Source organism: Calidris pugnax, unplaced genomic scaffold (assembly GCF_001431845.1).
Source record: "Calidris pugnax isolate Ruff unplaced genomic scaffold, ASM143184v1 scaffold73, whole genome shotgun sequence".
NCBI classification, from domain to species: Eukaryota; Metazoa; Chordata; class Aves; order Charadriiformes; family Scolopacidae; genus Calidris; species Calidris pugnax.
Genome location: NW_015090806.1, coordinates 1,131,899 through 1,184,952, shown reverse-complemented (window position 1 = coordinate 1,184,952; position 53,054 = coordinate 1,131,899). Strand labels below are relative to the sequence as shown.

At 40.7% G+C, this 53,054-nt stretch overlaps 4 protein-coding genes across 4 annotated transcripts in view; 1 reads left to right on the top strand and 3 right to left on the bottom strand.

Moving 5' to 3' along the window:
• Positions 1–3,679, top strand: part of GLYATL3 (glycine-N-acyltransferase like 3) — a 26,127-nt gene extending 22,448 nt beyond the window's left edge. Inside the window, exon 5 of the mRNA XM_014938300.1 lies at positions 3,253–3,679. Within this exon, the coding sequence (XP_014793786.1) occupies positions 3,253–3,679 (427 nt within the window). The remainder of the gene's footprint in view (positions 1–3,252) is intronic.
• Positions 3,680–9,293: 5,614 nt separating this feature from the next.
• On the bottom strand, positions 9,294–19,397 carry LOC106885811 (cytochrome P450 2K1-like). Its single transcript, XM_014938309.1, has 9 exons — positions 18,409–19,397; positions 17,310–17,472; positions 16,612–16,761; positions 16,159–16,319; positions 15,141–15,314; positions 14,394–14,535; positions 13,539–13,723; positions 13,204–13,345; positions 9,294–10,570 (listed from the first exon to the last, which is right to left on the bottom strand). The coding sequence occupies exons 1-9, from the start codon at positions 18,592–18,594 to the stop codon at positions 10,383–10,385; spliced, it is 1,491 nt and encodes a 496-aa protein (XP_014793795.1). The 5' UTR covers positions 18,595–19,397; the 3' UTR covers positions 9,294–10,382.
• Positions 19,398–19,682: 285 nt separating this feature from the next.
• Positions 19,683–29,296, bottom strand: LOC106885810 (cytochrome P450 2K1-like). The gene is made up of 9 exons (XM_014938307.1): positions 28,930–29,296; positions 27,382–27,544; positions 25,988–26,137; positions 24,767–24,927; positions 23,933–24,106; positions 22,223–22,364; positions 21,866–22,050; positions 21,492–21,633; positions 19,683–21,312 (listed from the first exon to the last, which is right to left on the bottom strand). The coding sequence occupies exons 1-9, from the start codon at positions 29,113–29,115 to the stop codon at positions 21,125–21,127; spliced, it is 1,491 nt and encodes a 496-aa protein (XP_014793793.1). The 5' UTR covers positions 29,116–29,296; the 3' UTR covers positions 19,683–21,124.
• A 4,767-nt stretch (positions 29,297–34,063) lies between these two features.
• RHAG (Rh-associated glycoprotein) lies at positions 34,064–46,569 on the bottom strand. Its single transcript, XM_014938310.1, has 10 exons — positions 46,361–46,569; positions 41,324–41,507; positions 40,247–40,397; positions 39,920–40,067; positions 39,194–39,360; positions 38,173–38,310; positions 37,225–37,346; positions 36,519–36,604; positions 35,686–35,759; positions 34,064–34,980 (listed from the first exon to the last, which is right to left on the bottom strand). Exons 1-10 carry the CDS (start codon positions 46,494–46,496, stop codon positions 34,906–34,908), a joined length of 1,281 nt encoding a protein of 426 aa, XP_014793796.1. The 5' UTR covers positions 46,497–46,569; the 3' UTR covers positions 34,064–34,905.
• Between the last annotated feature and the right edge of the window lie 6,485 nt (positions 46,570–53,054).

The following is a 53,054-nucleotide window of genomic DNA, read 5'->3' as shown; positions in this document are numbered from 1 at the left end:
CTGGTGCCATGTAAGTGTGTCTCAAAGTGTCTTTTTTCTCTTGGCTGTTCATCCTGCAGGTTTATGGGGCTGTGATGAACATCAACCGAGGCAACCCTTTCAGGAATGAGGTGGTGGTAGACTCATGGCCAGACTTCAAAGCTGTCATCACCCGGCCACAGAAGGAGGTAGATGGACATGGGTTTTTTATTTTTGTTTCTAAGAGGTGCTTCCGACATGATTGGGGCCTTCCTCTCAGCTTCCTGAGAGCTTCGTGGATGGGGCTGGCTCTATCTGGGAAGCGTGTAACAGGGGGAGGTGGGAACTGTAAAGTGCAGTAGGACATCCCAGTGGGTGCCAACATGAAGCCCGTTATAACAGTTATAGCCTAACCAAGCTTACTGATGAAGCACATGTTCTAATTGATTGTAACTATCCTGATTGCACTGACTGAAGATTAACTTGCATAGTTTATGCAGAGACACATTTTATCTGCACTCATGCTACTTGACGGAACTTTTCCAAGATTCTTTGGTCTCTCTAGTCTTTGTGCAGACAGAAAACAGAATCTTGGTGAGCTTGTGATGAGGCAGATGCAGCTGCAGGTGAAAGAGGGGTCTCTTTGCAATCTCTTATTCCATAGTAGGCAGTGCTAAAGAAATGCTGTGAGGGAGCATTGCCTCAACCTCTTCTGTCCACCATGATAAAGCAACCTCTGAGTTGCAGGGATTTGTGTCTCCAGGCAAGGAGACAAGCTCTTGTTGGTGTAGTCTCATATGGGGTACTAGGAGTACTGCCTGTGGAGTTAAATCCTTGGCACGCTCTCTGGAACAACCAGCTCTCCTGGGCCAGCAACGCAGGAGTTGGCACAGGTCATGGACAATCCCCAGTTGGCAGTTTGGATGTTTCCAACCTGTTTTGGAGACTATGAGAGTTTAATAGTATTGAAGAGGCCAGACCGTGCTCTTTCAGCTCAGGGGTGGAGAGCAAGCATTGGTACTATTTTGTTTTCCAGAAGAGATGTGTTCTAAACACATTGACCCTGGCAAACAAATAACACAGCATGTTTTTTGGGACAACTAGTAGCAGAGGTGAGCTTTGAATTAGGCAAGAGTTTCAAGAAACTGCCACCGGATTTGGGTTACTATGCCTTGGGTACATGAGGACTTAGTAACCATTGCTGCTTTCTGCTAATATGAAACTGTGGAGAGCAACAGGTATTTCTGCTGTCTTGCTTGAGAGCTGCTACTGAAAAGATCTTAAAAGAAGCCATCCTGAAGGTCCAAATATTTGTTAAATCTTTGGGGTTGGCTTTCAGTAAGTTTTGATTCCAATGTGAAAGATATGTGTGTGGGAAGTGGGGGAATGGGAGATATTTAATTCTTCCAGATTTTTTCTCCCCAGAATGAGATGGATGACCTCGACCATTACACCAATGCTCATGCAGTTTTCTACAAGGATCTACGAGCTTACCAGGAGCTACTGGAAAACACAAACGCCATCAACTGGGGACAAATTTTTCAGATACAAGGTACAGTCCAGGCTTATTGGTTTTAAAGGAAACAAAATAGAAAATCCAGTTGGTTTAAGAAGTCCTAATGGAGCACAGACCTTGCCATTCTGCTCTGTAGAAAGGTGTCTTGTAACTTCCATAAAACACAAGATCTAGGATATGGCTTTTCTAGATTTTGAGTTTCATCCACATGATATTCACTGTTACCATTTCAAGTTCAGCTTTCAATTAAATGGAGCTATTTCCTTGGCAGGAAGGCGTGTTTGTTTATGTTTGTTTTTGCTAGTGGCCGTAGGATTCTGAAGACAACATACAGTCTGAGCTGAGCGGTGGTCAATGTGCTAATTGGAGGTTTAGCAAAGGCCAGTGCTTGAAAGCTAAACCCAGACAAGACTTAAATGGGAAATAATATAAATATTTTTAATGGTGAAGGTTACCAATTTGTAGGACTTTCTTAGGAACAGGCGATTCCTCCGTGATTGAAATCCTTATATTAGGACTGGGTAATTTACTATGGCTGAAACTGAGGGTAGGAGTTAGATAGGGAGGTCACTTGGAGAGGGTCTAGGTCCTCATTGTTCTGGTGGCTGGATGAGATGAAAAGCCTTCTGAGCTTCACATATGTAAAGCTATAGCCAGAGTGTGGAGGGAACCTAGTTAATAATTTTGGAGGTTTCAAATACCCAACTAGTTCCATTAAAAGTGTTCCATTGGGCTTTATTTAAAGAAAAAGTTTTTTTTCCAAAGTGCCTTAATATTTATCTTTGCATACACAGGGCTGCAGAATGGAATATGTGAAATATCCAGAACTGTGGCTTTATCTAAGCAGGTAGATGTGAAAACATCCTCTTTCCAGATGGTTCTCCATTCAGACCCGGACATGCTGCCAGATGTCAGACTTCAGTATGTCTAAGCACCCTGTGTCATTACTATAGCAACATATTTCCTGAAAGTAAATTTAGGTCAAAAATATCAGGAAGACTGCTAGGCTTTCTCTGTGAATGGGTCAAAAACCTGACTGAGGATTTAGTAGGTATGGAAGGAACTATCACCTTAAATACTTACCAAGATTTTTCTTTAATCACTGTATCACTTTTGCAGTTTTATATTCCAGAACAGTCCCCATCCCCTCCTCTCATCATGTGTACATGGGATCCAGAGGTTTGCTTTTGATCTCCTTTGACTTTCCTGTGTCCTGCTTAGATTTGATAGATGGACCTGGGACTCCCACAAAGTTTGGTTTTCACAAGGGGGCTTTACACAACTGCTTGAAGCCTTTTCTAACACTGCTCTGCTGGTGAGATATTGGTCTGACATCAGAGCAGGAGAGTGGAGCAACCAGAGGCCCCATTTTCCCTGGAAAAAATGTCTCAAATCCAGAGAGAATCTATCAGACTTGGAGGCTGAGAGACTAGAAATCAAATCCTTTCCACTCTCCTGTGCCACCCAGTCTGTCACTGGGGCATATTATGCCTTCCTTAACGTATTCTCCACTCTTCCTGTAAGGAATAAGGTACCTCTGGAGTGTGTTGTGTGGACTTGGGAGTTTATATAAACAAAGACCTAAAATGGAGAAGCACTGCCCTCTATAATTATTCCCACATCCTCCAGCCTAATGACTCAGCTGTCTTTGATTCCCCTTTCTGTTATAGACTTGGAAATCTATTTGGCTGGAGAAGAAAGCTTTAAATCTAAGGCAGTTTCTTGGAGAATTTAAGGCACAGCTTTCTACCTAATACACTTTCTGCACTGTCTCTTAGGATGGACCCTAAATTAACGCTGGCTTACCTGGACATCTCCCATGCCAGCCTGCTCAACAAAACCTGGTCACGAGGAGGCAACCCAAGGAGCCAGAAGTACCTCGCTAACCTCATTTGCTGCTTCCCCAGCGTCTGTGTCCTGGATGACAATGGGTATCCCCTCTCCTGGAGCCTGACAGACCAGTTTGCCACCATGATTCATGGTTACACTCTTCCAGAGCATCGGAGGAAGGGTTATAGCAGGCTTGTGGCTACCACATTAGCTAAGAAATTACATAGCTGTGGCTTTCCAGCACAGGGTAACGTCCTGGAGACAAATATACCATCAATAACATTGCTGAAAAGCATGAATGCCCAGTTTCTTCCCTGCTCATTTTTCAGAGTGATTCATACACCTTTTCATTTTTTAGCTAAATCTCACTTATAGCCAAACCCCTCATACCTCTGCATTCAGATCAACTTTTGTGCTCTACAGGAGCACTTTGGTGGAATTTAATAACTTAGCTGAGATCAGAAATTATACAAGAGTTTCCTGCATAAGCCTAAACTTGAAGGTATTAATGGCTCATGATTTCTCTGCTCAGGGAAAAACGCTCATGGCAAATGCAAAAGACTTAGGCATGATTGTAAGTTTAATAGTTTTGTTGTAATTCAGCTGTAATTGTACTGCTTCTGACTGAAGAATGATTCCTTCCGTATAACTGTTTCCTGGGATATCTACAGCAGAATCCTTGGACATTTCTAACCTCATCTATCTGTCGTGGTATAAGTCCTCGAGCCTTTCCTTTCCCTAGCATGACCTAAACGAGATTAGTAAGTGAAATTAAGAAGCAGAGAAACCTGAATAAAAAAAATCTTTATAAAGAAGTCTTTCAATGTCTAATACGGAACAAGTCTGTTTCCTTTCTACTGTGTGTCTTCTTTATGCTCAAGAAAAATCTATCTATGTATGTTCTAGTCGTAGAGCTAAGCATGCAAAGGATAAAAAATCTTGCAGATTTTAACTTCAGCACAAATGTATTTTTTTCGCAAGTTGGAAATGACTTCTAGCAATCACTCCTATCAATTCTATCAGTAAATAACTCCAAATGTTTTGCAAATGCTCCTCTGGGCAGTGGAAAATTGAGTCAGTCACTATATACTTAATGAGGACTGCTAAGATTTAGCCTTACGCTTGTGTTTATCTACTGAACTGGAAGGGTCCATGAGGGCAGCACCTCAGAGGAGTCGGGTCCAGTATAAAAGGAGTCCTATTTCCTTTTGATGAAGAGATTAACTAAAGCCTGAGTGAGAACCCGTTTTGGCAGTCCTGTCTGGCAAAGGAAGGGGAGCAGAAAGGTGGAATTTTAACTTCAGCACAAATGTATTTTTTTCACAAGTCAGGAGTGATTGCTAGAAGTCATTTCCATCAATTCTATCAGTAAATAACTCCAAATGTTTTGCAAATGCTCCTCTGGGCAGTGGAAAATTGAGTCAGTCACTATATACTTAATGAGGACTGCTAAGATTTAGCCTTACGCTTGTGTTTATCTACTGAACTGGAAGGGTCCATGAGGGCAGCACCTCAGAGGAGTCGGGTCCAGTATAAAAGGAGTCCTATTTCCTTTTGATGAAGAGATTAACTAAAGCCTGAGTGAGAACCCGTTTTGGCAGTCCTGTCTGGCAAAGGAAGGGGAGCAGAAAGGTGGAGGACAGGCAAAGGCAGAACAAAGACTCCAGATGGTGGAAGGGGACCCTGTAATCTGCTGTGCAGATTTGTTCCTGAATTTGTCTGGGAAACAGAGCGCAGATTTGTTCCTGAATTTGTCTGGGAAACTAGGAAACAGAGAGAGAGAGAGACCAGCCATAGAGAGAAGGGAAAGAAGATTTGAGGGGCTGGTCTGTTGGAGAAACAAAGTTAAGTCTGTCTTTCTGCTTGAGAAAATGAACCATGAGCTTCGGGGGAAAGACCTTAGAGAACCAAGCCTACAGAAGGGGACTGGGGAGGAAATGCAGATCTGTTCATTACACCTCCTACCTATTTTTTCTGGTTGAGAAAATGAACCATGAGCTTCGGGGGAAGGACTTAGAAAACCAAACCTACAGAAGGGGACTGGGGAGGAAATGAAGATCTGTTCATTACATCTCCTACCTATTTTTTCTGCTACTGACATCAATGGTCTCCTTAGTCCTATATGAAAGCTAAATAATTGGTTCCATTGCTGTGAAGGTTTAGTGCAGACAGCATGTGCCCAGGGGGTGTATTATAGAAAGCAAGGGAGGAAAAAGTGCAGTCTACACAGATTCAAGTAAAAAAAAGTAGATTGCTTAATACCCAAGAGACTGTTGTTTCCTCCAAGGTTTGCCTCTCCTCTGAGCTGCTGGCTTGACTTATGTCAACGCTGTCACTCAGATGTCCTTTGATTCAGACGATGTGGACTAGAAGCATAGCAGTGGCATATTGCTGGGCAAACAGCTGCCAGGGAGCCTCTGAACAGCAGCTGTCAAGCTGCTAAAAATTCAAATAAATATCAGTTCTAGCTTCGTGTAGTTTCAAAGTTTCACACAGTGCCCAACTGATCAGCTTGGTGTTTTTTTTCCTTGCATCCTTTGGCATCACTAATGATGTGACCTACTGGTTTAACTAACAACTGCCCAGGTGAGTGAGAAAGGTAAATAGTTAATGTACCTTTGGAAAGGCTGGAATGATGCAGGGCTGGATGCTTGTAGGTCTTTGAGGAGGTGATGCTCGACACATTTATGGGCTAATTCCAGGGTAGTTCAACTTGCAGCGTGTACCAGACAGGATGGTACTAATGGAAGGCACCTCTCCTTGCTAAATCTATGCCTGGAGCACAGTAGGAGGCACAACATTTTCTAAAAAGAGGGCAAAAAGGTGGATTGAGACATTTAAGTTCACTAATATTAAAATAATTCCATTATTATTTTACCCTTCTCAGTTTCATACTGCATTAAATATAAGAATGTCTCTTGTATGTGCAGTGCCATTTGAAGGACAGTATGTGTATTTGAATCACTTGTACGGGGCTGGCAGATTTGGTTTCAGAAAACCAAGCTATGATTCTACTTAATCAATTTTTAAGAACTGAATCTATTGTTTGAGCAAAGCAGGGATTCTTGGCAGGACGGAGCTATTGGCATGCAACAGAGAATTTCTGCAAGACCATAGGAAAGTGAGAATGGAGGGAAACAATAGTGGTTTGTTAGTGGGTGAGCAAGGGCACAAATGTATACGCTCCTGATTCAAAGCCCAGTCTGTGTTTCAGGGAGCCCAGTATTTTAGGATAACTGAATATACCAAGATTATAAACTTTGTCTTTCTTAAATCCAGGTAAATTCTGCCATTGCCTTTGATAGGGCCAGATGTCTACCTCTAGATTCTGTCCCATTCAATCCAATTAGACCATTTTTACAGAAGCTGTGGTGATTCTATACTTATCAAGAAGGAGAATAATTTCCAGGTAACTACATCCAGTCGTTGTTTGATTTGAACACAGAAAATAACCATCTGATAAACAGAGATATCTCAGCAAAGAGCGTGAGGTGCTCATGCAATGTGGGATCCTGCCATGTGAAAGGAAGAATTTCAGGCTGCTTAGACAAATAAATATCCTGGAGGAATGAGCAGGGTCAGTCCAGATAAGACAGACTTTTCAGCTGAAACCCCTCAATGGACAGCCAGCATAGGAAGCTCACTGAAGTACTACTATGAGCTTTGTTGCTTCTGTCTTCCTGCCTTCAGAAAGGTGTTGATAAGAAGAACTTGAAACTCTCATGGAAGTGGATTTATCTTCTCCATCTAACACCAGAAGTATTGCCACCACAAGTGCTCATTGACTGCAGGGTGAGGCGGTGGGAAGAAAAATAAGGTCTACACTAGCAATACCTAGGAGGACTTCTTCCAATCTGTGGTAAGCAGGTTTCTAGTGATGAGCAAAGACTTTGGTTTGATGGAAATTCTCTCTGCAATGTCTATTTCAAAACTTTCTTTTTTTTCTAGTCAGTAGAAGAGTCAGGACAAGCAATAAGCAAAAAGAGAAGAGGTGATCAGGACAAGAGGTAATAGGCACAAACTTGAATATAAGAAGTTCCATCCAAACATGAGGAGGAACTTCTTTACTTTGAGGGTGGCAGAACACTGGAACAGGCTGCCCAGAGAGGTGGTGGAGTCTCCTTCTCTGGAGACATTCAAAATCTTCCTGGACACGTTCCTGTGCAACCTGCTCTGGGAGGACCAGCTTTGGCAGGGGGGTGGTCCTGGATGATCTCCAGAAGTCCCTTCCAACCCTGTATCATTCTGTGATTCTGTGACTAACATCACACCTGGTGAGGGAAGGGTCACCTACACACTCTGTTGTGATCGCTCAGTGAACAACAATGTTCTTTGCACCAGCACTTGGTGGATGAGCCCTGATGTGTCTGGTGGCACCCTGAGGATGCTGGATGTCACTCAACTCCCATGCTGCCTACAGGGCAGAACAGATGCGGAGGCTTGAAATGGTGTCAACCTTGGGCTATTTTGGCTCTCGGTCAATTTTGACTTCCTTTTACTGTTGCCAGGAGGTGGGAGCCCTCTGACAGCTGGAATTTGCACAAAGTGTTTATGCAATGTTTAATAGCAAGTCAGAAGGTCCGTTACAAAAGCACCAGCTATTTTGTCACGAGTGCATGCTTTATTTACTGAGGTTATCCAGTTACGGAATATTCAGGAAAATTTTTAATGACCCTCTGGACTCAGATCAACTAGGCTTAAGGTTTTTCCTGAGAAGGGATCTGTTATAACAAGTACACAAATGTTATTTCTTTCATATGATAGGCTCTGGCAGATACATTTGTATTTGTGAAATAAATTTTCAGGGCTGTTTGACTGACTTGTAGCATTCCATCATTGGAAGAAACTCAACAGAACAGAGCAGGGAAATGAGAAAGAAATGACAATTGAAGAAGAAATTGCCACTTTACAGGTGCAAGTGTCATGTAGGGGAGTGAGAGTTTCTGTTTCTTCTCGGGGTGAGATGCAGTCAGTCAGCCAGTGTGTCTACCCAAACTGTCCAAAGCAATCGGGCAGGCCAACATCAGGCTAATTACTCTTGGATTATAACCATGGGCATTAGATGTCAACGAATGTCCTGTTTCTAGTACAACTGGGTTCTGCCTTCTGCAGTGTGTGGGTCTTATCTGGTTACAGCCTCCGTGACGTTGTTCCTTCTGGTGATCTTGCAAACATCAAGAAACTGTGCTATAACTAGCACAGTCTGATGCTGCCATCTTTCAGGTGATGACCATCTTCTGAATTAGTAAAGACCTAGAAATGGGGGTTTAGCATCTCCAGGGCTGTTGGCAACTGCTGACAAGAAGTAGTGTAAAGAACAGGGGCCTGTTTTGCTCATGAAAAAAATAAATTCTTTTCATAATTTTATTTCCAAATCCCCAGGGGAAAAAATAGTGTTTAACTGAGTGAGTTTTTTCTTTCTGAAATGTTAGAGCTGGAAAAAGACTAAATAATCCATTTTGATCTGGTTCTGTCTTTGAAGATAAATATGTGGAAAAGCCTCAGACAGGAGGTTAATTGAGGTAATGTGAATCAATATGTACAAAGATGGTTAGATGAGATTAGCTGGTGTGTACAAACAGAAGCTCTCTCAGGAAAACATGGTGCAGCCATATCACCTCCCACCTCTTCATGCACTGCAGTCATGCTCTCAACTATCACTATCTTTATACAGCTTCAGAATATTTATAAGACAAATGCAAGGCTTCTTGTTACATTGGATTTCTTGTAGTACTGAGATAAATACGTTTTGTTTAAAGTTTAATAGAAACAAGGAATGCAAAAATCTGATTTGTTTTGAGTATTTTGATGATATGAAAAAGAACAGCTTCAGAACATGAAATGTGCTCACCAGCGTCTAATACCTTTTCTACAGTGATTCTCTTTTTCAAACCTTGCCTGCAGTGGAACCCTCCCATACTCTCAGAACTGTTTTTTACATTTAAAATTCAGAGGCAGAGGATGAAAAATATATTTTTATTCCTGGTAAAGCTAATTAAAATGTAATTTTCACAGATATCAGCTAACTGATGAAAAACATCACCTTCTCCAACTGCAAACATGGCTCAGAAGACAGGCATACATAAGATCACGATGAAAATGTCCTGTAAGTGATATTTGTTTTCCTCACAACAGCAACAGAGACTGTGAGGATCTGGAGTATTCCAACTTACAGTGCAGCAGCCCTGTTGTTTTAAAGTTGTTCCCCCTGAGATGCAAAATGGTACCCAATAATGAGGATGTACGGTTGGCACAGTTGGCGCTTCAGAGGGCATATGAATGAAAGGGAAAGTTCAGAGGAGGGTCTCCTTCAAGGAAAAGGAATGAATGTCTTGTTTCAATACACACTCTCAGGAGAAAGGGCAGAACAGGGAATATTTTCCTTCTAGTGCCAAGTAAAATAGCTAACGTAAGAAAAGCTGAGCTTTATGGCATGCCACAGAGGGTCAGCACTGATTACTGCCTAGGCTGAAGCAGAGACTGAATGCTTCTGAAGAGGGGAAGGATGGAGGAGAAAAGCCAGGGGGAGAAGCCACAGTGAGGTATTGGAGAACATTGGTATATCCAACCCAGCTTCAAACCGACCTACCTGCCAAGCTTAAACAACCCTTCTGTTCTGAAGACCTGAAGCTCTGAACATCCCACAGTCACCACAGAGGCTCTGCAGTGCTTATCTTTGAGCAGGATAGCAGAAGCTGAGCACAGCTTCATGGTCTATATGTCTCTTTGGAGAAACCAGCACTTGGGAGTGTTTCTGAGAGATATGCTTTCAACAAACACACATTACCAAATGAAAACTGAAATAAGAATGTGAAAGCTGAGGGTCTGTATCATTTACTCCAGGTTAGGCGATCTAATAGGTTGATCCGTGACTCATCAATTAGTCCACACGCTTCTGGTCCACTTCAGCCCTCCCCCAATAAATAAAAAATAAAAGAACACCATTTTGTTTTAGAACTACTGGAAACCTTCATTAAGGTGTAATGTTGTGAATTATTTTGGCCAAAGAATTAAGAAGGCAGCTATAGTGAAAAAGTAATTTAAACATTTTTAAAACCAACTGGTGCTGAGTAGAACTCTAGGAACGTGATACGGCACACATTTTATAGGGTTTGGGGATGATGTTAAATGAAATAGCAGGGCTGAGGTCCAGGTCTGAGATAGAAACTCCAGGGGGACGGTGGAAGGTGAACCTCTGCAGGAGGCTGGTGAAGAAGAGGAAGAGCTCCATCTTGGCAAGAGTCTCACCGGCGCAGACCCTCCGCCCTGAAATGAAATGCAGAACAGCCATAAGAGAGTCAGCAGGAGCTGGTTCTTCAATAGTTGGAAGAAATAAAAAACACTGAGCAGCTCTTATTCTGAGGAAGACGAGTAGAAAACTTGAAATGTCATATCCTAGCTATGCATAAAGAGTCTATTTAGAACAAGAAACATCTGAGAGAGAGGATACATGGTCTTCAGGGCTATGACGACTAGCCACCTGGTGATTTTTTTTCCTTTTCCTTTTTCTAAATGCTTACATTTGATGAGAAATGTATGGAAATACAATCTGAATTCCAGTTTTCAATATAATTTGTATTCTTCTTTGCTTTTAGATTTTTCTTCTACTTGGTTAAATTTGTGGATCCTAGAACATCTCTGGCTCTTTAGTCTAGACTTTGGCTCTATTAGTCTAGTCACAGGCAATTTTTTATATTAATCTTTTTCAGAAAAGACCTTGGAGACTCACAAATGCTGTCCAGAGTGGCACTGAGCAAGAAGGTGGAGTTATTCTATGTAGCCCTAATATAAGCCTTTCTTCAAAAGTGCTGTGAATGTAAATTTTTCTCAATTCTGGTTAAATTCAGCAGCTTATAAACTGCCTGAATCAGAGCATAGTGATTCAAAGCCAGAACTAGCAAAGACTTGAAAAAAGATTTGATTTTAACCCCCTTGTATGATTGAAAGAAAATGGAAGAAAGTTTTCATGGCTGTGCTATGAAATAAGCCCTCCAGTGAATGCCCAGATCTGGGACTCCATGGATGTGCTTTCAGTTAGGACATCTAGACTTAAATCTGAAAAAGAAGGCTTGTGAATTGGAAGTATCATAAGCCCTTTTATGAAAAAAAAATAAAAGCTTAATTACTATATGCTGAATGGTGAACATGACAAGGAAAAAAATCTTACTCAAATATCATGCAGAATTAAAAATACACAAATAGGGTCTCTAAAAATGCAGTGTTGTGGATGTGATAGACAAATTAGCCAGAGACTGATGTATAGGATCTTAAGTGAGCAATAACAGAATGTGAAAAGCAGGGGAAATGCCAGAGAAGGAGCAATCATCCTGGGGGTCAAGATCTCCCATGATTTATGGGTGCAGGTGTCACACTCTGTGGATGCCTCAAAAGGCAACCCCTTTCTGTCCTTTGATTTTACACAGAATTTGAGGTTTTTATATAAGGCAACTCCTCCTTGTTGGCACAGTATATGAAGTCTTGATCCCAGATGATGTTATCCATGACTTTTCAAAAGAAATGTGTGAAAATGGAACATGGTTCCCCAGGAAACACACAGAGGCCACCATTTCTGTGTGCTTTGTGTGTGGTCATAGACCACAATGCAGCTGTGTATGGTATGAGTCAGAAACAGAGAAGCCCAGGCCACGGAGCAGTTGTGGGCTACAGACCATAATGCAGAAATTTGTTGTCTAAACCATCACGGAATTTGCTGAAAACCTCCCTCCTATTTAAGAAGGGATTAAAACATCTCGTTCATAATTGTTGAATACTGAGAAACTAATAATACCCAGTGGCTGGAGGAATTAGTAGACGTTTGTGAGTACTCTCCCTTATCAGAGAAATCTGTGAAATACGGGTTGTGAAATGGTCCCATGAAGAGGACGGTGTGGAGGCCAGGCTTCAGAAATAGAAAAACACTGGTACAGTTAGTGCTTTTCTAAGATCTGTACTTGCAACAGCAGTAAATGGAAAAGAGAAGGCACCTGCTGAAAACGGCATGAAAGCATCTTTCTTCACAAATTTTCCATTGGCGTCAAGAAAGTGCTCAGGATAGAACATGTCTGGTTTCTCCCACTGGGATTTGTCATGCAGGACAGAGGTCAGTAAGGGGATGATGTAGGTTCCCTGCAAAATAAGACAGTGGAATTAATCCGTGGACAAATGCTGTGGTGGCAATAAGATTTCAAGATGGTTAGCCCAGAGAAAGAGGTTATTTTGACTGCTGTTATGTGACTTCATTAGAGAGTTCATGTTTATCACATTAACCAGGTTCAAGGAAGAAGAAATGCTAAAAGAAGCAATCCAGCAGTCATCTCACCTTGGGAATGAAATAGCCTTTGAGAGTGACATCTGCAGCAGTCTCATGAGGCAAGTCCAATGGCAGGATATTAGCGAACCTCTGAACTTCATGGATGACAGCATCCGTATATGGCATCTGAGTTCGGTGCTCAATCCGGGGGGGGTTTGACCCTATCACTCGCTCTATCTCCTCTTGGACCTTTCCTGGGGAAAAAATCAACTATAAGAAAGATACATCCTTTACATGAGACACTCTGTGGTTTACTGATGTAAAGCACAAAAGACCTTGAGTGAAACCCATAAATTCTCCCTGAACTTTTTTAGTGGACATAACTACAGTGTTTGATTATCTCTTTACCAATAAGAAACCTAAAGACTTGTATTTTTATATAAGCCTTTCTTCAAAAGTGCTGTGAATGTAAATTTTTCTCAATCCTGGTTAAATTCAGCAGCTTATAAACTGCCTGAATCAGAGCATGGTGATTCAAAGCCAGAACTAGCAAAGACTTGAAAAGATTTGATTTTAAGCCTCTTGTATGATTGAAAGAAAATGGAAGAAAGTTTTCATGCAACAACAGTAAATGGAAAAGAGAAGGCACCTGCTGAAAACGGCATGAAAGCATCTTTCTTCACAAATTTTCCATTGGCGTCAAGAAAGTGCTCAGGATAGAACATGTCTGGTTTCTCCCACTGGGATTTGTCATGCAGGACAGAGGTCAGTAAGGGGATGATGTAGGTTCCCTGCAAAATAAGACAGTGGAATTAATCTGTGGACAAATGCTGTGGTGGCAATAAGATTTCAAGATGGTTAGCCCAGAGAAAGAGGTTATTTTGACTGCTGTTATGTGACTTCATTAGAGAGTTCATGTTTATCACATTAACCAGGTTCAAGGAAGAAGAAATGCTAAAAGAAACAATCTTGCAGTCATCTCACCTTGGGAATGAAATAGCCTTTGAGAGTGACATCTGCAGCAGTCTCATGAGGCAAATCCAATGGCAGGATATTAGCGAACCTCTGAACTTCATGGATGACAGCATCCGTATATGGCATCTGAGTTCGGTGCTCAATCCGGGGGGGGTTTGACCCTATCACTCGCTCTATCTCCTCTTGGACCTTTCCTGGGGAAAAAATCAACTATAAGAAAGATACATCCTTTACATGAGACACTCTGTGGTTTACTGATGTAAAGCACAAAAGACCTTGAGTGAAACCCATACATTCTCCCTAAACTTTTTTAGTGGACATAACTAGAATGTTTGATTATCTCTTTACCAATAAGAAACCTAAAGACTTGTATTTTTTTGCTCTCTCCTCTGCCTAAAGTTTCTTACTCTGGCCAAGAGGTGTCTCAAAAACCCCACTTGACTCCTAACAACCTTGTACCAAAAACTGGAACGGACACGTCAAAGAACAATTCCCTGAATCTTATTTAAAGCCTCAGTACAGACCATTTAAGATCTGAACAGGGTCTTTGGTTTATCAACAGCCTGTTTCTAAGGGAAACCTGGAACAATTTCATTGGCCAACACAGGACAGCTCTCTTTTTAATTAATGAGATTTTATGAGCTGAAAACCTGGCACATAAACACTCTGTTTATAATACACCGGTAGGCCAATTAGCGTGCCTTTCACTGCGTCTGAACCACAGGGCACAGCAATACCTAGACAATAATTAACTGGAAATCTTGGCTTTTTTTAACGATGTATTAATAGATATGTTGACCCTCCATGTTCCTGTTTGGTTCCTAATGCACTGACTGTGACAGCATCTGCCATAAAAACACTTACTCTGAACTTCAGGGTACTTCAGCATCAGCAGAAAGCTCCAGTTTAGTGTGGTGGAAATCGTCTCAACACCAGCAGTGAACAAATTGCTTACCAAGCTTAGCAAGTTTTCGTTATGGAAATACCCATTGGTAGTGGATTTCTCCTGAAAGGAGTGGTTGAGAAAAAAGGATCAAAACTTAAAGCTTCCATGTGAAAATGCAATTTATGTAGATAAAAGTTTACTAATAATCAAATCCTATATTTTTAAAAAAATGTGAAAGACAAAGAAAAGCTTTGGGCTTGTACCTGGAGAAGAGTGTTGACACACGTTTACATGATCTCTGCATTTACTAGGGCTAGCTGCAAAGAGAGCTGGTTTCTCTATGAAGAAGGTAACCCAGACATAGCAGAGACCCCAGATAAAGATCCCAGTAAAGCCCAGGTAGCATTTTTGTTCTGTAATGCATTATGTTTTTGAAAGAGCCAGAAGGTCCAGGACAACAGAGAGAGCAGATGAAAAGATGCAGCCTCTGTAAATATATTGTTATAGTCTGAAGAAAAGCGTCAATAAAGGTAAATGTTTACTGATTAAAAGGTTTGGAACTGCAACAGAGTCAAATATCTATTTGACTCTACAGGTTTGTTATATGTGTTTTGTCAAAGATACATTCCCTAAAGAAATGTAACTATAATTATAAGGACTGAAAGGAAGTTGCGAATGTCTTCATATAACCATAAATTTGGAACAAATGAGAAAAGATGAGTTACCTCCTGCTGTTTAACCAGGAAAGCATCAATAAAACTTCTTTGATCATTTTTGTCCAGGGTTTTGAGGTTTTCGACAAAAGTAGTTTGTATATAATCATTGAATTCATGTCTGTTTTTGAGAAGAGCCTTGTTAGCCCTTAGGAGGAATCCAAGGTATGGGAAGATGTTGTACATCTAGAAGAGTGAAAGATGTTAGAGAGAATTTTCTGGCCCGAGGTCTGAAAACACTATAGGAACAAATTAATAATATTGTATTGGGGTACAAACCCAGAGACTTAGCATTAACACTTTGTTCTTTAGAATATGAAAAAAATGACTGGACAAATTAATGATAGAAAATTCATGAAGGACCACAGAATAAAAGGAAACCTCTCAGCCCCTAATTACTATTTTGAAGGGCAGTGCAGATATCAAACACCTGCAACTTGCCACAAGGGAGATGTAAATGTTGGCCACAACTTTTTTTTATTGTTTTAAAAAGCTCTTCCACTATTTTTTTTTCTGTTTCAAAGTCTAAAGGAACAGAAATGAATCTGGTTTGCAGCAGCATTGCATGTGAGTATCAGAGAGTATTTATTGTTCATTGAGAGGTTTCGGTGTATTAGAAGCACGGAAAAACAGATTTTCTGTCAGGGCTATGCTGTCCAGGTAGACCACATACTCTATGGCTTCTCTCTGCCTCACGTTCTGCACTGTTTTGCCTGGTCACTTTATACATATGAACCATATTTTCCTGTTCATGCACTATGTGGTTTGGGGTTTTTTTAGACCAGATTTAGGACCCTTCAAACAATAGCTTAAGTATGTTTTTGACAGACTGGGGGTTAACAGTTAAAAACTGTTGGCTTCAAGATTCCCAAACTGTCTTTTAAGCTTTGTTGTGCCCCAGAAAGTGCTTGTAAACCTATTATCTCTCAAGGCTTCAGATTTTTCTGTTTAATAGAAACAATTGACTACCAGTATTACTGTGTTCCCTTGGCATCCAGTGGAACAGCAACATAAAAATTTTTATCATTACCGTAACCAGAGGTTTCCCAGCAAGTCTCATGTTTTCATTGGTCAGTTGTAGAAGCCTCACAAATCTGGAGTCTTTGTAGTCAAATCGTTTTCCAAGTAGTATTGAAACAATTATGTTAGCAACTGCTGCATTAATCATTTTACTAGCATCAAAGGGCTTTCCTATACAATGAATAAAAAAATATATTACATTGTGGCAAGAGATGTAATTTGTAAATGTAAATTTAATGCTATGTATTGCTGTTTATTTGTCATGATTGATTGCTAATATTGATTATTATTCAATGTTAGAATACCATGCCAAGACACAAAAACACCAGAGGAGCCAAATTCATCAAATTGATTCAGACTGAAGTACATTTCTTACAGAAGTCTGAACTCGAGAAGGTTACTGGCAAGCCTTTGGGTACTTGAACAAAAACTCAAAGGTCTGAAGAATGAATCATCTACCCACCTTCTTGTGACCCAATGGTGTCGACCAGATACCCATATTCCTCCACAATACGGTCCTCAATGGCCCTTTTCCCCATTCCAAAGTCTCGTAGGGTTGTGAGAGTAAATCTTCGCATCACCTTCCAGTTTTCACCATGAGCAAAAACAATCCCTGATACAAAGAGAACATTTCAAGGTGGCAGAAGATTTGTAATAACTAATTTGTAGACAAATAACGTAGATATTTAGTAGCTGTCACTTTTAAAGCAAGTTAGTTACATCTGGCTGAGGAAAAAACAACCTTCCCTTAAGTATTTTGAGATGTCAAGAATAGGTTTATGACACACACACACAAAAAAAGGATGAACGAACAATTTAAGAGTTATTAATCATAGAAGAATATACTTCTCTGAGAGACACTTGTGACTGAAAGAAAGAGGGGATTGGAAACTCAAGTTCAAACCGCTGATTGTCATACTTTGGAAGTGGAATTAACTGAGATCTCATGTCTCTGATGATTGCAGGAGAAACGTGCAGCCTCCTCAATCATTTTTTTCACTTAAATTGTTACACCATGTAACTAACGACTTCAGTTATATTTTTTCAAGAAATTAAGGTATAAAGAAAGCTTACATGCAATAATATGATCAAAAGATGCACACAGAATTATTCTTGAATTTGTCCAAGTCAAGCTGATGAGGAGAAATAAAACCATCTTACCATTTCCTCTGGTCAAATCTTCAAAAATTGGGATTTTAGGTCTCTCTGAAAATGCATCTCCCTTGTTTACAAGAGCTTCCTTCACTGTCTCATACCCAGAAATCACTACTATTTTCCTTTGCCCCATCTGAACACTGAAGACTGGACCATATATTTTTGACAGCTGTCAGAAGAAGATAACAGTGATTTACAGCTTTTACAGTTTACAAAGAAACTCAACTCCTCCATTAGAATGGATTCACTGAATTATAGCAGAGACACATTGGGTCTGTTGGCCTGAAAAAAGAGGCAGCCTGCTTTTGCCAACACAATTAGGCTGCACTGGGCAGCTACAGTGATTTGCCAGATACTGCATCTGGTCTGTCTTTTGATTTGTGGATGTAACATACGTAGAGATATGTAGGTGAAATTAACCCTTTTAAAATCATCAACAAGGAGGACATGTAATTTCAATGCCTAAGCAGAAAAATCTCTAAGAAAGGACCACGTTCATAGAAGTCTTCTGACTCAAAACTAGGGAAGTCTTACAATAAACTATGTAAAGAAAGCACTAGAAAAAATCCAAAAGATTTGTTACCTTGATTTGCTTAGATCTTTGTTGTTTATTCTGGCAACTGTGGGCTCTGAATATTAAGAGTATATAGTTATCTTCAGCTTTTGGAGAAAAGAAAGGAGGAAAGGGAGAGGAGAAGGGCTGCTAAATCAGTGAAGGTGGAAGGCTGCAGTCACAACCCCAGACACATCGATCAGTGGAAGGTGGAGGGAGGTAGACCACATATCAAAAATCACTCCTTATTCAGTTACATTTTTCTCAAAATTAAAATGCAAAAAATAAGATAAGCTCTTGCTATTAATACTACTTATTATTTTGAGAGTTGTTTGATGCTGAAACCTAGACACATGAAGTTGCACAGAGAAAGTATTATGATAAAGAACAAATCTCACTGCATTCAAAGTTTTCTGCTCAAATAACAGTCTCCTGTCCCTTGCTACGGGTCGTCTGGGGATGCAACATGTCAGTTGCAGTAGGAGAAACTCTCTGACTATGGGGCTTGGTGATATGTGCAATTATGGAACCAATAGAAAAGATAATGGCTACCTGTAGATAAGTTTTGTAGGGTCTCTTCAAATCGAACATATGGAGATTTCCAATGATAGGTAGTGCTCTTGGTCCTGGAGGAAACTTCTTTCTCCGGTGGTTATTCCAGAAAATTCCCACTTTCAAAATGGATAGAAAAGACAGGATGAACACTAAACCAATGGAAGTGCAGCTGCTCCACTCCATCTCTATTCAGCCAAGTATTTGCTACGGATGAGAAAAAAGAAAATGTGGAATCTGAATCTCTGTCCTCCAGCAAAAACTTCCTGAGATGTTTGTACTACTCCATAAACCTCTTTCCCAGTGACGGGTATGTTTTTCTTGCAATTGGTGGCTGGTTTTGTTGTCTTCCCTTGTACTTGCTAATGAATCCTCAGTTCACTACAGAGACAAGTAATGTTTGCTAGCCAAATGTGTGTGATTGGATGAGCATGTAGCTCACTGTCCAAGTATGAAAGTCCAAGAACACGGAAAACCACAAGGTTTCAAGGAGGTCATCAACCTGGTGTTTGCTATAAAAGTTATAAAGTCTGCATTCTATTCAGGTTACTGATTAGATATATTTTCGTCATTAGTACAGGCACAGCCTTGATATTATGAGAACTGAAATCAAAATGCCAATGTCCAAGTGATTAATGCACAGAGATTTCTTTTTTTTTAAAGTGCTTTGGAATTGATATAACTTTGCTTCCATTGAATTAATTGGGAACTTCAAATCACAGAATCACAGAATGATTGAGGTTGAAAAGGACCTCTGGAAGTTATCTTGTCCATCCTCTCTACTCAAGCAGGGCCAGCTGGATCCAGTTGCCCTAGATTATGTCCAGGTGGTTTTTGAATATCCCCAAGGAAGGAAACTCCATGACCTCCCTGCTCAACCTGTGCCAGTGCTCGGTCCCTCTCACGGTAAGAAAGTATTTCCTGATGTTCAGAAGAAATCTCCTGTGTTTCACTTTGTGCCCATGGCCTCTGGTCCTGGTATTGAACACCACTGAAAAAAGCCTGGCTCTGTCTTCCTCCTACCCTTTGTCCAGGAGTTTATACATATATTAATAAAATCCCCCTGAGCTTTCTGTCCTCTAGGCTAAACAGTCCCAACTCTTTCAGTGTTTCCTTGTATAAGAAATGCTCCGGTCCCTTCGGCAGCTTTGTGGTCTTTTGCTGGACTCCCTCCAGTATGCCCATATCTTTTTTTATACTGGTGATATCAGAACTGGACGCAGCACTCCAGGTGTGGGCTCACTAGTGCTGAGCTGAGGAGAAGGATCACCTCCCTCAACCTGCTGGCCACACTCCTCCTAATGCAGTCCAGAGTACAAATAGCCTTCTTTGAAGCAATGGCACATGGTTGCCTCATGCTCAACTTGGTGTGGACCAGGACCCCCAGGCCTTTTTCTGTCAATCTGCTTTCCAGGTGAGTGGCCCCCAGCATATATTGGTGCCTGAGGTTGTTCTTCCCCAGGTGCAGTACTCTGCATTTCTCCTTGTTGAACTTCATGAGGTTCCTGTCAGTCCATTTCTCCATTCTGTTGAGGTGCCTCTAGATGGTAGCACAGCCTTCTGGTGTATCAACCACCCTTTCCAGTTTGGTGTCATCAGCAAACTTGCCGTATCATCTACATTGTTTATGAAGACTTTTAGCAGGACTGGACCCAGTATTAACCTCTGGGTTAGCCTGCTAGTTACTGGACTCAAACTGGACTTCCCACCACTGATCACTAGCTTCTAGGCCTGGATTTTCAGCAAATTTTCAACCCACCTCACTGCCTGCTCATCCAGCCCATATATCAACAACTCGTCTATGAGAATCTCATGGTAGATAGTGTCAAAAGCCCTACTAAAATCTAAGAAGACTTCTTGTGACTTATTATCTTATACTAAGACAATTTATTCTCATGACTAAAAAGCTACAGCAGGGATGTATGAGAAATAAGTTTGAGAGGCCTAAGAGGTGCCACAGAAGTACTGGTTTGCTCAGTTCCTGCTGGGACCACAGCACTAGTTGTGTGTTCCAGTCAAGGATGCATCCCCAGAAGCCATTTCAGTGTGAAAGTTTGATTTGAAATGGAGAATTACTTTTTATTCTGCTGTGCTTTTATTTTTATCATTAATATACACATTATTCTGTAGTAAAATAAATTAATTTTAACTTCCAGACAGCATATAACCTGAGAGCCCTCTATGCATCTGCATTGCTGTTCTGCATTGGGTGAACGTCTGATGTTTCCTTATCTCAGGTTGAGCTATTAAGTGATATTTAGAGAACTGGTGTGGGGATAAATTGTGTAATGGACCATTTTCCATTGGCAGTTTGCATGTAACTGTGCTGAAGGCGTGGAAGGTGAAAGCTCTTGGGTTTTTGTGTGTGAGTGTGTATAGATCAATGCAGTACCTTTTGAATTTTGACCCAGAGACTGGCTCTGACCTCTTTCATCAAGTGGAACATGCAGAGGTGATAGGGAAGGACAGAATGAAATCGAATTTGTTGTTCATGTCCCTTGTGGGATTAATCCTCACAATGACCACCACCTTCCTTTTCCAGGAGTCGCTGAAAGTGAGGACTTCCCCCTGCTGTAGTGGTGGGAGAGATGCCTCTGGCTACAAGCCAAGGTGCCAATCCCTACTAGATTCAGAAGTACCAAACTTCCCACATGGAACTAGAGACAGAGATAGTTCATTTGGGTGTTTCAGGAAAAGGAGATGACTCAGAAAAGCCCTAGGAGCGTGGCACTGCGCAAATCTCATGAGTCACTGGGGGGACGGTGACCCCAATAGAGGGAGACAGGTCCAGGTCTGAGATGGAAACTCCGGGGGGAGGGTGGAAGGTGAACCTCTGCAGGAGGCTGGTGAAGAAGAGGAAGAGCTCCATCTTGGCAAGAGTCTCTCCAGCACAGGTCCTCCGCCCTGGAACAAAATGCAAAATGACCATAAGAAAGTCAGTGGGAGCTGCTTCTTGAGCTGTTGTCAAAAGAGAGAGAGGAGAGGAGAGGAGAGGAGAGGAGAGGAGAGGAGAGGAGAGGAGAGGGAAAGGAGTCTTAGATGTCCAATTCCCCTCAGAGCCCTAAAACCAAAATGAAATATACCTGCTGAAAAAGGCATAAAAGCATCTTTCTTCACAAATTTTCCATTGGCATCAAGAAAGTGCTCAGGATAGAACATGTCTGGTTTCTCCCACTGGGATTCGTCTCGCAGGACAGAGGCCAGTAAGGGGACAATGTAGGTTCCCTGCAAGCCAAGGCAGAGCAGTTATTGAACTGAGGATGGTGTTGCTGTCACAACAACCAGAGTGCTGGTGACTTTTGGAGCTCAAAAACCCCAATTTAATAGGAGAGGTCCTGCCAAAGTGGCTGTGAGAACTCCTGGGGTAAGCAAACATCCTTGAACACAAGCAGGACTTGAAAGGGAGAAGTGTTCACTGGGGACAGAGGGAAGAAAAGTAATGCAGAAGTTGTCTCACCTTGGGAATGAAATAGCCTTTGAAGGTCACATCTGCAGTAGTTGCATGAGGCAAGTTCACTGGCAGGATATTAGCAAATCTTTGAATTTCATGGACAACAGCATCTGTATATGGCATTTGAGTTCGATGCTCAATTCGGGGAGGGTTTGACCCTATCACTTGCTCTATCTCATCTTGGACTTTTTCTGTGAAAGAAATAAAGACCATACATTGATAGATCACTTGAATGTCTCTTTTTGCTGCGAGAACAAGGGAAATGTGGAGACTTCAAGTTTTTTTTCAGCCCTGCTCAATAAGAAGTCACATTTGAGGTTACTTGATGAGAAGGAAGCTGCTGATTGCCTAGTTTCCACTTACTCTGAATTTCAGGGTATTTCATCATGAGCAGAAGACCCCAGCGCAAAGTGGTGGACGTGGTCTCCATGCCAGCTGCAAACAGACTTCTCACAAGTGCAGTTAAATTTTCATTATGGAAATATCCATTGGCCTTTCCATTCTCCTAAAGATATGAAACAATAATAACATCAGCTAATTAAAGATTCTGTAAGGCATGTTCTCATGGGAGATCAGGGAAAAGCCTTCATATGCAGCCCTCAGGGGCAGTTAAGTGTAGAGTGGGATGCCTTGAGAAACCTGTTCTATGCTGAGTTTTGAGATAAGAGTATTTGGACTGCCTGTGCTGCCCACAAGAACACATACTCAAGCCAACATGGGTCTTCAGCTACGATAATGTCAGTGATAACAAGAATATTCTGGAAAAGAGTGGCCAGTCACTGGGGCCTCCCACGTGATTCAATCATTTGTTTCAGAGTTTTTCTGTCCATGGGTCATGGAACAGAGCATCTTGCAGGATGAGATTTGTTGGGAAGAACAATAAATTTTCTGCCAGAGCCGGGTTTTGACATGAACTCAAGAGGTAGTAGAGACTTGGCCCATGATGATATTGCCTTTACCTGCCACTAGCATCAAAAGAGAGCCAAGAAAGGTAGTTCATATTCCCCTGTAATCCAGCAGCCACCTCATGCTTTTGCCATAGCAGAACTGTGGTCATAGAATCATAGAATGGTTAGAGTTGGAAAGGACCTTAAAGATCACCAAATTCCACCCCCCCCCTGCCCTGGGCAGGGACACCTCCCACCAGACCAGGTTGCTCAAAGCCCCATCCAGCCTGGTCTTGAACACTTCCAGGGATGGAGCATCCACAGCTTCCCTGGGGAACCTGTTCCAGCACCTCACCACCCTCACAGGAAAGAATTTCTTCCTGGTATCTAATCTAAATCTCCCCTCTTCCAATTTAAAACCGTTACCCCTTGTCCTGTCACTACACTTCCTGACAGAGTCCTTCCCCATCTCTCCTGTAGCTCCCTTCAGATATTGGAAGGTCTCCCTGGAGTCTTCTCTTCTCCAGCCTGAACAACCCCAGCTCTCTCAGCCTGTCTTTGTAGGGGAGGTGCTCCATCCCTCTGATCATCTTCGTGGCCCTCTGCTGGACCCATTCCAACAGGTCCACGTCTTTTCTAAGTTGGGGACTCCAGGGCTGGACACAGTACTCCAGGTGAGGTCTCATGAGTGGTGGTGACCCCCCTTGTGAGGAGTCAAACCTCACAAGGCCATAGTACATAGAGGTGAGGGCTGGGTACAAACACTGTGACATTTTCACAAGAACTGTAAGACTAGAGTTTTGTTGAAGCAGGTAAATGTGAGCTTGCAACTACAACTAAGAAATATGTACTAAAGATTCCTGGGCCTAGAGCTTTCACTGGGTATATCTCTATGAAGGTGGATGTGAATTTAAGAAAAGAGTTAGAAATGCTGGGGTACAGAAAGAAATTTTAAACTATGGTAAAGACAACTTCTCATACTTTGCTTCCTGAAATAGTGTTTTGTATTTTCCTGATAAATTGCTGGGGACACATGAAAGATATTTACTGCACAGTCTTTTAGTCTGACCACAGTTTTGGGTAGGACTTTTGCAAGTGACAGAACTCTGCTGAAGAACATTTGTTTATCTACCAACCCTTGAAAGGAAAGTAAGGAGATTTGAAGGAGTTGCCAAGATTCTATTACCTCTTGTTGTCTCACAAGGAAAGTGTCAATGAAGCTCCGCTGGTCATTTCTGTCCAGAACTTTAAGATGTTCTATGAAAGTGACCTTGATAAAAGCATTGATTTCTTCTACATTCTGCTTAAAAATTTTGTGGTCCTTCAGGAGGAATCCAAGAACTGGGAACATGTTGTAAATCTGCAAGATACAGAGATAACAATGAAGAAAAAACAGCTGCTAAACGGATGTACCACAGTTCAACAGCATATATTAAGAAAAGCCCTTACAGAAAATGGTGTATGGCCTTATACTCAAGATGCAATGTGTTCCTTTGTCCTACTTCTTCCTGGACAACTGTGTAAAATGGTTGAAATACATTCCCTCTTACACCGAATATTAATCTCACTGGTTGATGAGGGCCTAGAAATCCCACATTTGTGAATATGTCCTTGACACAATTTCCTACCTCTCCACTCCTAGAGAATTCTCCCCTCCCTATCCAGTTGGACTTAGGAGTGTCAAGTTTAAGAGGCAGCTACAGGTATTCCCACACTGATTTTGACCTGGTTTGTAATGGGAGATGGCAATAATCACCACTTCTATGTCTAGGGGAAAAAATCCTTGTATCATATTACATGTTGTTCATTTCTTCATGAAAGGAGGAACTTGTAATTTCCCTTATAATTGCTGCTAAGAGAAATCCATAAATAGTATCAGAGGTCCACTTTCTGCCCTTTCAGAGTGCATTTGTGATGTACAGATAGATGTGTTGCAAAGATCACTGTTGGAGAGGTGTGCCTCTGTATACCACTGTATAATCATGCTTTTGAAGAGCAATATTCAAACTGTATGAATTACCGAAACTGATGGACTTCCAAATAGCCTGATATTTTCATGCACCAGTGTCAGGAGCTTTTTGAATGTCGGGTCTTCGTAGTCATATCGCTTCCCAAGCAGTATGGATACAATGATATTAGCAATAGCGGCATTCATCATCAGAGTTATCTCAAGGGGCTTCCCTAGCATGGGAAAAGGTGGTGCAAACAACAAAGTCAATAGTTATTCTAATTCATTAACATAGTGTGCAGAGGCTGAGTGAAGTCTGGGACATGATAGGTACAGAGCTGGCAGGAGGAAAGGCTCCCCCATCTCAGGCTTTGCGCGTCCCAAGCAGCATTTCGACAGAACAGAGACTGAAGGCAAGTCTTTTGTGCTCCCCTTCCATTTTCTCCAAGGCTATTGTGGCCCTGAGTGTTTGTGGTCCTACCCCAGGCTGCTCTTTTGGGCACACATGATCTTAAAGTTTCCTGGTATAAGAGAATCTCAGCATTGCCATTTCCCCAAATAGTGCCATGGCTTATCACTGGTATTCTTTGAGTTGGCCTGTGTACCTTTAGGCCCTTTAGATCAGTCTCCTAAATGAGAAGCTCCTGGTCTCTCAGTCTCTCCTGCTGGGCTTCTACAGCTGTCTGGTGCATCCCCTTTGCAGCTGGATGCAGCTCCTGCTTTCAGGGGTTCAAGGTCAAGGACTTGAAGCCTGGACTAGAATGGTGATGTAGAAATGTGGTTTTATCCCAAGTCTGCTTGATCGAAAGAGCTACCTATTGAAGTCCTGCTGTCGGTAACTGAGCCTGGTGAGAGATGATCTTGGATGATGCTGGTGAAATGTGCAGCTGGGTGTTCTGCCTCCTCTTGGAAGGGCTTCCCTAGACATGTGACTTTACAAACAATCAATTTTTAGTATGGGTATGCAAGTCCTTGCAACAGTCTTTTGCTCTCCCAATGCCACTAAATCAAAGGCGCTGCACATGGAGGAACAAATTACTCTTCTCAGATGTGCTGTTTGATGTCTGACTCCCTGTTTGACTTCCAGTGCCTCAATGAATGCTTTTAATTTGCATGTCAGGCAATTGCGAGGTAGAGAGACAGAGACAGACAGCTCATATAAACTCCTTGGAACATGGATGCTGGAGAAAGATAGATCTCTGAGAGTTCAGAGATTTTTCTTCCTTGACCCTTGGCATTTTTTTAGGAGGCTTGAGCAAAATCAGTGTGTTATGAAGGTAAGATTTCCCCCACCTTGCTGTGCCTCAATGATGTCCCCCAGGCACCTGTACTCTTCTACAACACGATCCTCTATAGCCTTCTTGCCCATTCCAAAGTCTCGTAAGGTTGTAAGAGTAAATCTTCGCATCACTTTCCAGTTTTCTCCATCAGAAAATATAAGTCCTGAAGTGGAAAATGAAAACACAGAAATAAAAATTTTGTCATAAGAGCAAACATTCTTCATCTACACTGAATCATGGTAAAGGTGAGTGCTCGCAGGAAACCTGTCAAGCTCTAAAGACATGTTTTGTCCCCAAGTAGAATGAAATAAGATAGGAAATATATGTGAGGAGAAAATTCTGAGGGAAGCAGTCACTGTCCTGAGGTACCCTGAGACACGAGGACATTTATTCAGCTTTGATTAGAACAGAGAGTGAGATTTGTGCCTCTGGGACATCACCTGGGATGATGAGTGGGCACATTAACCTAAGATCTTCCCCTTAGGTAAGATGCAGCCTCTTTTAAGAGGACTTGTATTCTCACATAGACTGTAGAGAGTAAAGGAAACCTCAAATATGGACATCTGTTTGGAAAATATCCCCACTTGGAGGTAATCCCTTCCCCCCTACACACTAGAGAAGCTGCAGAGAATTCTCAATGGCATCTGCAGAGAAGTTTCAGTCATGGGTGGTGCTGCTATTTACTCTCCTTGCACCTATCATGATCACTTATTCTTTCTTCAAATCTTATTGAAGAATCTATCCCTAGTGAGGAAAGAAAACATTTGCAGATAGGTTGGCATTTAATGATACATTGCTTACTCCCAGCTGGTCACAAGATACAAACGTGCTCACCTTTGCTTTCCTGCCAGAAGGTGACAATCTCTCATTTCCCTGTTTTCCCAACAATATTTATGGGAATCAAAAGATCAGGTTCAGGGTCTAACATCTGTGGAGAGTGAAAGCTGCACCAGAAGAACTCAGAACAAGAGTGATCTCCCTCTGGGGAAGCACACTAAAGTTTTGGGTTATTGTTTATTCTCTCTTAAAGAGAGAATTAATCTCAAATGTAAATTTAACTGGAAAATTTTAAATGAACATCCAGTAATGTCAATCTCACAAGGAGTATTTGAAGATAGTGCTGCTGATGTAGTAGATACCTCTTTGCCAGCTGCTATTGGGTTTTTGTGGCAAGGTTTTGGTAGCTGGGCAGCAACAAGGGTGGTCTTTGTGAGAAGAGATCAGGAGATACCCCTATGTCAGCTCCTCAACATGTCACCTCAACATGAAGACTCAGCTGCAGATTCAGACCTCTAAATTACATGTTTATGTGTAAATGCTTAGCAAAACAAAGTGAGCCATTCTGCATTCACCTCTCCTCTGCCTTTGCAGCAGGCAGGTATATGGGCAACAGAACAGCACCCTCACCGTTTCCTTTTCCTGTTTCTTCAAGGATTGGTATTTTAGGTCTCCCTGCAAATGCATCCGCCTGGTTCACCAGAGCTTCCTTAACTGTGTCATATCCTGATAGAATCACCATTTTGCTTGGTCCCATTTGAATGCTGAAGACTGGGCCATACGTTTTGGATAGCTAGTGGTATGAAAGGGGACAAAAAAAAAGAAGATTATTTTCAGATTATTTTCAGCAAGTTTAATGTTCTTTTTCCTGCACAACACTGGCTTTTCTTTCCCTGTCCAAAATGTGGAGAGTTTATCATACAAATCTTGGGGCTCTTATGAATAAAAAGACTCACAATGGGGTCTCTTATTCTGTTAGGTATTTTGGTAACAGAATTTTAGAGGGGCTAAAGGAAAGGCTGAAGAGCAGACAGGCTTGACCCTGTGTTCCTTTGAAGAGAAAAACAGAAAGGGAATTTCTCAGTAATCGTGGCAAAAGCTGTTCAGTTCCTGGTACACAAATCCAGGTAGGTAGAAATCAGCTGGAATAATAAGTAACAGCTCTTAAACCTGGAGTTATGCTTTTAGGTGCATCTGGAGTTACTGCCTTTAGTAACAAGGTGCAAGAGGTGCAGCCACAACCAGGCAGGAATAGACATCATGACTCACTTGGGAATGAAATCCAGGAAGGCAGGTTAAGAATGGCTTCATGGCTTCATTTTGGGCTATGAGGTAACTATGTCCACTACATGGACCATGTAGGCAACTTTTGATTGAGAAGCTGAAAGCTCATAGTGGCTATGTTGGAAATGTTTCACAACAGAACAAGACCAGTTCTTAAGGTGGTAGTACATCAGGAACTGTCTGAAGCTCTTAGGTTTGCTGTTCATGGCTCTGAGAAGTAGCACAGTGAGAGGACCTTGAAAATTACACTATCTGACTGTCACACACCATCTGCCCTGAAATCCTGGATTTTACTGCCACTAGATATGAAAGATTAAGGAGTGCTTGTTTGTTTCCTGCTTTCTTTGGGAAATCAGGAAAGTTCCTCCTTCACAGTGAGGATAAAGGGAAGGGATCAAGAAGCTGTTTTCTGCCGGTTCCCTGATGGCTGAGTCCACCAATCAGTCTCCAGAAAGTACTGGTCTCCTCCCTAAAAGTTTCAACAACCCCTGGTGGAAGTTCCTGTGGGAACTGTAGGTGTAGTGCAGTGAGAGGATCCCAAAAATCATACATTATCTGACTGTCATACACAGAAAGTACTGGTCTCCTCCCTAAATATTTCAGCAGCCCCTGGTAGAAGTTCTTGTAGGAACTGTAGGACCCTTGTCTTCTAGTTACCCTGGTCTGGAGAACCTTAGCATTTTTTGGGTTCCACAGAAATGGATTGATTCTTTTGATATGCCTGGAAGTCAATTCCCCTGCACTGACACTGGATTGGATGACAGGAAGACCAGGTAACTAGTTATGTTGCCTTTGCAGTAGAATTGTCTTGTCCAGAGAAAAAATTATACCCCTTTTGGGGGGTCAGTGACTGTCTTAGACAGAGACCCTAAGAAAAGGAACAACAGAAGTTACCTCTAGCATTGTCAGGTGAGGTCTCTTCATATCCATGATGTGCAGATTTCCAATGATGGGTAAAGGCCTGGGTCCTGGCGGGAAGTTTCCTTTTGTGTGGCTCTTCCAAACATGTTGTCTTTTCAGAATCAGCAGGAGAATGAGTATAAACAGTAACCCTGCAGGAAGAATACCGACCCAATCCATTGTCTTTTAGCGAAGATTTAGCTGAGAAGATGAAAATTCAGGCAAAGAGTGCAATGTCCTGTCAGAAGTTAAGAGTTTCAAGCACTAACAGGCACTTCTACACATACAGAGATATGAACTTCAGCTCTAAGAAAAGGTAGAAATGCCCATCTGGGGTTTTCCCCTCTGAAATCCCTACTAGGCCCTCTCACCATCCTGGGCACTCATTTAACTCTATGCTGGTTACTGTTTAATAGGTGATTACTAAACTAGTCCTGTGTGTTGGCAGAGATATCTGTAGGTATAAGTCCAATTTAGAAACAGTAACCCAAATGCTGCCTTGAACTTTGAGGCTGGGGGGAGGTGGGAGAAGAAGGAAGAGGTTCCACTGGTTGCTCAGGCTTTCCCTTCTCTATGGAACATGTTGGAGATGCCAGGTCTTGACAAGAGCAGAAGCTCAGAGGACTAGGGATCTGAGATAGTTGTGAAGATTCCTCTTGGGTAACCTGAATGTGAATGTATGGCCTTGATGTGCTGTGGGTCCTGTAGTAGAAAGCTGCACTGATCAGAAGTAGTCAAGAGAGGAAGAACTTCGTGGCAAGCTCCTCTGAACTAGCTGAATAATTTGTTGTGGCACACACATCTTTTGTTCTAACAGGAGTTCAAGCAGAGCAAAATATAGGGTCAGACTGATCTGGTAAAATTGTGAGGTCTGTATTGATCTATTGATCTAAACCTCAGCTTCCTTTAAAATGAAGAGAGGGCAAGGAGCACCTTCACTTCCAAAAACAGAAGTTGAAACTGGTTAGATAATCCATGCCTTGCATGTTCCTGATTTTCACATGATGGTTGAGGCTGGAAGGGAACTCTGGAGGTCATCTTTGGGGAAACACTGGAAACAGGTTGCCCAGAGAGGTGGTAGATGCACCATCTCTGGAAACATTCAAGGTCAGATTGAACAGGGCTCTGAGCAACCTGATCTAGTTGAAGATGTCCCTGCTTATTGCAGTGGGGTTGGACTAGATGATCTTTAAGGGTCCCTTCCAATGCAAAATATACTATAATTCTATGATCTAGTCCAACACTGCTGTTTGAACAAGGCAACCTATAGCCAGTTTTACAGTAGGGCCTGTATCTTCATCTGTGGCAATTGCCTTTGACATCCAACTGTAACCAATTCAGGAAGGAAGGTGGAGACAAAGGCTTGTATGGTTATCTCTGAATGGGGGGCCAAGTATGAGGGGAAAATTGGGAAAAGATAACCTATGTTGGTTGAAGAAAGAGGGCTGAGATACAGTCTGACTTGCATGTCTTAGAGTCTAAGGAAGTGAGCAGCAGAGAAGGAGTATTAAAAGACGAAGCCACGGAGAAGAAATCATCCAGGGTGAAAGCTGGATTGAGACTGACCAGAGAAAGCTGGATTGCAACTGACCAGAGAAGATGAGCTGCAGCCTTCAGAACAGTGTTTGGAAGAGCTTTCTGATAGAAGTGTAGAGAACTAAATTGTACATGACATTGAGGTAAAATCGCCAAGTATGAGGGGAAAATTGGGAAAAGATAACCTATGTTGGTTGAAGAAAGAGGGCTGAGGTACAGTCTGACTTGCGTGTTTTAGAGTTTAAGGAAGTGAGCAGCAGAGAAGGAGGTATTAAAAGACGAAGCCATGGAGAAGAAATCATCCAGGGTGAAAGCTGGATTGAGACTGACCAGAGAAAGCTGGATTGCAACTGACCAGAGAAGATGAGCTGCAGCCTTCAGAACAGTGTTTGGAAGAGCTTTCTGATAGAAGTGTAGAGAACTAAATTATACATGACGTTGAGGTAAAAACATGAAGGCTTTGTGAGGTGAGGTCCCCAGACTGAGCCCCTTCTCCTTGACTCAAGTATCTGGATTCCTGTAGAGATGTGACCAAAGGCACAGGAGACAAATCAGTCCCTCAGGGCATGGGGGCGCAGAGACCTAGAGGAAAATTGCACGGGCACTTGGCTGGGAGCCTGGAAATGAAGCTAGAGCAATCCTGCTCTTGCACTGGTTTTCCCCAAGTCTGCTGCTGCCCCCAAGGTCTCTGGAGGAAAGACCAGGACATTTCACCTAGATGGAAAGTGTCCTGGAAAAAGTCCAGGGCCTATGTCCCACTGTGTGCCAGTTGATCTGTTTCTACTCCACCTCCCCAAAGGAGGTAAAAAGGCACTGAGAATGTCATTCTTTCCACATGTACCTGGGATTTAACGATTAACAAAGAACGAGTCAGATACTGACTCCTGAGATAGGAAAGAAAGCAGCAATTCAGAGTTGTTACCCAAGAGAAACAGGCCCAGGGTTATGTCCGTGCAGGGTTTCAGAACAAGCACAGCCTTTACCTGTCTGTACAAGACTCTGAGGCTTATTGGAAGGACACTTTGGGAACTAGGGGTGTCTCTTGAAATGCAATGGGAGAAGGAGGCAACCCCTCTCACCCTGGTGCCCTGCTAATTTCCTCCAGAAGGTCTCTGGTTCCTGCAGTGCTGGAAGGTAGCGAGTGAGCTGAGCAGCCTGAGGTTGTCACAGACACGAGGGACAGGCTGCGAGTGTTTCTTCCCCACTTGGGAACATTACTCCTTGGCCTTATTTTGAAGTGGTGATTCAAGATCCTGTTTTGGGCCAATATTTATATCTCCTCCAAGGTCTGACAGGCAATGTCTCTAGACACACCTCTTGAACCAGATGAGTTGTTTCTAAAGTGTTTGTCAAGTTTATGATGGTCAAATACTTTGCTGCTCTATGGTGTTTTACATGATGCTGTCACAGATGGAGTGACGCACCTCATTCAGAGAGAAGCAGCAATATATTTATTCATATGAAACAGGGATTTAATGAAGTTCGATAGCAACTGCGACAGCATTTTAACAAGATTTGATGGCAAGGCAGACTATTATTTACTGTGTAGAGGATAGGGTTAGACAGAACTATCAGGGAGATCTTACCTTTGAGTTGAGGTTTAGAAAGGACCCGCTTGTGTGGCTGGATCCAATTCTATTCCCACGAGAAGCAGCAATATATTTATTCATATGAAACAGGGATTTAATGAAGTTCGATAGCAACTGCGACAGCATTTTAACAAGATTTGATGGCAAGGCAGACTATTATTTACTGTGTAGAGGATAGGGTTAGACAGAACTATCAGGGAGATCTTACCTTTGAGTTGAGGTTTAGAAAGGACCCGCTTGTGTGGCTGGATCCAATTCTATTCCCACACTTGGTGAACGGTTTATGTCTAAAGGCTTATATATGAGCAATTAATCCTTTATATCACTTAGCCAGGATTTCAAAGTTTGGCATGCTGTTAGTCACATCTGTTGCCGTAAGGAATCTCTCAATCTTGAGAAGTAACCTTGAGAGGCATTCCTGCTCAAGGGGAGATCCTGGCGTGCAGCCCACTGTCAAGCAGGAGAGCTCAAAGGGATCTTGGGCTGTTCACTATTTATGGGGATAAGATGACTGACCTGTAGTCATATTTGATACTGACCACAGTACCGGTATTGTGGTTAGGTGGGCACATTGGTCAAGTTAGTCCTTGGCTATTGTGTTTTTATCTGTATTTCTGAAACAACATTGGTGCAACCAGCATGACTAGATGCACCCATTATGACCACCATAGGTGGTTATCACCTGGATAGGGTCATCGGAGGTAGAGATCAGGTTGGCAGTAGAGCACGCTGTCACAGATGCATGAGGAGAACTTGGCCAGGTTCTTTTAGGAACAGGAGAAAATTCTTGAGAGTCTGGGTTACTATGAAAAGATTATACGGAGAACTGGAGAACAAAACTACGTAGTTTATTTTCTTTCTTTCTTTTTTTTTGTTTGTTTTGTTTTGTTTTAAAGAACTAACAATAACTATTGAGGACATAATTTTGAAAGACTTACTCATAGAGAGTGGTACTTTCTTACTCAGGCATTCCTTCGTGATCAACACTCACAATCAGTGTAATTACCTCACAGCTGTAGGTAAATGAAAGATCCTCTGAATGTGCAAGTAGGATTTTGAGGGGTGAGCTTCATGTATTAAGGGTAACATTTTAACAGTCTGTCTATATATGGAATCTTTTTCAAGTACTTCAATACTTTACATTTGCAAATTATGCACAAAATACATCTAAAATCATTATATGTGCAATATTTACATTGTTAAATGCCCTCTCAGTTTTTACAAAAATGATTGTGTGAAAGCTTTGAAAGGATAAAAGATGTCTTCTAGCCAACAAGATAGAAAAGAGTTAGTCATTGCACGTCTGTGAAAGAGCATATCTGAACTGAAGTGTGTTACAACAAATGTATTTTCATTTACAGATAAAACCTGACCTATATAGCAGTATACAGCTGATCTAACATATGGGACATCCCTGTCTAGTATCTTTCTAAAGGTTTTAAAGGAAGAATACATCAGGAGAAATGAAAATATCTGTGCTATTATAAATGTGAAGTGTTTCCCCCTTAAATCTGATAAGACTTGAGATAAGATGCTAACATAAAAAAAAGTCTTGAAAGCTCATCCACTGTAGTTTGTCCTTCTGAAACACCAGTGGTAGCTTTTTGTGTCTGAACAATGCACTTGATCCTTCTGTTAGGTTTTCAACTACCATTCATTGCCTCTCACTGGATTACCCTACATAGGTATACACAGATGTGTGACTCTGGTGCCAGCCGTTGACATCTTATAGATTTCCTTCAGTTACCTCACTTTTTGTCTCACTTTTTTGAGCAGTCATTACAATCACTTCTTGGGTGGAGTTAATTTAACTTACTGTAGGTCCAATTTTCTGCTTGGGTGGAGTTAATTTAACTTACTGTAGGTTCAATTTTCTGCTTTCTCTTGCTTTAGGAGGCAGTGACTTCAAAGGTAATGACTCACCACACAGAAGTTCTCCACTGAGCCCTCTGTAGGTTGAATGTATTTGATTTCCGATCAGTTTCTAACAACTCATGCTTTTTCTTGGAGCTAGCATTTAGTTCAGTTTATACCTATTGACATTAACATTGCTAATATCCACTTATTACTGTTGGATGTAATAAGATGTATTATGTAATTAATCATTTTTCATAGGTCCTACTCAATTCCCTTATTGTGTCCTTGAAACAGCCTAAATAAATCTATGCCAGTAATGAAATTTTTCACCATTTCATTTTTTTCTCCCTTTCAATAAACATATTAACAAAGAATCTCAATACTGATATTGCCACTTAATATACCACATTAATAACTATATTCTGTGCTTTGCCATGAAAGTGATTTCAACATTTTGTTTCTTGTTATAAAATACAGCACATTTTCTCCCCCATTGAAAAATAGGACAACACACTTTTAAAGAAAGTTAATCTGGGATGCTCTGGTGAAAAGCTTGTTAGAATCCAGATAAGGAATATCAGTCCACTTCTTGATTATCCCTATGCAGTTGAAGGTTGTGGCTGTAACTCAGAAATACTGCAGTTAAATATGTTATCCTGTAACAGTCTTGAAACACAGAAGTTGTTTCAATGGCTATACTGATTCAGTGATGACAAAAGGTAAAATACAGATAATTCTGTAGAGCAGTTTGTGGTGTTTTTTCCTGATGAACTTCTAAGTTAATTAAAAGTATCTAATTAACTTACCTGAGCTTGGCGTAATAATTATGTATTCTAAAATCAAGCTTATTTTATATTACAAAAATATAGCTATCTATAGCTCCTTCTTGAAAACCTAGCGTGGTTAGGACAATATTTGAATGTTGGTTTTTAGCATTAGAAACTGAAAAGAGCATCATTAGGACAAATATTACAGATGTATTTTTTTTCTACATGGTGTCTTCAAATCTGCGCTCATCATAGTTGTTGGAGTGAATTTCATGTTGTTTCTCCTCTTCTGGAATCTGCCATGAAAATCAGACAAGAGTTCAGTTATGAGATATAGACTTCCTTTTGCCATGAAAGGAGACTAAAGTGCACTGAGAATGTCTTTCTGTTTGTATATATTGTATGTATATATTAACATTGACCTAGTCTAACATGAACCACCAGTTCTGAATTCTGAGGGACAAATTCAGGGGTTTCTTAATAGAAGAATTCATTAATACTGATGTTAGCTATGATAGTGCAAAATTAATATTTGGGATTTTCAAAGAGCTCTAAAGAAACAAGATGACAATCTCTAATGAAATGTAAATGATGTTGCATGCTAAATATCAATGTCTCTTCCATTACCTGATAAAGCTCACTTAGAATAGAATATTTCTGAACAGTTCTACTGATACTATAGGACCATCAATTGAGCAGAGTTGTCTTATTATCACTGGTCAACACAGGCCATGAATTCTTCAACCACACTTTAAAAATTTCCTTTTCCTGACATTTTTTATCATTTACATGTGACAGCCTATTTCAGGTCTTGCCAAAAATTAGTGGGTTTACTTTCCTGTGGTCAAGTAGCAAAAGACTTGCAAAGCTGCCTTCAAAAGTTATTTTTTTCTGATTGTTATTGCTACAGCTGATCTTTTGGTTTAAAACTTCCTCTTAAACCGCAAACCTTATCTCACCAAAAGCCAAATTGCGTGGTTCATACTGGAGTTGTATCTTACCTCCCAATAAACAGAGTCATCAAAGCAGTTCTGGTCAGATGCTTGTCCCAAGAAGGGCAGCTTTAGGATACCACCTGCAGGAAAAACAGCATCAGAGGTTAAAAAACGAACAAAACTCCCAAATACATGTTCCTCAGATGTGGCTTGGGGAGTCATAGAATTTTCTGACTCATTTTCTAGTTTACAGAAATGCCCAACCATCTTGGGACATCACGTCAGTCATTATGAGAGGTGGTGCAGGTTTCTTCTTGTCAACGTGGATAAGAGCTTGTTTTTAATTGCTCAAACCTTTCCTAGATTTCAGGTTGGAATTTTCTCTTTCAACCTGAATATTGTTTGGAAAGAATCCACAATCATATGGGAATATCTGACACCTAAATGAGTATGTCTTGATCTCAAACTAGTTTCTGTTCAGAAATTTAAGGATTCCATCCAGAACATCTTACTATCATAGAATGGTTAGAGTTGGAAGGGACCTTAGAGATCATCCAGTTCCAACCCCCTGCCATGGGCAGGGACACCTCCCACCAGACCAGGTTGCTCAAAGCCCCATCCAGCCTGGTCTTGAACCCCTCCAGGGATGGGGCAGTCACAGCTTCTCTGGGCAACCTGTTCCAGTGTCTCACCACCCTCACAGGAAAGAATTTCTTTCTGGTATCTAATCTAAATCTCCATCCCTTTGATCATCTTTCTGGCCCTCCGCTGGACCCTATTCTTATATATACAACCTTGAAGCCTTGAAGCATGTTTTCAGTAATATATCTGGGCTTCATTTGAGGACAAAACCCTCTAAAATTCACATATATTTCAGTTGCTATATACATCGTGCTGACCTGTCAATGCTCCGCCCGCCAGTGCAATTCCAAGTGAACTGCCCAGGGCAGCAGCCTGCATGCCAGGAGTTAAACTGACACCGGGCCTGAAAAGCACAGAAAAACAAAACATTGTCAATCAAAAAATTGTCATACTTTGAGACTGATAAGTGGTCTTAGGACATTGTATTTGCTGTCTGCTGGACAAGATGACTCAGAGGAAAATATCCTGCTATTGCTGTGAACGAGACAGAAATCATGATTTTATTTCAGTTTTAGTTTAGACTGGAGATGGAAACTATTTCTTTGAAAAGGTTATTAGCATCTTGTAAGCCTGTAGAGAACTTTCCCCTTTCTCAAAAAGACCAGCATTTCATTTTCTTGGAGTCTATTAAGGTAATGGAACTAGCCTATTTTGGCAATTTTCTTGGAAATATTGCAGTTACCAGTAGTGTAATTGTAGAATTGTAATAAAGATTCATCTACGTTTGAATGGTTCTGTGTGCCTTTTTAAAATTATGTTTTTAATTTATTTATTTTTATTCAAGCTTTTAATTTTGAACAAGCTGGGCATATAAAGAGTGCATTAAAGGCAGGATATCAAGACGACTCCTATTTAAACCAGAACACAATCTCTGACATAAAATTAAAAATGCATTTTCTGAGAAGAAAATCATCATTAGATCCAAGAAAAGCGGAAAATTAGGATAGACCTTCAAAAACTCACCTAACTTCCTCTTTTACTGCAGTTACTATGATGCCAGCGACACCTCCCAGTATTCCAGGCAAACCATGTAAATTATGAACTCCACAAGTGTCTTGAATGTTCAGCTTGGATGCCAGCAAAGGCTGTAATGAGGGGAAATACAAAGTTTATAGTCTTCCATTATCTCTGGGATGATATGCAAAAGAAAGTAGCGCAGAAGTACAAGAAACAATTGAACTTATTTCAAGTACGCAAAGCTTAGCTATAAAACCTTCTGTCTTTCCCTTCACTGGGAAATTGTTTAAATGCAGAGAAGACCAAGTATGAATGTGTAACAGTACAAATGTCTAAGTTACCATGAGAAATATAATGGCATAGAACAGATGACAGTCCTAAATTTGACAGTCCTAAAAGATTTTCCTAATCTTTTCAGCCTTTTTCAGGTTGAAAATGGTGGCTTAGTAACACATACACGCCTGCCCTGAGTCGGCTAGTCAGGTATTTTCTTCCAGAATGTTTCTCCATCAGGAAAAGCCAGTTTGAACAGTTTTAGTCAGAATATTTTATTTCTACATTTTGCACAGGAAACAATTCCATTTTATACCTCAACAGTATTGCTTGACTGCAGACCTATTTAGAAATTTTGAATGACTGAAATGTAATTAGTCCTATTTCACTGGAAAATGGGCTTAAAGCAAAATTATGGCAGTTCCTTCAACAGAAATCCCAACTTTAACACACTCTAATATCTTCATGATCCTTCTTTGTTTTTAGCTAGGTGATGGACTGAAGTTACCTCATAAGCATATACTTAAATCACATTGATTTTAAAATAAGTGTTATCTAGAGCTTACTCTCCATACTGTATCAGCCAGTTTCTAAACCCCCTTTCTAGCAGACTAAGGGAGCTCCAGTAAAGCCAATGAAGCAATAAGTAAATGAGAGCAGAGGTGGGTTCTCAATACCTACAGTCAGGAAGTGGAACCCAAGAACAGAGATGATTCCAGCCAAGCTCCCAATGCACATGGCAACAAAAGGTGGGATAGGCAGGTCAGCACAGGTACCCACTGCTACTCCTCCTGCCAGGGTGGCATTTTGGATGAGAACCTGCAAAGAGTACACAAAGGTAGAGATGATATATGTGGAAGAGAAGCCTGTTTTAGGGCTGAGTGACTTTGAAGGCTTTTTAGCATACAGAAGTTTTCCAATTCTCCAGGTGGGATTTTTTCCAAAGAAGAATGGACAGGAATTTAAAACAGGGTTCCCTGTTACATGTTCAGGATGTTGGTTCAAAACTGCTCTAAGCCAGTTTAGCTGGGGCCAGTTTAATGAATTCCACCTTTTGCCAAGTCAATAAAACTTATCTGACCTCTTGAGAAACCAGGTTGAACCAGTGAGTACTGCCTCCTACAACAGGAGAAAATTCTTCAGAGTCATTGAACTGTGCCTGCTCACACTGGGCGCAGATAAACACTGCAACTGCTGGAAAGAAGTGGGTGAAAACGCAGGGCAGGATTTATAGGGCAAGGAGATGAAAGGCTGGCCGCCTCAACGTAGTTTGGTTTTGCAGCTGCACTCTGAGATTGCTGGGGAACAGGTTGTTGCCTCAAGAGACTTATTTTGGCTCTTGCAATATGGTAACACACATAGGATCTTCTTTGGAATAAGACCCAAAAGTCCACCTGAACATTGGACTAATGTCTCTATGGTCCAGCAGGTTCTTTGGACAAGAGAGAACAAGGGAGAAGGACCATCCCTATGATGTCTAAGAGTTTTCCACTTTCCAGATGCAGTGATCCCACTGAGGGATCACCGCACACGTCCCTCAGGGCCCAATCTTACGTTGTAGCTTTTAGAAGTATAATAGGTCTAATTTTGCCTACAGTATGAGCAAAGGCTCCACATACCTCATGGACATTGGGATTTTGCCTAATCATCCATATTGTAGAGGGGTTACTTGATTTAACAGGGTTTGCAATGTGATTCTTACCATACTGAATTTGCCTCTTTGATCCACCAGGCTGGAGAGGGCAAATGTTACGACAGCACATGCAGCCAAGGAATAGTAAGTGTTGATAATTGCTTTCATCTGATCAGGCCTTCCAGGTGCAATGGCAGAGTTAAAGCTGGGCCAAAAAAGCCAAAGGAACAGGGTACCTGGATGAATATAAGTCAAAATGAAACGAAGTCTGTTCAGTGACAAGGGATATTTTGATATGAAAGATCCAACGCAACAGAACTAGCTACAGGAAAAGAAGAAGATGGTCAATAAGAAACATGAAATAGACAAAATGCTGGAGGAAATAACAGATTACGCAGAAGCTTTTGACACTGGCAGCTGGGATTTTGACACATGGTCTGTATCAAATCTTACTGGAAGACTTTAACACATTGTGACCCCTTATAGTTCCCCACTCACTGCCAGAGATCACCACCACTGTGGAAACCATGCCAGAATAGGATGCACCACATTTTCACATGCAAATACTTTATCATCTGTAGTTTTAGCTGGCAAATTGATCTGTGAATAGAATAGATCTCATGACAGACAGATGTATGGTTTCTAATATTCATTAGCACGACAGGTACAGCTCAATACTTTTAATTATGGCCAATTTCTATGGAAATGGATGCAGTGTAATAATAGGTGATCATTAAAACACAGGGATGAAAGGGACATGAACAACTGATCAGCACTCAATATTACTTCACTTACCAATCATGGCAAACATGTCCGAATGGTAGGTAGATTCTTCATTTTCATGTTTGTTTTTCAAACCAGGACGATACAAGACTAAGGTTACAGCCAAACCAAAATAAGCTCCGAAGGCATGGATAGTCATTGAGGCTCCAACATCAGTGGCCTGTAATAGAGACCCAAAATACTGTCACAGCTTTTATACAGCAAAAAGATGAGCAGTTAAGGAAGGAGAAGTCTGGATAACTTTAATCGTTTATAAAACCTAGAATATGTAAAATGGAATTTTTACAAAGTGAAAACATTTTTTATAATTAAAAAAGAATTTTTGCTAAGTAGTTGTACCTGAAATACTTCTGCAACTAGATGTTCGTTGCATGCAAAGATTGTGATCTCCAGAATTGTCAAGATCAGCATCTGAACAGGACTTGTTTTCCCCAGGACAGCTCCAAATGAAATCAAAGCAGTTGCTGTACTGAAGTCTGCATTTATCATGCTGAGGTTAAGAAAATGAATAAAATAAAACAAAGCAAAACAGAAACACGAGAGAAAAGAAAAATCAGTTTAAAGAGACCTGAAATAAAGCTGTAATATCAAGCCTGTCATATCATTAAAATGATAGAGCTTTAACTCTACAGATATAAAATTATCAAGATCATCTTTGTGGATGAAAACATAAATTAATCAAAAACTTGCAGCACAGAAGGCACTAACTTAGGAGTCCCTCTACAAATGCCAGTCTGTAAACATTAAGGAACTACTTGTATTATTTATGCTTGTCCCTCAGTAATGCTTGGATGCTGTTCCTTTCAAAATTATCAACAAGTTCTCTCAGAAAACAGAACCACAGGTGTGGAAAACACTCTGAGACCTTGGCAGAAGCAGGACAGATGAATGGGAGGGGGATTAAAAGTATGCAGAGACATTGTTCATGAGGTCTCTTATGCTATGATTGGGGTTCATAACCTACTGCAGTATGCTGTGCTGGCAAATCATTCCTTGAGAAGTAGGAGAACACCTCATGAGTGGGTATATACACTGTTCCAACCTTTCTCCTGTGACCCCCTGTGTCAGGGAAAGACAGATCCTTTCATGCTTGCTGGAAGCAGGAGATGCTGTGCCACTGCTGGAAACCTTCCAGCTTCCACAGCTCCAGAGATTCAGAGCAGTCTCTCTTCATGACCTACAGCCCACATGTAACGTACCACCTCAAATTTCATCCCACTCTTAAGTTGCCTTGGCCCAGTGCACTAGGTGTTGCCCCTTTAGAAGTGAAGGGCAGATGAATGTTGCAGAGGTGGACAGTAAGGCTCAAGCAAATCTCAGTGAACTTAGAAGTCCGATCCAGCAGATGTTACAGTTTATGGCTTCTCTTGATATCTTAAGGAACAGAAAAGTCATTTTTGGTAAATTCACATGTACCTTTTGACATTGACATGAATTTTCCCTCCTTTCATGTGCCAAAATCCTTGCATCAGGGTTCCCCACTGGAGACCAAAGGCAGCAATGAGCATGGTGATACCAACACTGCTGAATCCATATTTCTTCAGAAAGGTCATCAGGAAACCAAATCCAATAAATATCATCACATGGACATCCTGAAAGACTGAAGGGAAAACACGTCTGTGTAACGATTATGAAGAGTGACTGTGAAGGGAGGAAAGCTAGGGACAAATGAGGATTTAATAGAAAAGAAAAGAGTTCCAAAGCCATGTTATCGATGTGATCCACCCTTCCCCACTTCATGATCAGTCTCTAGTTGCAGATTGAGTGTTTGAAAAATGCAAGACCTAATTATTGATTTTATTCCTTGCTATATCATTATGGAAAGAACACTAGGTCTCTATACCAGCAGATTTAGTGTATCTGGAACTGTGCTCTGTGTATGAAGTTACTGGAAACAACTCGGCTTCATGTCCTTGCAGAAAAGGTCACTTCCCCTTCAAATAAAGGCTGTCATCTCCAGTTTGTTCTGACTAACTCCAAAATTGTACATAGGATTTTTCTGACAGAGTGTCAGTTGGGCCAGTGCTGTGATCCCTAAAAATTACTGTAAAAGAGATTTATTTCTTTACCCAGGTAAAAGAAAAAGACATTGAATGTAATGTATAAACTAGTAAATTAATATTGCTAATCAGCATATCCTCCTTCATAGCCCTCCTTCAAATATGTTTTTTCTCTCCCCAAATATGAATTTTGTTAAAATATTGTTATTTTTCTACTTTTTTTGAAGCAGTTGGGGGTAGGGGGTTTTTGTTTGTTTGTTTTGTGTTTTTTTAACTAATTTCCTTTTTTGGACTTTTTCATACAAACTGCGTTTATCACCACAACATGGATATTTTATGTTTTAAAATATTTTGCTATTCTGAAGTGTTTCATGTGATTTAATGGCCTCTACACCAAATGGGTTTGAGTCGTCTAATTAATAACTTTTCTTTGATTTTATTGTTAGTAAGAACCTCAGTATAGAGAAACTATTTCATTTCATTTCTACTTCGTTGCCTTCGTGCAAATACACGGAAAAAACTTGAGATATTGACCTGGGTAATATAATACTTGATTTGAAGTTACATTTCCCAGTTATGTACTTTCAACATTCATATAGTTTTGCTATATGCATTACCATGTTTAGCCAAAAGAGGGCCCAGAAGTACAATAATTTACTGAAGATTCCTAATAAAATCTCTTATGTTTACACTGCCATATTCCAGCCCTGACTTAGCACTGAAATAACATACACCCAGGTAGGAAGATCTTTTACATGGGGCTACACACATTTAAGAAACAGCATAGAAAGGTAGGAGGTTCACAGACATCCCCAACGCTTTTCCTTCTTCTTTAGGCTGGGCATTTTCACATTTATTTCCTGATGCAATAATAGCCAGTGATGGGATTTTTAAGGCCCCTGCGGTGCTTTGGAACCTTCCCTTTTTCCACCATGTTACTCAGTTTCCAGAACTGTTTTCCAAACTCTTGTGCTTCTCTTACTGCTTATTTTAAAAGATACATAAAAGACACTCTTGTAAAACTACTTTATTAAAAGCTTGTTAATGTTACCCAAAAGAATGCAGAACTAGAGAGAAAATCCATAAAAGCTGCAAAAAAAGCTGCAAAAAAAAGAGCTGCATCTACAAAAGTAGCTTTTTTGTTTGAATTTAGCAGAAGAACATGGAAATGTATTTAATAAATGCTGACCATGACGAGTCAAAGTGATATATGACCTCAACAGTTTTCAGTTTGTGTCATATTTGAGTTTCATGCAAATATGTTACCCAAAAGAATGCAGAACTAGAGAGCAAATCCATAAAAGCTGCACAGTAACATCTACAAATGTAGCTTTTTTTGTTTGAATTTAGCAGAAGAAAATGGAAATGTATTTAATAAATGATGACCATGACGAGTCAAAGTGATATATGAGCTCAACAGTTTTCAGTTTGTGTCATACTTGAGTTTCATGCACAAAATGAGGGGTGCACTTGAAAATTACCTACTTCTCTTTTTATTATTTAGTCAGCCTATGCCATGGACTTCCCAATAAATTTTTTGGTTTGTCCATTCAGCCTAGTCAGCTCCAGGTAAGAAAATTTTTCCAGTCTCCCAGAGGAGGCTACGGTTTGTCAGCATTCAGCATATTACTTGTGGTTGTTTGCAATCTCCTGGTTAAACCAGTGCAGACAAAGCAAGTAAATTGTTCTCATCAAAACAATCCCATTCATGTAGGCAACATCTCTGTAAACCAGGCCTAGATTAGTAAAAGATGCTTCACACTTAAGTAACCTGACTCTACCTCTGAGCAAAAGAACAGGTTTCAAAAGCACATTGATGGCTGAGGAGTTTAATTTTCAGTGCCTGTCGATAGGGCTTCTGCAAGCTCGGTCTCTTTTGAAAGGTGCTTTTAGAAATCTTACCCCAGCCCTAAAGATTAGAAGCAAGCAGCTGGTTGACACCTAATCCTGGGTCCTCCTGAGGGCTAAACAGCATTCATATAAGTGTTTTAGAGTTCTTTGGGTTTCTTTACACAAAAGATTTAAAGTCCTGGTTAAAACTAAGTTAATTCGTGTATGTTGAGGACAAGTTTCAACTATCCTAAGCTACACCTTGTGCTTTAACTACCCCTTACACATTCTTTTAAAGAAGAGTATGTCTGGAATGATTTCAAGTTGTGGAGAAAACAGCATGATTTCTCATAAACTGCTTCAGTTTATTACAAAGCACGAAACATAGTGCTTCTGTTCTGTGAGACAGGGAAATAAAGACTGAGAAGAACAATCCAGCAGATTCTGAGCAAAATCACTGCACGTGATCCTGCAAGGCTGTCCAAGACCAACATATTAATTCAACTGCAAGGACTCCACATGGTGACCAGTCTCAACGCAAAGATGCTTGTGACATCTAGGTTTGTACTAAAAGTGATTTTGTTCTGCCTGAAGGAGTAAACCATAGAACCCTGAACAAGAGCAGCGCATAAATTTTCCTAAGCCATGACGCACGGATCAATCACAGGACATTACATGCAGGATACCAGTATTAAAAAAATCCTCTAGGAGCTCTTGCAGAACCATCACATGCCATTGTCCTCCCATTCCAGTGGCATGGCACACCTGAAATTGTCCATCCAATTTGCCATGTCTGTACTTGCATCCACCAGAAATAGATAAAATGCAAAGCTATACTTTGGGAATGATCTCAGCTCAGCCTTCCTTACCAGAGTGCAAAACTATGGTGACCCTCAATTATTATTTTCATCTTTCTTCAGCCCAAAAATACTGAAACAGCTTGAATTCATTGTGCTGAGGTATTTAAGGCATATAAAAGCAGGCCCTGCACTGCAGTTCTGAGAATATATATTGGTCCCTGGATGAAACAATGGAATCTATGAGGTACAGATGTGTTAACATCCCTGGGGATAACATGGGAAGCAGTTTGAACCCATCATTTTATGAACTTGGGGGAAGTCCTGGCTCAGGATATGTCCTAATGTATCTATACAACCATAGCATTAACTTTCTGCCAGGTCTTCAGGCAAACTGTGGTCTTGAGTGCGCTTTGAAGACAGGGAAGCCTGAGGGGGAGTGGGCCTAAAATAGATATGAGGAAATCCTGCGTTTATTCCACTTGTTTATTCTGTAGAAATATCCGTGCTGTGAAATTATTAGTGCGGTCTTGGGCATAGTTTTTCCTAGGCCAGCTGTCACCTCCTGGGTGATAGTGGACCAAGGGTTGTTCCCAATATACCATCTAGACAAGGCCACTTAATTTAGGAACTGGGGTAGCTCAATATCATGGTCACAGCCACAGCCAAGAGAATGGGCTCTGCCATAGCCTAAGTTACTGTCTCTCAGGGATTCTGCTGCACCTCAGTGGAGTTAACCCAAATATGAGTAATTAGCCCCTGACGTTCATCAGCTGACTTGCATCTGGAGCTGAATAATGCCATGTATTCACTGCTCTCTCAACTGGACAATGCTCTGTGTGAGAACACACACCACAGGACTACTAGGGAGTGAGGTGACCCTGAGATCACATTACCCTGTAACAGTCACTGAAAGGCCAGTTGGAATGAGAAAAAAAGAAGGATACATTCAAAATTACATGGGTACTACATACAGGCAAGGAGTTCTGTACTGTTATGATCATCATTATGAAGATTGCAACGAGTCACTAAGACATCAGAGCCAAGAAAATGAACAAGAAACCTTCAGTACTGCTAGAGAGACACAGGCTGCTCCTCTGCAAACTTATTTTTTCTATTTGTTTACAACTGCAGTCTCGTCTTTGCATGTGGAGGAGGAGGGTGGGAGAAGTCAGCAACCACTTCTCAAGCCAAAAGCTTTCTCCCTGAGCTACATCGAGCATTTGCACAACAACAAATCAACAGAAACATTTGCAGGCTGAACCGTTACTCTACAACTGAGCCACTGCTTTGAGAGACAGACGGGGGTTATCCACCTTGTGACAAAACTATTGTCCTTTGAGGAGTCCAGTTTCTGCAGACTTATTTTGTAACAATGATGAACATGCTGCCCAATTTCCATATTCTCATAAGAGAACCTTTTGAAACCTGGATGATGGTAGTGGAATGTTCTGTTTGTGTTCATTATTTGATAGAGTAATCAGTATAGAAGGCCTGACAAGAAGCACTACCATCCATCTCTGGAAAATGCTAGAATTGTTCGAAGTAATTTATATTTCTCCAAGTTTTAACCTGCTATACTAACAGTAGAACTATTTTCGGGACTCTTCTCTCAGTAGTTAGCTACTTTCAGAATTTTATATGTGCTTGACTTGAATTTGTCTTTGAAGCCTGCTGCTTTCACACCTCAGACAAACTTTGTTTGCCCCAAAGCATACATTTCTTTTCTCGCTATATTGGTAGGTCTCATAAGTTATTCAGAAATCCCGCTCAGGATTAGTTTAAAGAAATTCTAACTTCTACAAATCTTAGACAGCAACACTTACTTGGGTATAAAACTTCAGAGCCATCAGTGAGGTCATATTCCACAAATATCCCAAACAAAACAATGATGATCACTTGCAGAAAAAGAGCCAGGATCGAGAACTTGAACCTCATGTTGGTGTCAAGGGCTGAAGCCATTGCAGGAGAGCGGGCGGCTGGGAGAGCCTGATAAAGGACGCTTGCCTTCAGTGGAGCTGCTTAATTCAGTGGATCTGGGTGATATAGCAGAAAAAAAAAAAATTAAAAAAAAAAAAGAAGAAACAGAGAGACAAGCAAACACACCGTCACACCCACTATGGGAGGGAAACACTATGGGTCAGTATAGCAATTTCTATTTCCCAGGCTATTTCTGTACATGAAATGCTGGCTTACGCGTTTCTTTCAATTTGTAATGCAACCCAGCTCATTTAGCCACAGATATGCTTCTCATTGTCTTATACGTATTTTAAAAAGGAAATAGTGTAAAAGAAAATCTCAGAGAGCCTTGTTTGCTGCACATAGTAAGGAACACAGCCGCAGTCAATTGTGATTCCTGTAGTCAAGAATTTCTTCAAGTTGTAGGTTTCATTTTGAAAGGTTAATAGTTTTTCATCTTATATGAAACATGGATAATCTCCTATCGCTTCATATAAGATTTGGTAAGCAAAGAGAATCTTTTTCGGCAGACTGAAGAAGTGCTTGTTCTTATTTCACAGTGAATTAAGTACTCAGAGCACAAGTTCTCATTGTGAAATCTTATTTAAAAAGAAAATAATTATACTTCTTAGTAAGAAAAAAGGATATTCCTAGTTGTTAGAAGATAAAGTTGTAAATTATTAAAAAGAGGAATTTGAAAAAGCAGCTCAATTTTTCAATTTTAATTATTGCTATTTGTATTTCCCTTAGCTCATAAAATAAAAATAGGTCAGAGACCAAATCTCTTAAATGGTTTTAAAAACCTCTGTTTGTAAACTTTCTCATGAATGAAGGGGTAAATTAAATTTCACTTAGATTACTATTGGATGATCAGTCGTTCTTGAGCTTCACATTGCTTGTCAAAATTGAACTTGGCTCTTAAAAGTTTTATGGATAAAATACTCCATTAATGTGATCCTGAGTAACTTGGCCTCTGTTAATCCAGTGTTCAGAAGATGGGCCAAAATTGTACAGTAGGAGCCTTTACCTCATGAAAAAAAATACATCTATTAAAAAAAGGGATGATATTGCAGTAATAGACTAATTGATCATGAAGTATTAGTACTAGGAAACAGCAAGAAATTGTTGTGTCAATCCTTGGGTATAAAAATCAGCGTAATCCATAGACGCTGGGACGTGATGTTACCTTGGGCTGTTTTCCTGGTGAGACTACTGTTGGAAAATGCTTAGATGCTTATAAGTATCTAAAGGGTGGGTTGAAGGAGGATGGAGCTGGACTCTCTTCAGTGGTTCCCAGTGACAGGATGAGGGGCAATGGGCACAAGCTGGAACATGGGAAGGAAGTTCCACTCAAATCTGAGGAAGAACTTCTTTCCAGTGAGGGTCACAGAGCCTTGGAACAGGCTGCCCAGGGAGGGTGTCGCCTTCTCTGGAGATCTTCAAGACCCACCTGGATGCAGTCCTGAGTAATGTGCTCTGGGCAATCCTGCTTTGGCAGGGGAGTTGGACTGGATGAGCTCTAGAGGTCCCTTCCAACTCTGACAATTCCGTGATTCCGTGAAAAGTGCTCACATGCTATGAGATTTAAAGAATTCAGGTGTTTTTTTTAGGATACATCTATACTAGTACACCAGGCAGTGCCACAACCTTTTCTCCATTTCTGAGAGCACTTTACGTATTTGTCAATCTTTACCTTGCCAAATGTGGTGGCTACTAGTACACCAGGCAGTGCCACAACCTTTCCTCCATTTCTGAGAGCACTTTATGTATTTGTCAATCTTTACCTTGCCAAGCGGGGTGGTTGACACCAGGCGCCTTTTAGGAATGCTGCCCTGTTCTTGATAACTCCTGGACTAAGTCAACTTGACACTGTTTTGCAATCTTAGGGAAGATAAAAGCCCTGGCACCATCCATTTTCTAGTGTAAAGGTAGAATTAGACCACTGTTCAAACCAAGTTTAAAGTGATCTCAGCTTTTTATCCTTGAAAATGGGCCTGTGGATTTGTAATGAACATACCAGTATACCACAGAATCAAACTTGCAAGTGGAAAAGCTAAAATAAGCTTATAGGTACTTTTTTTGTTGTAGAGACTGTATTTCATTAGAACAGCTCAAAGAGAGGAAGCAGAGCTTTGTTAAAAAGCTATTGCTCATCCTTGCTGTACCGCAGGATAAGAAGGAGAGCAATGTTTGATTGTAAGGACTTGTGAGCTCATTTACACAGGAAGTGGTTAAAAAAGGACAAAATCATGAGTAAAGTTCATTTTGTTTTACCCATAGCTTAGCCATTAATATCTTGTGTTATTCATTACACAATGTTTTCCCCAGTGAATATCTCACATGATGTATGTGCCGTCTTTATATTAAGTTCTTTCAGGGGTGCAGAAAAAGCTCCTCATTGAAATCTTATTGGACAAAACATCTTTTAATAAATGTTTGAATTTTAAAATAGGTCGAGTCAAGTTCATCCAATCAGGACTTTCTCTATTATTACTTTAAATCTTAAATTGCATGTAGGTAGATAAACATAGGCCATCTTTTAATAAATGTTTGAATTTTAAAATAGGTCGAGTCAAGTTCATCCAATCAGGACTTTCTGTAATATTATTATTTGAAATCTTAAATTGCATGTAGGTACATAAACATACGTTGAAATCTTATTGGAGAAAACATCTTTTAATAAATGTTTGCATTTTAAAATGGGTCGAGTCAAGTTCATCCAATCAGGACTTTCTCTATTATTACTTTAAATCTTAAATTGCATGTAGGTAGATAAACATAGGCGCACAGAGACACAAAGTCCATATTGAAAGAGTATTCATCGCAGTGGAAACTTTGTGCATAGGAGAAAGTCAGTAGGTCCTGCATTTTATCCTAACATATTTCCCAGCTGAAGCAACTGCTGTGGCAACAGCTGTCTATCATTCCCATCTTTTTTCCTGGCTGTTGTCTTTTTTCTGACACAAGCTCACCAGGTGATGGGGTACAACCACCTGCAACATCTCATTTCAAAGGCCAGCAGTCTTTACCTGTGCATCCAACTACTGCATAGGTCAATCAAAAATGCACACATCTTGAGCTGCTGGTCTTCAGTGCCCCGGAAATTCCCTCATGTCTCCTTATTAGCTTCAGCCTAATCACCATGGCTATAAATACAATGGAAGAAGTGAGGGTGTTCTTAGATAAGTATCGTTGCACACCTGGATCTCAATGGAAGAAGTGAGGGTGTTCTTAGATAATTATCGTTGCACACCTGGATCTACTAACTAACTCTGGGTATTTGTCTTTTAAATGGCTGTTGGGTTTGTCATCCTACCTTTCCACCTGAATGAAAAACGTGGTGTTGGTGAAGTATCACAGCCTTTATGCAAATGAATGTGAATTGAATTGAATGTGGATGAAATGAATGTGAATGAAATGAACTGTGGCAGACTTTCTAGCCTGATGTGTGCTCTTATTGTGGACATAGCTACAGAGACCAGAAATGTAGGATAAGGTGCATCTTGCCTGCACACAGTGTTTCTGAACCTACTGAACCTTGAGCTGAATAAGTTTTTTTGCGAACATTGACATTTACCCCATTTCTCTGGTGTCATGGTAGAAGAGTTTTTTCATCAAACATTAACTTTAATGCTTTGAGTCAGCAAAAACCTACTTCACCTCAAACTGAGAGCTCAGCCAAGTAAATGCAGTTTGTCCATGCAGTCTTTAAGTAGCCTCCTTCAACTTGAAGAGGGAAGTGACAATTAGTGTGTTTTCTGATTCTTTGGGTAACAACAAGATTGTTTTGACTGGATCCATATCACCCCGGTCAGCCTTTTATCTGATTTCTTACAAATGCAGGTAAAATAAGCTCACTAATGCCCCACTAAAAATTTATTACAGGGAACACTAAGGTGTTCATCAAAAGAGAAAGGAAACACAATGGACACAAAGCAGTCGCAGTTTAATACATAGATGATGGTTTAGTTGACTTTATTACAGGGTCTCTTGCTAAAGTAACTGTGTTTTATTTTTCCATTTGAAATCACATACTTTCTTCTCTACAGAAGACCTTGCTTGATTACTTTACAACTCAAGTACACAAAGAACTGAGAGAGATTAAGACTAGAAGGAATTACTCAGTCTTTTTATTCTACCATCTAAATATAATGGGCCAGAGAATTGCATCCAGTTAATCTGTGTTTGGCTCAAGTGCACCTTGTCAAAGCGGAGCATGGTGGGCTTAAAAATTTCACTTTTCCATGTAATGCTTTTGTTGCAGGAGTGTTGCGAAGTAAAAACAAACTGCAGAAGCAGAAACTTTTGGTTGAGGTGTATCCCAAAGTTGCAGGAAAGCTGTTTACAAGAGATAACAGGGTTCGTTCTCCCTTACATGAGGGCCAGTTGTGATAAAAAAAAGGGACTACCTCAAGCAAGATGAATGCTTTACGGCCAGTTGTGATAAAAAAAAGGGACTACCTTAAGCAAGATACACCTTAAAGCTCTACCTATTATCCTGAGAAAGCAATTAGAATTGCTTATATGGCATTCTTGCTGTTGTGTATAAGGGAGATGAATGCTTTAAGTCTCGGATGCTACTTGCAGAAGATGTTAGTGATGAATCATGTCTATTGTCCCTTCCTCCCCATCAGTCTTGTGCTTAATTGTATCTGGGCACTTGAGGTGCCTCTTATAGAGACACTGTTCCTCCCAGTGTGAAGGCCCTCACTCAAGTCTTGCTCTAAAAGCAAGCAGGTATTGAGCTTCTGAAAAAGCACAAGGAGATGACTTCAGACATGGCAATGTATCATCTCAGTTGTCGTTCCTTACTGAGGACTCTAGATTTCAAAATCCAGTCTGGAGCTGTGAATATACCTGTATTTGTGTTCACTCTGCTCTTTGCAGAAGAAGAGCCAGAAGAGCACTAGGAAAGGTCACTTGTCAAGGAAATTGAGGAGAAGGTCTTTGTTCCCCACTGACCTTTCATGATACAGCTTTCCTTACTGGCATCAGCAAATATATATGCAGGTCAATTTGGACAATCTCCATGTTTCTCTTGGGTTGCAGACACTTTACAATGTCACTTGATTCACATTTGTTGCCTTCAGTGTGTTCTTGTTACGTTCTTTTTAATCACACCAAAAATTTCCCAGAACATAGGACAAGTTTTAAATGGAAACAGAAAGCTCTCTTCTACCAAAGCAAAGGCTTTGGTAGAAGCTCAGGAGTGGGAGGTGCTGTTAAAAAAGAAAACTGGAAAGATGCACCTAAAATTAATTATTTTTCAATGTTGTTTACAGGATTTCTTAGCTGTGCTAGCTGTAGAGTCATTGGCAGCACGGAGTTTGGAGGGTTGTTTTCCAGTGTCAAGGAAGTTATGTATTCTTCTGAATTACCTTTTACATGAAGATCACATTATGCAGAAAGGAGTCTTCAAAGTAGTTTCTAGCAACCTCTTCTATGTTCATCTATCAGTTGAAATAAAATTTAAGTGGACTTTCAGCTCTGGGTAAAAGTCCTGATCATCTGTGAATCTGCACAGGTTCTGCAACATGCTGATTTCCTTAGTAGTTTCATCCTTCCTACCAAGAAATATGGATTTTCTCTACCAATTATTTTTTTTTCTAACAGTTTCATTTATACAGTACCTTCCCCTAACCCTCCCTACCCTACCCCACCACCATCCCTCTTGCTTCCTTCTTGCTTCCAAATGCCATGTTGAAGAAAGTATTTCCTAGACTTATATAAGATATTTTTCAGGGCTTGTGCACAGATTACATGCACCATAATAATTTAAATGATCAACTTAGGTGCCTCAATTTGCCCTTGGATGGGGATCTGTTTCCCTTGTGAGGAATAATGGCCAAAAAAGTGCTTTTGAGAACTAGTGACTCTAGAGAGCTATGACATTAGGTGATGTAACAGCAATGGTAAGTGTATACATCTCTTTGGTCTGTGACAAGTTGATTTACAATCCCTGTCTTGTGGCCTGGGAACTTTTGTTCCTCATATCAAGTTTTTTACCATTTTTTTTATGCTTCTGAGTTTTAAGATGTTTGGTGTGATTTCCATTTCCCTGTTTGTTGAAAACTAGATAAACCCCTTTCAGCTTTATAAATCTTCATGGTTTTTTTTGCCCCTGATGGTCTTTTACAGTTACAGTTTTGCCCAGTACAACGCTGTGCTATGCCTGCAAAGGTCCAGTGTGCCGCATTTGCTGTAAGGAGAAAGGTCACATCACTGGAATGATGACTGCAGGAAAATTGGCATGTTTTCTGTTTCAGCAAGAAGGCCTGTTCCCATCTTTTCCACTTCATCGTGCCCTCCTATTGAGAAGGTTAAGTACTTCTCTCTCCACTAAATCTTGCAGAGTACACAAATCTTAAGTAAGCTACATAATGCTAAGTTTGTCGCAATAATTACAATGCATGAGGAAAAAGGGTGGTCAGAGAATTTTCCTCAATGAAATGATGTGTTAGCTTCAATTTCCCTAGCTAATATAGCTCCCAGTGCTACTTTTGTACAACAATCCATCCACAGCAGCCAGCTCAGAGAGGGTGTCTGTCGACTGAGTCTGTA

Excerpts from the sequence above, each read along its gene's own strand:
- LOC106885811 (XM_014938309.1), bottom strand. The coding sequence starts at position 18,594 with ATGGAGTGGAGCAGCTGCACTTCCATTGGTTTAGTGTTCATCCTGTCT. Across the intron at positions 17,473-18,408 it reads CCTACAAAACTTATCTACAG|CTGTCAAAAATATATGGTCC; the intron begins GTAGCCATTATC and ends TTCTTCTGACAG. Across the intron at positions 13,724-14,393 it reads GAAGTACCCTGAAGTTCAGA|GAAAGGTCCAAGAGGAGATA; the intron begins GTAAGTGTTTTT and ends TTTTTTCCCCAG.
- LOC106885810 (XM_014938307.1), bottom strand. The coding sequence starts at position 29,115 with ATGGATTGGGTCGGTATTCTTCCTGCAGGGTTACTGTTTATACTCATT. Across the intron at positions 26,138-27,381 it reads AGAAACAGGAAAAGGAAACG|GACTTATATTTTCTGATGGA; the intron begins GTGAGGGTGCTG and ends TTTCCACTTCAG. Across the intron at positions 24,928-25,987 it reads CATCATTGAGGCACAGCAAG|GGAAGCCCCTTGAGATAACT; the intron begins GTGGGGGAAATC and ends TTCCCATGCTAG.
- RHAG (XM_014938310.1), bottom strand. The coding sequence starts at position 46,496 with ATGGCTTCAGCCCTTGACACCAACATGAGGTTCAAGTTCTCGATCCTG. Across the intron at positions 41,508-46,360 it reads CTCTGAAGTTTTATACCCAA|TCTTTCAGGATGTCCATGTG; the intron begins GTAAGTGTTGCT and ends TTTTCCCTTCAG. Across the intron at positions 40,068-40,246 it reads TAGTTGCAGAAGTATTTCAG|GCCACTGATGTTGGAGCCTC; the intron begins GTACAACTACTT and ends TCTCTATTACAG.